Consider the following 72,089-nt stretch of genomic DNA (forward strand, 5'->3'; position numbering starts at 1 on the left):
AACAAACCCGTGAACGACCATACGACCAACTGATTAAACTATAGGTTAACAGGTTTTAGTCGATTGTGTTTAGTTTCCAGTGGATCTCTTTCTGAAATATATTCTGATTATATTGTTCAGAAAGACAATTAAAGCTTTCATACTAAAGCATTCAGTTCAGAGAACACAATACTTCAAAAATGTGATGTTTTGTTTGATTATTTCACTGAGAATTGTAAAAGAAATGTAATGGAGCTTGTTCTCTGTAACTTTAAGATAAATTTCTTCGGGGACACCGATAACCGGTTCACATCGGACACCACTTTCTCTCTAGTTTGAAACTTCAGTGCTCACTCACAACTCAAGACCTTCCGACCTCACGGCATACTAGGATATTTTCAGCAGACTGAGTTGGGGAACTGCTATGTTTGAAGAGGTTACAAGTTCACCTAATCTGCGAACAGAATGAAGACTCAATGACACAATGAACATATTCATTGTTTTGCTTTATGGGACCACAGATGAAGACTGAAATTTTACACTAAATCTCTCTCATATACTTTTTTGATATTTCCAAAAATCCACTTTTGTCATGCTTCTTGGCTGATAATTCTGAATATTTTTACTCACTGAATTAAATATTGGCTTGTAAAATATTTGTAAATATAATTGGAGCGAGAAGAAAGTGAATAGTATTAATTAATACATTTTATCTACTGAATGGTTTGGATAAATTTTTGTGATTATTTGAAAAAAAAGGGAGTGTGTCTTTTTAGTTTTATTTTAAACTATATATATGTTTATGCTTCACGTACGAATGATTCCCACTCACAGCCTCTCTCTACGATCACGACGATATCGGTCACGTGATTTTGTACTAGATTTACGTTCTCCCATGAAAACAGTACGAATTTAATGTCCACTAGCTTGAGCTAATATCCATTGTTCCATGTTAGTATTCAGTTGTACCACCTTAGCAAGGGATATTAGTAAAATTAATCTGATCTAAAACAAAAAGATCATGATTGAGAATTGAATATTAAATGGATTATATTAGATTTGGTGTGATGTAGTTATTTTTGTTCGTCAAATAAATCGACTTATTGAAACCTAAGAACAAGTTTATGGTTACGATACCCCTGTCCTTTTAAATATATACCTTTGTTGAAAGTGATTATATCCTTGATATCAGATCTAGATAGTCATTATTTTTTAATTTAATTGTTAGAATTTAAGATATCTTCTTGATCCTGAACAGAACTTATTGTCCAGTTATTTCACCAAATTATTTTGTGTCCCACTCTTAACTTCTTAATGCTGCTTTAAATGAATGGTCAACATTGGTGTTGATTTTAACCCCGAGTAAATGGCGTTATTTTTCAGATATCCTAAGTTTAAAATCTCACTCACCCTTTACCTAAGGTGCTACTTCATTAAACCAGTATTCAAGTGTGAGGTTTGCATAGATTGTTGACTTTTTCGTTTACATCAATGACTTCGACAACTATAGAAAATCGGGGACCACTGGACAGGTTCTGGGTATCACCTCTGGTGCAGAGGAGTATGCTCACGTATGAGGAAGTACCTCTAGGAAGTCGAGGGTTTATAGTGTTTCTTGGTCTTCAATGTTTTTCAAATTATACAATCATATGTATCTATTTCATTCGAATTGCTTTGAATATCGTCCCAATAATCACAAATGCCAACTCACAGAAAAACTAGAATATGATAAATTGGACTACTTTCATTCTTTCTGTACTGTCTGAATTCTTGTATTTGAATGCTTGAAACTTGGTTTTATTCTGGATTTTACAGTTTACCTGCTGGTAAAGTTCATGCTTTATTGTGGGTAAGGGTATGTTTTTTATTTAAATATAAGCTGTTGATTATTCTTCTGTATAACATATTGATTTGGACAAAACGTGTTATAAAATAATATATGTCGAAATGGTTTCAGTAATTCTGCTATGAATTTACGATTTTTGAAGATCGTATGGCAGATTTTATGATTCAATGTACACACATCAATTACATGAACTAGAAAAAGCGATGATTTTGGTGTTTTCAAACCGAAATACAAATTCTAGTGGTATGGTGAACTGAAGGAATAAAGCTACAATCAATCTTTTTAATATGATATGAAGTGAAGGCTTGTTTGCTTGTTGGCAAATTTGATCGAAATTTGGTACCGGATATTCTAATCGTTTCTTACAAAGCTACTTATATGCGCATATAAGTAGTACCATGTGATTCTCATAAATATGAGAAGTATCGTACTTGATTAAATGGGGAAAAGAACTTACTTGATCTTGCATTTGTGATACAGCCTTGACAATACATGATAACGCTTTTTGACTTCCACTCATAAGTTGACGAACATGAGATATTTCTTCTTTAATACGAGCATTACCATAGGCCCCCAAATGCTCTGGTATGGCCGAGAGTAGGGTGGGCTCACCCTCCCTCTCGAAATGCTCTCACACGGTCACGCGTATACAGCCTCTGCCAGATAAGTCCTATTCACTGCCTTCTAGCGGCGGGGGTGTTTACGAAAATGAGAGGACGAAAAGCGAATGTCCGGCGCTTTTACCGGATCTGAAACCAATGGTGCACATGGGCTCCAGTATCCTGTGGGAACAAATGGCGTATGAACCAAATATTGGTCATCGGCTACCATGGGACTGCACCCCCTTACGATGCTCCACTGCCTTGTGGGTTAGAACTTTAGGTCAAAGGGACGGGGTGTGGCCCCCTAAGAAAACCACCTGAGCGGTATCACAACCCACACACAATTATAATGAACTGTCTATATTTATGGAAAGTACTCTTCTTGCTGCGATTAACAATCAAATGATTCACATTATTGTTATTATTACTATTATTCACTACGTCATTTATTCACTCTCTTTTATTCCCACTCTGTGTATCCCTGTTTTTTGACTTATACAGCAGCTCACCAATGGTAGAAATTCGACTCTATCTAACGTTCTCGAGTCACTGCCTGACTGAAAATTCTATACTACAACCGAATTCGAGTACTGAAGCGGTTTTTCTGAAACCACGTGCACCATTCAAACTTGCTGCCTTCAACATTCGCACACTTATGCAGGTCAGACAACAGATAGGGTTGGCTTTATCTTTCGAAGTTCTTAATATCGATGTCTGCTGTCTATCCGAGACCCGTATCCAAGACTTTGGTGAAGTACTACAAATTCGCTCTCCATCTGTCGCTTCAAAAGGCTTGTTTCGCGTGCGTTTGTCCGGGTACCCTGTGGCATCTTCGTCTGGTCTTACTGGCGTTGGTGTCACACTAAGCACTAGAGCTGAGGCAGCACTAATCGATTGGATTCCCCATTAACAGTCAGTTGTGTGTTGTTAGATTTGAAAATTCCATCAAAGTGAGAAGGAATCGGCGTGAGAAACGATGTCTTTTCGTCATCTCCGCCTATGCTCCGACAAATTGCAGCCTGGATGCAATCAAGCATGAATTCTACCACCAGTTAAATGTTCTTCTCCAGGAAGTGCGTTCGACAGATATTGTAGTACTAGCCGGAGACTTGAATGCTCGGATCGAGCGTCTAGGCACAGAAGAGAGTCGTTTAGGTGGCCGATGGGGACTTGTCGGCGGCAGGACATAACGGGGACCGTCTACTTTAACTTAGCTCAGACTACAAACTGTTTTTGGCTAGCACTAACTTTCGACACAGTTATCGCCGATGTGCCACCTGGCTTCCTCCGTCTGCATCTCAAGCCTGGACTCAGATTGATCACATCGCAATCAGCTACCGCTGGCGTGGTTGTGTACAAGACTGTCGCTCCTTTTGTAGTACATATCTGGACTCTGATCTGTTGTAACGAGTGGATTTCAAGTTAGATACGCAGCGTTTTATTGATCGATTCGGTGACACGGAAAACGCGTAATGGACGGCTGAGAGTTCTGATTGTTCCTGCTTCGCTGTCTAACCCAGCCAGTTGAGTCCAGAACACAAGTCACAGCCTCTGAGATATGAATCGTTATATTTCAAACATACTCTGTTTATATACCAACCAAACAGACCACATCGTACCATAAAAATAGAAAACAACATCTGTACAATATTTAACGAGTGAAATAAATAATGGTCAATAAGGAATGTCCATTTAAAGTCCAAGGACATCATTAGACTTACATGATAATGATTGGTATATTCCTCTGCATCCCTAACACCTTTTTTGAAGATCCGGAGTTGATATCCAGATTTCAAAATCCTTTTTTCGTGTCTATCCTCCCCCGCGAAATAATGTTGGGTCTTCATAAACCCAAATTACAATTAATTTGATTGTATTTAAGACATATTGAACAGGAAATCCAGTAAAATCGACCAGATAATGACGATAAACACCATTCAATTCGAAACCATCAGAGTTTAAATCTTCTGAGATATTGTTATCAAATTTATGGGGAGCATCACTAGTAGATAATGGATCATTATGATAATCCGCGTCCAACAAAACCGTACCAGGCTCTTGATTATTATTCGATGCGTGAGACACATTTCCTGGCAAAACAATAGGATCTTCTTGTGAGCTGGACTCCTCACTGTCTGTACATGTTTCGGGCACAGTGGGATTTGAACTCACGACAGGGCATGTTTCTGAATTGGACATTTCTAGATCGCTGAACGGATCGTGAGCGACTGCCTCGTTTACATTACTGCTCGTCAGGGATTCATAGAGGCTTTTGTTGATACATTCATACGTCCTGCAGTCATTTTCGAGTTCAGTATGCAGGTGAGAAATTAATTCATCAATTTCTGTCACATCTCAGAAACATGGGAGATTTAGCAGTCGCTTGCGTAAATTGTCCAAAACATTCAACTGGCTCTTTCTGAAACGCTGCTGTTGGCGATCAAGTAGTAGCTACAATTGTTCGGGAAGGATAGCCCTGGTCTGCGCCAATCTCACCTTACTTTTCAGTGGACAACGAAGTGACCGCCACCAACGGATTGATGTCAGCAAGTTGGATGCAACTTCTGTTGCTAGCAAGTATCGAATCAAGCTAGTTTCTAGGCTAGCTACCATTCCACCGAAAAGTATAGATGAGCTTTGGTTGCAATTGTATGACGCCATGAAAATGGCGGGTATGGTCAGTTGTAGGTTCGCGAAACGTCCCGATTATAAGCACCGGGTTTCTTCTGGTTCCTTACAGCTCATTGAAGCCCATCGGTCTACTCCGGGTGACCGTGAGTTTGACCACAAACGAAGGACGTTACGTAGGGATCGAGAAGCCTTGTGGTCGAAGCATGTTAATGAGCTGGAAGCAGAAGCTGCATCTGGTAATTACCGGAAGCTCTTCCAACTCATCAGAGCCACTGGTAGCAAGAAGTCTGGTGTGAGCGAAACAACACTTCGGTGAGGGCATTTTTCCTCCATACTTGTGAAACCTGGCCTCTCCGAGTCGAGGACGTTAGATGATTCTCTGTGTTTGATCGTCGTTGTCTCCGAATGATTGCTGACACCCATTGACAACACCATGTTAGTAATGCAGAGGTTCAACATCGTGTGTTCGGGCACAGAGATGATAATGCAATTGGTGTCACCATCTTGAAACACCGACTTCGGTGGCTTGGACATGTTCTACGAATGTCGTCCCAGGGAATTCCACGTCGTGCATTATTTGCCGACGCTGGGACTGGTTGGAAGAAGCGGAGAGGTGGTCAGTGTATGGCATGGTGTCGTGGGATGAGAGAAATCTGCAAAGGGTTGACTTCTGTTGGTCCTTCACGACTCCTGGTTGGGGTCCTAGAGATGGTGCGACACAGTGGCTAGAGACATCATCAGATATGTCTCAGAATAGAAGCCAATGGCGATCCTACTATAACCTTCTTTTACTTTCTTCATAAAAAAGTGGTTGCTTCTTCCTCCACTGAAAGATTTCTTCTGATTGTACTTTTTCTTTTCCCCTATTATTATTATTACTACACTACCTTACAATAATCTGTACGTTACTGTTTTTTTCACACTCCTTACTTTTTTTCCTTCTCTTCAAATTCTCATTCTTTTGTGTGGCGCATATGTATTTGGTGCCCTCTTGTACTAATATCTATATTTTCAAATAAAAAATTAAAAAATAAATAATAATTACCAGTGGCATAATTTAATTGGTCTGATTGAGCTTGTGCGATGTTGGAAATATACAATAAATATTATTCGTGTTTGTGTGCGCACATTTTTCATTTATTATAATGTAACAAATTGACTACTAAATAAGTAGAAAATTTCACATTTTGTGTAACAAACAGTTGAAAATGTCTAGGTGAATCAATCACAGTCAAGGTTTGTAGATCAAAATTACAACAAATTGATCCTTGATGTATAGCCTCATGTCGAAACAAGATGATTACTCTAGACTTGGTGATGATTATTTTTGACAACAGTATGTAGTTGCAGTTAAAAATCGGTGAAATTTTTATCACAAAAATAAGGAACCTTGAAAGAAGAATGGATTAGCGTCTTTTTTATTCAAGTGTAGTAGGCTTTTGGAACATACGTTTTCTGAAAGAACATCTCGATAATCCCTCCATACCTATTCCTATAATCAAGCAATACGTAGATTAGGGACTCTGACGTGTACAAATAAATGACCCAGAAGTCTTTCGGAAGAATGGGGTATTATCGTGGTATTATTGTATATTGACAAACTTCATGGATTATGTTACTGGAGTTAACACTATTAATGTTAAAGTGTAGATTTTATTTGATAAAACAATACTCATCTTTATAAACAATTTACAAGATATTTTTAATATTTTCAAATACGAAAAAACATATTACAAATATGTTTAATTTATAGATTATTAGTCGGGCATAAAATTAACTGAAATCTTGATGATACATACTTGAAGATTTTGTAAACGCATATCCAGTATTCTTTGCATACGTTGTATCGCATCTAACTGAGGTAGTTGTAGATTGAGTCCACCTAATAAACAATCTGCACCACCTATTTTCACATTACCTACAGATGATGAACATCTTCGTCCTGCAGTATATGTTTGTTTTTTCAAACGTTTACTACTTGGTTGATTTGTATTAATTGTGGGGGCTCCACTTTGTACACTTAGTTGATAAGGATTTTGTATATTTTTATAAGTTGTTCTACCTCCAATAGCTGCTATTGATGGTGGGAATTCTTCAGCATCTAAATATAAAGGAGAGAAAATAATAGTATTAAGTATGCTAACACGAACCAAATACTACATAGTATTAATTTAACTTATAATGGTTTGAACTATACCGTTGTTGATATTTTCTAGATTGAAATATGATCAGTTTTAGTTGTCCTGTATCCATCTTGTGTGGATTACTTCGATGCATAAAATAAACAGAATATGGCTAGCAGTAAAATCCACGACATGCTTTTTGTCCTATTTGAGACTCGCCATTTGGATGTAACTACGTTCTAGAGCTGATGTTCGACCCAAAACTCGAACACAGTACCTTTCACTTCAAATCCTGACGTGATATCCAATTCGTTACTGGACCCAGATAGTCACCCACTTGTGGGAGGGATATGAATTTTGATTTAAATCGTAGTGAATATCGGAGTGGAATTTAACTCTGAAATGCGAGTACGTGCGGCTGACGAGTCTCAACCAAGACAAAAAGCGCGACGTGGATTCATCTGTTAACCATATTTCATTTATTCTAAATGCACACAGTATTTAGTAAAACATTCATAATCATACGAGCCGGACAAATTTTTGTTGGTAGTTAAAACCATGGTTGACTTTGGTAACTGACGATAGTATTTCGAATGACGATGAACATTTCGCAATGAAATTATTCCTATCAAAGAATGATGTAGAATCAGTGAACATTCCACCTGATCGATTAATTCCTTTCATTTACCCATGGATTTTTACTACTAACCTATCAACTAGTACCGTGCAAAACAATATTATTTAACCATTGAAGTAAGTCTTCAATGCTATCTCGAAGCAGAAATATTTTCTTTAAAGGACAGATAGCTAATTTATGTACAGCTCCAGTAATTACAAAAAGTAATGGTCTGTTTATTACCTAAAAGTTGTACCTCTGACAGTGATATAGTTTTGAAAGATAACTATGCTGGAAACCAAAAGTGTTGCGCCATCTAATTCTGTTCATGCTGTTAAAACAGGTCAAAGACAAAATAGTATCAAAAATCACTTGAAAATGCCTAAACCTTCAACCGTATGTTGGTATTTTGGTGCGTGGCACTTCACAAAATTTTGCCGGTTTAGAAATAATAGATGCACTATATACAATAAAGTTGACCGCAAAGAAACATTCTGTCGAACTAGAGAAAGCTTGAGATCAAAACAAACCAGACGTCCTCACCAGTGCCAAAATAAGTATATAAACAGTATATATTCTACACTGGCTCTAAGCGTAGCGGATAAAAGAAGGTATGTTGATCTAATGGTTAATGATGTTCATTTTCGATTGCAATTGGACACAGCGTCAGATATCACACTGATCCCAAAACGAACGTAAGATTTAATTGGGTGTCCGAAAGTACACATCACGGAATGCAGCCGGAGATAAATTAAAGCTTGTTGGAATGATAAAATGCTCTGTTGGATTCCGAGGTAATTACTTTACAGGGAATTGTTATTTAACGAACAGTCATGAGTGAGACCTGGTTGGTATAGATCGGATAAATAAACTAAACCTATGGGATGTACCATTAAGTGAAATATGCACGATGAAAAGCGAAATTAATCCTAGAGATTCACCCACAGTTCATGTAACTAAGAAAGTCGTAACGATAGAAGACCTTTTGCAGAAACATTGAAACTTGTTCCAGAATGAATTTGGATGCTGCACATTGGAGAAGGCAAAACTATACATACGACAGGATGTAAAACCTGTTTTTCGTCCAAAGCGTCAAGTTCCATATGCGGCTATTGACAAAGTCAACAAAGAATTAGACCGACTAGAGAAGCTTGGTGTTATAAAACCTATTAATTATTCGGCCTGGGCAGCACCAATTGTAGTAGTTCAGAATGCGGACGGGGCTACTCGCCTTTGTGCAGATTTTTCAACAGGATTAATTGACGCTTTGCAAAATCATTCATACCCATTACCTTTGCCAGAAGATTTATTTATTAAATTAAACGGTAGACGTTATTTTTCTAAACTTGATTTATCCGAAGCTTACAAGTGGAAGTCGACGAAGATTCAAAGGATTTATTAACCATTAATACCCACCGTGGACTCTATCGATTTACCAGATTACCGTTTGGTGTTAAGCCAGCTCCAGCAGATAATGGATACTGTAGTGTCTAACGTCAAAGGTGTATCAGTTTATTTGGATGATATTATAGTTGTTGGCTCTTCTGCGCAGGAATTAATGGGTCGGTTAGACGTGGTGCTCACTGAAATATCACAATCTGGTTTTCAGTTACAAAAAGAAAATTGTGGATTTCTGCTCGAGTCTGTTAAATACCTTGGATATATATTTGAAAAAAATGGTCGTAGATCAGATCCAGACAATATAAATGCTATCAAAAATATGCTCAGAACGACTGAGGTTACAACCCTTCGTTCATTTTTGGGGATGGTTGGTTATTATCGTACCCCATGTATATAAATTGCGACACCCATTAAATCACCTCTTGATGGCTAAAACAACATGGCACTGGACAAAGGAATGTCAAGATTGAGAAGGAAGGATCAGCTTTAGTTTTTGCAGTAAAGAAATTTCATAAAATGAATTATGGTCGTCCATTTACCCTTTCAACGTACCACAATCCGCTTTTATCTATATTTGGATCGAAGTCAGATATTCCTGCATATACAGCGAATCGATTACAACGCTGGGCTATTACGTTGCTTGCTTATGGTTTCCAAATTCTATATTAATCACCTGAAAAGTTTGGACAAGCTAATGCTTTACCTCGATCAACTGCGAATCAGACGCAGGGAAGCAAAGATTCCATTATTGCAACGATATTGTTGGAAAATGATATTCACCAAATACTACGAGTTGCCATAAAAGCAACACCGTTATCCTCTTAAGACATTAAACGCTATACTCAAGAAGACGACGAGCTGAAGCAGATTATAAGATACCTCGGACATGGTTGACCCACTCATAAAGACAACAAAAACATTGAACAGAATTCTCACCGTCTAAATTCTCTATCACTCGTGGACGGGAGTTGATGTTTGGAAATCGAGTAATTGTACCTACAAACTGGGCCGCAAATCAGTATTAAAAAGATCCCAGTACTACGACGAAATGGTTGTTAATTTATAGTAGTCGACTGAGATCAGTCCGTTATAAAGATTGTTGTGACGTATGGTGTCCAAAATCTGATGCTACGAGCTAACCCCTCCTCAACTGACTACTCGAGCGAAAACACGAGAATGAGAGAGAAAATGTATTGGACTACCACATGAAATGTACAAATACTCACTCATATATATATGTATATATATATATACCACTCTAATTTATAGGAAACTGACCCTAATGAAATGCACTTGACCTTTAGGTAACTTCTGATTGCCATCGCTTGAACCTTTTACTACTTCTTATTGGCTCACCATATCACAAACAACAAGGGGTTATATCAAAACTGAAATGAGCGCTTATAGTAAAGTTAATAGCTTGATGTTAAGTGGTTGCTGTTGCTGATTACCAAGCTCTGTCTTTAAGTCTTGCGTTAGTTAAAACTCCCTAATAAAAGGAATCTAGGTTAAATGTATCGGTGCTGCTTTTAGGATCATACCATCCTCTTCGTATTCTGAGATATCACCGTCCTTTTACTTGGAGTGGGTTTTACTGTACATACGATACAAAGGCTTAAGAACTAACTTATTTTTTTCGTAGTGAGGGGTGCTTGTATATCTAGTCTTTAATACCAATCAAATCTTATTGATTATCCAGCTGACGAATTCTAACAGTATCCTTTGCTGAAATGGATGTAATCAATTGACATTAGCAATATGACAGCGGCTGGTACAATTCAATCATCAGTTCATTTACAAGTACTTGTTTAAGAGTTGTATGTAATTTTCAAAATCGAAACACTTCACATTGTATACAGTAAGAAATATGATAACGGATGGAAGTTAGTAATTTAAAAGTTAGGTTATTACAAAACCATTACAATTTTGTCTATCCAAAGCTTTGTTATAAAGATGTTAGTATTGATTAATTAATTTTTTTCTTTATATTCACTTTTTATAATCTTGTTCTGAAATGTGATGGATTACTCTAGTTCGTCTTCTAATTACATTAATAGCAAACATCAACTGATAAAAAATAGTTTAACTTCATGTTATTGAAAAATAATTATGATATGCCATTATCAAAGATATAAGTTAGTTTATTTTTATTAAAAGACTGGTTCTTCAACGTTACAAGAATTACTGAAGTTAAGAAAGCCCTAAATTAAAACCAAATTCAAAATAATTAATTTCAATTTATAGGGTATTTACATATCTCGAAGTTCTCATGAGAACATAGTGAATCTTACTAAGGTTTTCATCTCATTTTAGTCGATTAAACAATTACTTAAATAAATCTCTCTTTTTGTAAGTGTTGGTCATCATTGGAACATATTTTGTGTGATAATTTGGTCTTATTAGTTAGTTTCAATATTGTTTGAATTAATTTCCAATCGGGTTTATGAGTTCAGGTACGGCTGCTGTAGGAAAGGCAAAGAGAAGTGTTTCTACAGATTTTTGAATATATTTCTAAGGATCCTAAATTCGGTAACGGTTTCATAAGTGCAATTTTCATCCACTTGATAGATTGTACATGGAATGACTGATATCTCTAAAGTGTTGAAAGCAATTAGTAAAACAACGTACGATCGATGGCAGAGCTCCAGCTCCATCATAAACAACGTGCGTTAATTTTACTACATTTAACTGAAGCTCACCAATGTCAAACCATCACTGAAAACCTGGAAGCTCTGAACGGTCGTTTTGTCCTAGAACCGGACGACTCGGTAGTGTGCATCCACAATCACACAAGCGGAAATGAAACCGATGAGCTTCGTTCTCGTGCGCGAACACCTAACCTCTAGACCACTGAGTCACCATCCAACAGTGGTAATGTCTAACTTTGAACAATCTACAGTATGTGACCAAATACAAGATCAAACTTAGCACTCTTACGTGAACAGCGCGATACCTTTAGACTACTGAGTTGTGAACAAATGGCATTGGGTTTACAATATTGCGTGATCGCTATTTGAATTAGACATTAACGTCGCTGGATGTTGGGTCAGTGGCTCTGCGTTCCATTTCCATATGTAGTCACGGACTTGCACTTCTGAGCAGTCCGATACTAGAACGAAACGGTCGTCTATTACATGCAGGTTTTCAACTGTGGTTTGACTAAGTTCAGTTGATGAGTTCAATTCAATATCACTGATGATGCCAGTGAAATCAAACGCTAATTTTCTCCATGATCTCTTGTGACCAGCTTCGAGAAGAAATAACAAATCCTCATGATTGGTGAAGTTCATGCATGCTGGAATTGAGACAAGCATATGCTAGTCATCTAAAATCATAAGTGAAGTGATGTAGAAGATGTAGAACATTATTAGCCAAAAAATTTAAATATACATATGTTAACTCCTATCGGTTTCATGAGTACGTATTACTGAGAAATCCCTTGGATGCTTAGCTGAAGCCAGACTTCGATTTCTCCTTTTAAAACAAATTTGCATCTCCGTGATTATTTTTATTTATTGACTAACACTGATCACATGACTGATTTCATTTAGTTGTGTTTTTCTTACCTAAAAGAAAAGACTTACTACAAAAATGTTCAACATCATTCGACCAATATGTATTCTTGTTGTAAAAACCGAACTGTAGTTTTTACTTCTTGAAATTTTATAGATTATAAAATGAACAGTAATTTGTGTAAGGAATGAAATAAAAATACTCGATTCTCGTCATCTTATCACATTGTATTTATTTACTTATTTGTCAGTTTCTGCCTTTCATTCTGTTCAAATTAATTTTCTATTATTATTTCAGCTGTAGAAATCTGTATAGTGGAGTTTAGTATTAATTTATACTTACAAGTGAAAAAACCCTTGTTGATTGTTAATATAAAAATAAAAATTATGGAAAATATATTTATTATCGTAGAAAAACAATAAAATATGCTCACCGCTGAATTATAATAGATAAATGCCTGTAAAGTGAAAACTAAATTGGGTAATATAGCCGTAGATTCCTACTGTGGAGAAGTTTCCTTGTTGGGACAAAATAGTTGTCCAGTACTTACAGGTTCTTAGACATTACATAACTCAATCAGTTATTAATTTCAGTACAAACAGAAAAACTTCCACAAATAAAATAGTAAAAAATAAAACAATAATTTCAGAACATTATGACCAATAAGACTTGTATACCATTGATAGAAATTATCTGGTTCATTTCTATCTGATTACTTTCATATTTCTTACTTTCTTATAACACCTCATAATTATGAACACTTAGTCATACAGATCTAGTGAAAGAACAGAACTAATCCTTTAATTGGTGAAAATTAGCTCTCCGACAGTTGTTGCCATGGTTGTTGACGTGGTGGTCGAGCTTGCCTATCGTGATGAAGCAACCGAGCTATACTGGCTGGAACAACCGTTCCTAAAGGTCTTACCATGTCAGACAGGTCGGTTGAAGAGCGGTAAGACTAAAAGCAGCGAGGGCCAAGTCGTCTTGCTGGCTGTACAGGGATGTGACGGCAGTGAGGTGTTTCCTTCAGACAACCAGCATGGGAGCGATGGTGCCTCCCAACAAGGAGGAGTGGGATTAGAAAAGATTGACCCTTAAACTGCACACCTCCCCTCAACCCACGGATATCTGTCTCCGAAAGTAACGTCACAACAAGTACGGAGCTAACATAAAAATTACCAATAAAGAGGTCGTGTGTGACCGACCTCAATCGGTTAACCCTTGGGCACGGTGGTCACGCTCTCAGGTCACTAAGACCACCTCTAATCCAATTTCCTTTTCAGGTACCTCCGGAAGGACCTTTCTACGGTGTGGGCAACCGGGAAGTGATAACCGCCCTCATACCTCTAACAGCACTCAAGACCACTGGGTTCACAATCAACCTCCCTCTTCAATTCCTATTATTCCTCCTACCTTGACCTTCAACACTAAACTTCCTCCTCAAGTGTCACCATGGCCACCAATTCTAGTGCGCTAAACACTGTCCCAGGTCTACTGAAACCTCGCTCCAAACCACACATTGTAGCCTTCAATGTACACACACTACGTCAAATCGGTCAGCAGGTCTCCTTGGCTAAAACCCTAGAATCTCGTACCATTGATGTATGCCGTGGCTCCGAAACACACAAACATAATCCTAGTATAGTCATTCACTTAACTTTACCTCCGTGTATCTGGAGACCCGATACCTAGTTCTCATGGTGTGGGCATAGCACTAGGTACGAGGGCACAACATGCACTATTAGAGTGGATCCCCGTTAACAGTCGTCTATGTGCTGTTCGGCTAAACGGCTCCGTAAGGACTCGGAAGGACAGGGACACACGTCGTTGCCCTTTCGTCGTTTCTTCCTACGCTCCCAATGACCGCAGCCTGGATGAAATGAAAGCTGACTTTTACATATAGCTTTCTGAAATTCTTCATAAAGCTAAATGTTCAGACATAGTACTCGTAGTAGTTGGCTTTAATGCCCAAGTAGGTAGCCTAAACCAAACAGAAAGATATTTGAGTGGGTATTTTAGTATCTTGGCTGAACGAACAGATAATGATGATCGTTTGCTTCAACTGCGTTCAGACAATCGTTTATTTTTAGCAAACACAAATTTTAAGCATAAGGAGAGATACAGTGTAACGTGGCAACCCCCTGCACGATGGACTCACATAGGCCATATTGCCTTCAATCATTGTTGGAGAGGCTTGATTGAAGACTGTCGTTCGTTCTGAAATACCTGTATGCACTACGATCATGCTCTAATACGAGTATGCATTTACTTTTGCCTCACTGGACGCAGAAAAGCCACACTAAGAAAATCCATAAGATTGAACTGAGGGACGAGATAACCAAAAGTAGATTCCAGAAACAACTGAGGTCGCACTTAGGCAGTTCTGAAAATGAGGTTGAACCATGTGTTGCTCTGAAAGATATACGGACAGCTGTGGAAACATCGGCGACACTCATTAGTGATTTGAACCAAATGATTACAAAAAACCAATGAATTTCAACTAAGTTTATTACGCTGATGGGATCTCGTACACAAATCCGTTTAGGCTCTGAAAGAAAGCAAATCAGATCTAAGTTAACCAAAAGTCTAAGGAACGATCGTGAGCAGTGGTGGACAACGAAAGCGAAAGTGATGGAGAAGGCAGGTGTTGTAGGTAACACAAGACAGCTTTTTAGACTAATAAAAAAATGGAATTAAGAAGTCAAGTGTAAGTGATACGATCTCAGAAGAGGACGACACTTATCTGCTCTCAGTTCAGACGTTTAGAACGATGGGCGAAATGTTACGTCCAAGTTTTGCTCGTTCCAGTTATTGAAGTACAGACTATCGATCTACTTGCAAATTACGAACCCAAATTAACAACAAAACCAAGTTCCAATTTAGATACCAAATTTATTCGTAATTTACAAATAGTCGACCAAATGTCGTTCTAACAACAATAATTATAACAATTACAAAACAAATCAACAATTTTGTGGGCTCCCGGAGCAAAACTCCCAAATACCAAACGAAAGACAAAGAGAGCACCAAAATACCAAACCAAAATGTCCGAAATAATGATATAAACAAACAAGTTCAAAAGTTAAGTAAAACGATTACATCCAAAAAACACAGTAAATTATTAATGTACAATAAAAGGTTTTAATCCGCCAAATGTCTTCAGTTCTCCCGTAACACTCCCGATCAAAAGAACCTTGGTTCTTTCCACAAACAAATAAACAGACAACAAGAATCCAAGTATATGCATCACAAACAATCAACAACAAACACTCAATATACCAACAATCTCGTGATCCCTAGGACTTACACCAGTACGCCTAGGGATCCGAGTAGCTACCTAATATCTACAACTTCTAGACGCAGTTTTCTAATATCTCTTACCAAGATCCCTACGCTTGTCCGCAACTCCATCGGTCTTAACCTATTACTATTAGGTATCATTTTCCTTACCAGACCTAATAACCATCTGTCTTTCTCTAAAAACCCAGTACATGTCGTCACCAAGTTACTCTCTCCTATGTTCATCTCTGGTTGAGTCCATTTGTGTCCAAGTTGCAACAATGAAACATATTCTTTAGACAAACGTTTCCAAAATAGTTGCGCCAACATTAACAGCAGCAATATCAACCATCTAACAAAATGCTTCATCCTCCATAAAAGCTCATATACGCTAACGTAAACATGAATATATAAACCCATATAGAAGACCAATGCATTAATTCCTTTATTTACTGCGAACTCTTTATTCTGATTCCAAATCGTAACATTGTTGGACCCTTCTACTTCTTTTAGAAAATGAATGACCATAACACATGGCTTCAGACACCATTGCATATTCACACACAAACAACTATTTGAGTCCGCAGAACATAAAGCCCATCTTCCAATCATCATTGGATTTAAAGTTCGTAACGGTGAATTCGTTATCTTCACCTTGCTAATGGTATCAGACGATAACATTTCAATCTCTTTCCGAAATACTATGCGTTGGACATATAGAATTAAATCTAAACAAGCGAAATTTAACTCATCAAATCTAAGCATACCCACCTGTTGAGACAGATCAGTTCTACCAGAACGCATTACCAGTAAATATCGCTTAAATCGGGTTAACCACGCAGCAGCCTTAAGTAATCTAGTCCAATCTGAATAATAATTAATAAGTTGATCAACAGTGGATTTTTCAGCAATACATGCGCCGACATTGCCTTCTTTATTTCCAATAGATGAGGTCAGGACCTTGTACATCAGCGGCTGGCCAACACTCCTTCGGCTTCTTGAGAAAACGTGGACCCTCCTCCCATACCTTGACATCATCAATGTCAAACTTGACCCCTCTGGATGCAAAGTCTGATATGTTTTCTTTAGAAGATACGAATCTTGATTGGTCCACCTTAGTAAGACTGTGAATAGTCGAAATTCGATTTGCTATGAATGTTTTAAACTGGCTTTTCTTATTTCTAATATAGTGTAAGACAATCATGGAATTCGTCCAAAAATTAACCTCTGCAAACTTACTATCTTATTCTGGCTGCAGCTGGGATCCCATGCGAGCTGCTAAAACTGCTGCCGTAAGTTCCAAGCGCGGTATAGTATGGACCTTCAAGGGGGCTACTCTTGCCTTAGCCGTAACAAGACGAGAACATATTTCAGGGTCAGAAATATAAGAGCGGACGTATGCCACTGCACCATACCCAGTTTCGGAGGCATCACTGAAAATATGAAGTTCCAGGAGCGAGCGATCTGATTGCGGAAACAATACACAACGTGGAAAACTAACGTTCTCAACCCTCTGAAATTCACTTAAAATCTCTAACCAACGTTTGCTTTCCTCATTTGGAATCTCTTCGTCCCATCCTAGTCCCAATTTACCTAAACGTTGAGGTAACTGCTTCATGGGAAGCATAAACGGTGCTACCAATCCCATAGGATCGTAAAGTGAGGCTACAACTCGACAATATACCTCGCCTAGTGAGGGGGCGTTTTAGTATGCAAACTTTAAATTCAAATGAATCAACCATAGTATTCGAAAATAATCCCAACGTGCGTTCCGTAGGAAGTCTCTCAAAGTCAATCTCTCTTACGGCTTCTGCTCTCTCTTCTGAATGAATTGATTCGAGAACTTGTAAACAGTTACTTATCCACTTGGTAAGTCTAAACCCACCTTTTTGGAGGAGAGAATCAAGGGCCTTTGCCAGCTCAATTACATCCTGTACATTATCAATGGAGGCTAAATAGTCGTCGACATAGAAACTCTTATCTATGACGTCCTGGATATCTTCATTTAATTCCTTACCGAATATATCTACCGTCTTCTTAAAGGCGAAATTAGCGCAAAAGGGGGAGGACACGGCTCCAAACGGATGAACTGTTAAACAATATTCCTTAGCCGTTCGTCTTATATCACCGTCTTCCCACCACAATAGACGAAATGCTCGCCTGTCTTGTCTCGGGATCTTTACTTGAAGAAACATCTCTTCGATATCAGCAGCTAATGCTACGTTACCTAACCTGAATCGCAGAAGTACACCAAGTAAACTATTTACAGTATTCGGTTCTCTCAAAAGCTGGTCATTAAGAGAACAACCTTGATAGACAGCCGCGCAATCAAAAACAATTCTCAATTTTTCAGGCTTTTTAGGGTTGATAACAGGATGATGAGGAATATACCAACAAACAGCATCATAGTCAAATCCCTCTTCACTAGCTTCAGTGATGTAGCCCTTACTTAAATGTTTATTCATCACAACTTGATATTTCTCCAAAAGACTGTTATCTTTCATAAACCTCTTCCTTAAGCATTCTAGTCTGCGTTCAGCTAGTTCCAAATTATTCGGAAGCCTTGGCTTATCATACTTCCATGGTAGACCAACTTGGAAATGACCACCCTCCAATCTAAACGAACTGCTAGCTATTTCTACAGCCTTTTTATCTTCCACAGAATATCCATTACGAAACGTATCTGTATCCTCAAACTCATGATTATATAATCTTTCTAAATCTCGCAAAATATCGTTAGTGGAACAATGACACCACCGAACTTGATGTAGAGACCTTGGTACTCCCTTAGGACCTATAATCATCCAACCAAGATGAGTACGCAGAGCAAACGGATGCTTCCTGTCCCCCAGTCGTTGTTCCAGGACTCAATGTGCATCCGGAGCATCACACCCAGTCAATATTCCTACAAAATTACTTTGCAACCTCGGAAGGGTTATGTCCTTTAGATGTTTCCACCGTTTCAGTTGGAGTTCGGTTAAAGGTGTTGCATGATCGATCGGAAGTTTCTTGGTCGTGTAAACTTTGTTGATCCTAATAGAACCCCGTTCATCTAATGAAAATACCTCTAAATTTACCTCCAAACAATCACAGTTGGTAGTTCCGTTCACAGTCGCCACCCTTATCGAAGTCTCTTTACCTTTGATACCCAACTGATTAATTAATTCTCCACATACAAGAGAAGTGTCCGAACCACTATCTAGAAGTGCATATGTTTCCAAACATCCTTTGGGACCGTATAGTCTGACTGGAACGATCCCCAAACAAACCTTTGAGGAGTTCCAATCCTTAACTAGGTTCACCACATGGTTATCATTACTATCAATATGCAATAATGAATTATGCTTAACCTTGCAATTCTCAACGTCGCACTTGATGCCTGAGTTGCATGTCATAGCTATGTGACCTTTCCTCAAACATAAGTAACATAGGCCACGTTTTCTTACCTCCTGCCTCCTTTCTTTTACATTCATTTTTGCTAACATTGGACAATTTGCCGCTTTTGATCACCTACGCAGATTTCACAACGTTATACCTTGACTGAGTTATTTGGGTCTCGTCTAATTGCATGAAAGCGTGATCTCCTATCAGCTTGGCCTTCAGAATTCCTTTTACCGAACCTTGAGTTACACTGTAATAATCTACCATAACGGGTTCGGGCAATTCTGGCCCTCTCTTCTACAAAGACCACAAATTCTTCAAAGCTCGGCTCCTTCCCATGCATCATGATCTTATCGGCTACTTCCACCCACTTGTTCTGCAATTCTAATGGTAGGCATGAAACTTTTACCTCCAAATTAGCCGTAGAATTAACGTCAGACATATATCCCATTTGCTTCAACGTTATACATACATTACGCAACTTAATCGCAAAGTCAGATAATACGTCAGCTGATCCTCCGACAGGTTTATGGTTTAATAACTCAATAATTAGTTCTCGTGCAACAAGATGTTCTTTACCAAATAAATCATACAAAATTCGTTTAGCCCTATCATAGCCGAGATGACTGGGCAAAGAAACGCAAGATTCGGTAGGATTCTAATTTATGGACGAGCCAATCAGAAGCATCTAAGGAGTTTCAAGGTCACGGCGCTAAGTTCAATGCCAGATGTTCACATTCGATCGTTTTACAGCAGATTTTAGAGAATAGGTGATCGCTGAGAGACTACAGCAGATGAGACTATTAAGAAGTTTCTGTGTCTGTGACTGCGGCAATTAAATGACCGCAGCACGATTTGCAGACTGCCGCGATGACATTGTATTTCGTTGTACTATATGTTGTAGAAAAAAATCTGCTCGAACTGGCACTTTTTTTGCCCGGTCACGGCTAAGGCTAAGACAAACCATGATAATCGTTGCAAATTGGATCATAAAGTCTCCAGTAACATTAGCTGCGGCTATACCGATGATTGGAAAGCGTATAGATGCCTCTCGAGACTTGGTTTCGTGCATCATGTTGTGGTGCACAAACGTCATTTTGTTGATCCAACGACGGGGGTCCATACAAACAACATTGAGGGCATGTGGTCTAGGCTGAAGTATTTTTTAAGTTCCTACCACGGCTCCAGAGGACGATTATTGTGGAGTCATATGGACGAAATCTTATACCGCATCCACTATGATTTCAAAACTTCTGAACCTATATCAAACCTCAACAAGTTCTTAAATAATGTAAAAGAAGAATATCCATTGTAATTCATCACTTTTTTGTAATATATTTTCACTTTATACTAACTCTCTTCTGATTGGCCAATGTTCTCAAGGTCACTTAAAAATTCGTTCAAAGGTCGTCCATAAAGTAGAGTTTCACCCAAGATTCAATTGCTGTTCTGGCCTTTCCCTTGCAATAATATAACAAATACGACAACAATTGGCCCTTATCTGACAATTTACTCTCTATAAGGCTATTAAACTGACTAATGAAACGGTAATAATGACCCGGTTGCCCATCAAAGTACATCATATCGATCTTAGGTAAAACCATGTTACTAACCATTGTATGTAACGTGTCGTTCAGCTCCCCAACCCAATCGACCTTTGAGATGTTACATAACTCCCCTGAGTGATTATTACACCCAGTATCACAATCCAAATAATTTTACACTTTAGCATTTATCCCACATTTATCTACGGGTAATCGCTCATCGTCCTCGATAGCCTTGCATACTAGTTCAGCGATATCAACCTCCTCTTGTAGATCTAACATCTTAAGTTGCCGTTCTAATTCAAGTCCCTTCTCTAAATTCCTTTTCCTCAGTAATGCTTTATCTAACTTTAGTCTAGAAGTACTTAGCTGGCTAGAGGACATACTATTAAGACTAACATCATCACATTTATCATCATTAACATCAGACATACCACAAGCAGCTTTGGAAGTTTTACCATCCATTTCGTCATTTTCCTTCAGCCTTTTGCTCCGTGTTTCCATCGTATTTGTTGTTCCAAATAATCAATTACCAAAACAAATCTGAATAATTCCAAACAAGCCCACCAATAAGACCAGGAATTTGAACCCAAAATATCCAGACAAATCCAAGGTATGAACACAGAACCAATAATTGAAGAACTTTATGTTACGTCCAAGTTTTGCTCGTTCCAGTTATTGAAGTACAGACTATCGATCTACTTGCAAATTACGAACCCAAATTAACAACAAAACCAAGTTCCAATTTAGATACCAAATTTATTCGTAATTTACAAATAGTCGATCAAATGTCGTTCTAACAACAATAATTATAACAATTACAAAACAAATCAACAATTTTGTGGGCTCCCGGAGCAAAACTCCCAAATACCAAACGAAAGACAAAGAGAGCACCAAAATACCAAACCAAAATGTCCGAAATAATGATATAAACAAACAAGTTCAAAAGTTAAATAAAACGATTACATCCAAAAAACGCAGTAAATTATTAATGTACAATAAAAGGTTTAATCCGCCAAATGTCTTCAGTTCTCCTGTAACACGAAACAGTGAAAGGAGCAGTTCACCTGACCTTCAGCTGCTCTACAACTACCTACCATCCCCAAATAGCGTGAATGGAACATTGAAGTAGGTCCTCCGACTTTAGTTGAAGTTCAAAAGGCCGTAGCTAATGTGAAACGAGGAAGAGTAGCTGGTCCGGATGGATTGGCTCCAGATGTCTTTAAGTATGGTGGTTCAATTTTGGCGATTAGATTGACTAATATTTCATCTAAAATCTGGAAGTTGGACGTAATCCCGTCTGACTGGCCGCAATCTTTTATTGTCCCAATATACAAGAAAGTGTCCAATGCATCCTATGATAACCATAGAGGGATTGGTTTGGCTAACATAGCATCTCGAATACTAGCCAGGATGATTGAGATGCATTTCTCCCCTTCTAAATGCAAGATGTTACTTCGGGACTGGCCTGTGTCAACACCTGAACTAAGGGTAGGGAGTAAAGTAGTCGAACACATTGACAACTTCACTTATTCTGGAAGTCTGGTCAGCCCTAATGGGTTGGTGTGTGACGAAATATCCGCTCAGATTCGAATAGCTCGTTTGGCTTTTGCCAACTTACGTCACCTATGGCGAAGGCGAGATATCCGTCTATCAATCAAGGGACGAGTATACTGCGTGGCAGTTTGTTCTGTTCTACTTTACGGCTGCGAAACACGACCATTAAGTGTAGAAAATATTCGTAAGCTACTAGGATTTGACCACAGATGCCTTAGAAATATTGCTCGCATCTGCTGGGATCACCGGGTAAGTAATAGTGACGGTAGACAAATACAGGGTATTAGGAAATGATGGTAAATCAGTTGATGAGGTTGTGAATCTTCATCGACTGAGATGGTTTGGACACGTGTTACGTGTGTCTGAACACTGATTACCACGACGAGTAAGGCTGAATCGATGACACTGGCGTAGGTGTATACAGAATTTATCTTTCCTTCTTTTTTATATATTACTATCAGTGAAGTAACTATTACTATGAATTTAGTGTTTGTTATTTTGTGTTAATGAAGTGTGGCAACCTGAACCTAAAATGTAGCTGACAGACAGACTGACATGGGTCTCACCGGATGAAACCATGGAGAAACAGGTAGATCATATTTGTATCAATAAACAATTCCGAAGGACAGTGGAAGACTTGAGGACCAGGAAAGGAACTGACACAGCTTCAGATCACCACCTGGTCGTGGCTAACATGAAACTGAAGCTAAAGGAACACTAGACAACTGGGGAAACAGCAGTATAGAGGTCCACCACAACCCTCCTTCAAGATACGAAAAACTCTACGAATTCAGGATAACCCCCAACAACAGGCTCCAAGCCTTACAAAATTTACCGAATGAAGCGGAATTTACTATGGAGGACAATTGGAAAGGGATCGAAGAAGCAACAGATTCAACATGTCAGGATGTTCTGGGCCACAAGAAGCATCATCATGGGAATGGATCGCCATGGAAACCCTGTACATAATTCAAGAAAAGAAGAACAAGGAGACAGCAATTAACAACAGAAGAACAAAGGCAGAGAAAGCCGAGGCACAAGCTTAATACACAGACGCAAACAAACAAGTGAAGAGGAGCACCAGAGTTGACAAACAGAAATATGCGGAAGAGGTAGCAACAACAACGGAACAGTCTGTATGTGACAAGTATATGACACGACGAATAATCTGGCAGGGAAGTAGAGTAAGTCAGACAGTCCAGTCAAAGACAAACAAGGCAAGACAATCACTGACGGTCAAAACGGAGGAACAGGTGGGTAGGACATTTTGAAGAACTCTTGGATGAGCTAGCCCCACTGTACCTACCGGACATCGAGGCAGCACACACAGACTGTCCTGTGGGTGTTAATACACCACCTCTTTTTTCCAATCAATCCCAGAGTCAGCAAATAATGCACAACTTGGAATTCTCTCGTACGACATTCGTGGGACATATCCAAATAATCTATATAGTTACACCGATTGAATTATCGTAGCTGTGTCCGAATATGCAATGCTGAACCTCTGCATCACTAACACCGTATTGTCTCTGGATGTCAGCAATCGTTCGGAGACAGTTATGATCAAACACAGGAAGCCGTCTACCATCTTTAACTCAAAAAGGTAAGGTTCCACAAGTAAAGAGCAAACCTGCTCTCACCGACGCGTTGTAGATCCGACCTTTTACAGCCGGACTAAAATCACGAAGGCGTCAAAGATGGTCCAAATTAGCATGAGCCACCCTAGCTTTTACTGGCACTTATGCAGATATTCATGCATACGAACTTCACGACTACTTCTATCTGTTCAATACTCAAGGTTAGTGTAGGATCAGGGTCCTGCCAATTTTGTAAAAGTACTTTGCACTTAGAAGGTGCAAAGCACATACCATACCTACGGACACTAATCGCCAGCAGAATAAGTGAGGATTGCATGGCTCGGGTATTATCGCACTGTAAGACAATATCATCCTCATACTCAAGGTCGAGAAGTCTTCCTTCAGGCAAAAGATTCACAACGCCATTACTTGCATACATCACAGCTGTTTCCAGAACGTCTTCGATAGAAATCTTGAAGAGGAATGGTGAAATTGAGCAACCATGTCTAACCCCATTACTTGAATGAAACGATGGAGAGAAGTGGTTGCATGCCCTCACTCTGCCTGAGGTGTTCGTATATAGGGCCTTTAGGATGTTCGTAAACTTCTCAGACACACCCTTCTTCAATCCCAGAGAACAGTCCTGTCCAAAGAATCGAAGGCAGCCCTAATGTCAAGTAACACTACGATTGTTGGCCTTTGATAAGTATGACGGTGTTCTAACATTTGGCGGAGGATGATGATATGATCAATACATCCTCAACCGGGACGAAAACCATCCTGCTCCTCGCAAGTCAATCTTTCTCGGGTTTCGAACAACCTACGACGTATGATGGAAGCCAATAGCTTGTACGCAATCAGAAGTAGACTTATCCACCGATAAGCATCAGAAGGTGTTTTGTACAGATCGTGGTCATTTCAATATTTGAGATCATGAGCCAGTTGAAGCTAGACCACCATGGAAAGCCTGGTAGCACTGGACGGCCGTTTCATCGTATTGTGGGACTCCTCGGAGGTAGTAACTCACTGATGACAATGGTGAAAATGTCGCTCAGTTTCGTGGATTAGTTGAAGTTAGACAATAATACCGTTAGATGAAGGCTCAGTGATATAGTGGTTACGTGCCCGCGCGAGATTAGCAGGTCCTGTGTTCGAATCCTTCGAGGTGAGGTCGTGGGTGCACACTGCTGAGGACGAAACGGCCATTCAGTGCTTCCAGGTTTTCTATGGTGGTCTAGATTCAATTGATGCATGATCTCGATTGTTGAAACTATCCACCGACAGTTGTTACACAGACGACGTGAATAGGTTTTAAGGACAGGGGTGATTATCGATGCAGTCAGTTCCTTAACCAGGTCGCCACCATCTTTAGAAAGGGCCAGAGGTAGGTAATCTGGGCCCGGCGATTTGTAGCGCTTCTAGAGTTGGAGTTCCTTGTGGACTTCCGTCTCATTTGGTGGATCAGTTGTCACAGGTCGTGGAGCGCAGGTCAGTCTGATTGGTGTTGTCTGGGCAGCAGATCAGAAGAAACCGCTCCTCGAAAAACTCTGCCCATCGTTCAAGACGTCGATAGATGTTAGTGATTCGCATCCCGTCATCCTCACAGACTGTTTCACTCACACCAGACTTCCTGCCGCCAGTGGCTTGGATGGGTTGAAAGAGCTTCCAATAGTTACCAGATGCAGCTGCTGCTTCCAGCTCATTAGCACGCTCCGACCACCAGGCTTCTCGGTTCCGACGCAAGCTTTGCCTAATTTCACTACATAACAGCCTTCGTTTTTAGTCAAACACACGGTCACACGGATTAGACTGACGTGCTTCGATGAGTTGTAAAGAGCCTGAAGAAATCCAGTGCTTATAAGCGGGACGTTTCGCGAACCCACAACTGACTGTACCCGCCAGTTTTATGGCGTCGTGCGCTTCCAGCCAATACTCATCTATACTTTTCGATGGGACGGTAGCTAGCATTGGACCTAGCTCAGCTTGATATTTGGTTGCAACAGAAGCTGCAACCAATTAACTGAGATTGATCCGTTTAGGACGAAGAATTTGTTGGCAATTGAAACGTAAGGTAAGATTAGTGCAAACAAGTGCGTGATCAGAGTCCAGACAGATACTCCAAAAGAAGCAACCACGCCAGTGGTAGCTGATCACGATGTGATCAATTTGCGTTTAGGCTTCAGATGCAGAGGGAAGACGCGAGGTGGAGCTAAAAACAGGTTGTGGTCTGTGCACAGTTGCAGTAGACGGTCGGCGTTATCTGACGTCAGACCTGTTATAGCCCTATAGGAATAATGAATGGTAACTTTTGGGATCCATTTATGGTCCAGTACCATAAGTGCATTTTTATCGTATAATTGTTATGTAACTAAAATGTTCATATTCATGTCTCTCTCATTATGAGTTTTATTTTGACCTATGAACTATTATTATGCGATTTACCATTCTTGAGTTATGCTCTGTCTGTTAATCACTACCTCCCTCATTCACAGCCACATTTGGCCAAATCTTGTACAAATATTGTTTCCTATTTTATGGTACGATGTGTTCTGTTTGATCGGTATATAAACCACGTATGTTTGAAATAAATGAATCATATTGCAGAAGTTGAGATTGGTGTTCTGGACTCAACTTGCTGGGCTAGACAGGAAGCGAGACCAATCAGGACTCTAGGGCGCTCACACGTGTTTCATGCATCACTGGTTCGATCGATGATTCGCTGCTCTCCGATTGACGGTATCGTTGCGTTATCCAATAAACTGGGCACATAGGTTCACAAGTTATAACGCGACCAACAAGTCACCATCGGCCACCAAAACGAATCTCTTCTATGCCCGGACGCTCGACCAGAGCATTCAAATCTCCGGCTAGTACAGTATTTGTTGAATGCACTTTCTGGAGGAGAACAGTCAACTGGTGGTAGAATTTATCCTTGACTGCATCCGGGTTGCAATCTGTCGGAGCATAGGTAGAGACGATGAAAAGACGTCGTTTCTCACAATAATTTTTTCTTAAGTTGACGAAACTTTACAATCTAATAACACATAACTGAATGCTAACGGGGACCCCATCGATCAGTGCTGCCTCAGCTCAAACGCCTAGTGCGATACCAACGCCAGCAAAACCTGACGAAGATGCCACAGGGTACCCGGATAAAAGCATGTAAAACAAGCCTTTCAAAGCGACGGATGATGAGGGAATTTTAGTACATCACTAGAGTCTTGAGTACTGGTATCAGATAGACAGCAGACATCGATAATAAGACCTTCTAAAGATATAGCCAATTCTGTTTGTTGTCAGATTTGCGTTAGTGTGCGAACGTTGAAGGAATCTAGTTTGAATGGTATACTGGTTCGGGATTCGTATTCGGTGGTAGCGTTAAACTTTCGACCAGTCAGTGACTCACTGTTGCTTAGATAGAACAGAGTTTCTACGATAGACGATTTACTGTATAAGTTGAAAAATGAGGATACACAAAGTGGGTATATAAGATAGTAGATAAGTGACGTAGCATATCAAAATATAATAAATAAAAATGAATGTGAGTTGTCTGAAATTTAATCGACGTGAGAATAGTATTTTCCGTAAATATCGTCGTTTCATTTTATCTGTGCGTGGGCTGCGATACAACCCGGGTGCCCAGATCGAAGCATGTGGTTTTCTTAGTGGGCCAAGCCTGAAGCCTTTGATCTAAGGCTTTAATCCACAAGACAGTGGAACAACGTCAGGATAGGCAGTCTCATGGTAGTCGGTGACCAGCAATGGGTTCATACGTCTTTTAATACCTCAGGATCCTGGAGCCTATGTGCACTATTTTTTCGGAATCGGGGTTTTCCAACTCCCTAGATGGACGCTCGGTGTCCACAAACCCGCTTAAAGCGCCGGATATTCACTCTCAATTTCGTAAACAACACCCGTAGTGCGAAACGTGAATGAGTAGGACTTCCATGGCAGCGGTTGTATGAATGTGGCCACGTGAGAGCATTTCACGTGAGAGAATTAACTCTTCTCACTCTCGGCCATACCAGGGCATTTGAGGGATAGCTAGGTCATTGATGTCAGACATAGTAGCAACTGTAAATATGCTCCACGTTCCATTCAGAAAGATTTGGGAGGAGGAACAAGTGTCGACGGACTGAGAAGAAGGACATCTCATTAAGACACCAAAGAAGAGAGATCTGAACAAATGTGAGAACTACAGATGAATCACACTACTATCGTCACGGGGAAAAGTGTTCAACAGAGTATTGCTGAACCGGATGAAAAATTCAGTAAGCGCCAACTTTCGAGCTCAACAGGCTTGATTCCGTAAGGATTGGTCATGCGCAGACTAAATCGCCTCACCACGGAAATGAACCAGGAAAATTGTCAACATTATCCGGAATTCATAAGACGCACTACTGTGCAAATTGGTGCATGGAGGACAACTGACAGTCGCATTCTATTGAGGATTTGAGTTAGACCGGGTTGCCTATTCTACACCTTCCTCCGGCTCAGTGGTCTTGAGGTTAAGCGTTCGTGTGCCAGACCGAGGGTCCTAGGTTCGAGCCCCGCATGTGAGATCGTGGATGAGCACTGTTGAGGAGTGCCGTACCAGTACGTCCAGTCCTTCCAGATCTTCAACTTCTAAAATTACTACAATCTCCACAAACCTACATTTCAATATACCAGTGGTACAGAAAATCAATAAGTCATCTTCAGTAAAATTTTGAAGTTTGAGCCAGTGGATGCATATATATATATATATATTACATTGCCTAAATTGGTTTAAATCATCTATCGACATGATTGTTCGTGTGGATTTTGAAGGAGAATGAACATAATGAACGTTTAAATTTATCAAGAGAATTTTGTTAGGTTAACCATGTGTTTGTCAATTACATACAATTATAGTCTACTGACATGAGATATAGAATCTTTAATTTTAAACTGTTTGAATAGTTAATAATGGGTTTCGAGTTTAGTCATCAATAGTATAATTCATTAACTGATTGTATCTATTATTGGTATTATCAGGACTCCCATCCGAATCTTATTTTGCAAAATTTATTTTTCTTCAAATTACTTCCTTGTTGGTAACTATACATTTGTCCCATACTGAATTTTCACTATCAGAAACATTCCTGGAACTCAACAGAAATCAGTCTTCATTGTGACCACCTCATTTTGCGTAATATTTTCAACTTTTTATTGTTCTTATAAACAGATAGTTCTAACTTAATTTCATCACTAATCACCCAGACAATAATAACTGTATGTATTCTATGATTTTCAACAACACCAGATGCCAATGAATGCCTCAGTCTTTGATGATCTTTGGAGTACTCACGTCCCCCCCACCAACACCACTGAAACATTTGATCAATTTGAACAAAAGCCATTTTCTTGTTTTGTCATGGTATCTCTTTCATTAATTAATATACTTTCTAACATTTAATTAGCTGAGTTGCACAGAGATAGAAGATAAGGGCTATAGAAAAATCTTTGTTGATAAAGCCAATTAATTTCACATTTGGTTAATCAGGATATTTAGGTTACAGGACTGTCCTAGATGTGGACATGTCAATCGTGACTTTACTTAGAGGATTAATTCTCTTACTATTATTAATCAATCCGGAATTGTCATTTACTTACCCGGTTATCATTTTTTCAATGTTATATCTACACAGAATTCATGAATTTCCTGGGAGTATTTGACAATTGTAGTCTAGCTCCGTTCGTTTATATATATATAGTGACCTTTGTTTTGTCATGAATTATGACTCATCAGCACTATGAACTCATTTGCCAGCCGATATGAGATTTGACATATGGCCCTAAAATGTCCCTATCATCACAACTCCATTCATTCATCCATTCAGTTGCAATAAAATACTTCACAGTTTTGAATTCAGACAATTTTTCGGTGCTCAGGACAGTCCTAGTTTAATAGAATCAGTAATGATCATGTATTACTTCTATCTAGGAAGATTAAAAATATTCAATGTACTATAGTGGTTTTTTCCAAATAATAATCTGTAACCTATGAAGTCGATCAAATCTGACGTAATGGAGCAATGTGCTGGTAACACTATAGACATTTGTTGTAGATTATTGATGAAAGTTGGAAAACATGAACAAAGAATTGCTAATTTAAAAGGCAAATGGAAGCTAAACAAGCAGAGGGTGTTCGATTCCGTGTTCAAAGAGTATCCCCTTATGCTATCAAAGAAAAATAAAAGTTGTCCCACAGTGTTTACAATGTTCCTTAAATTAATATCATAGGGATGATGGTTGTGGTGATGGGAATGACCTTGATAAATAATGCAGACAAAAGCTAATTTATATTATATTCACAAGAGATAAATATGTACATAATTTTTCTCAAGTTGTATTTATTGTCTAGACATAGAAACATTTATCATTTAAACTTTGATCTGAAAAATGTTATCACTTATTATTATTAATAAGTTTGGAATTTTCTGTCGAAGATTTTTTATTTTGGCCTAGTACGCTGATTAGTTATATGGTTGATACACTTTAACGCATACGCACACGCATATACACATATGACATAGGCAAGTATTGATAGTTTAATCTTTACACACTGACTAGTATCTATTTAATAAGACTCATTTAATACTTGACATTTTCAGCTTTTGATCAAAAATCTTAATCATGCATAATAAATAGCCGATCATAATGCGAGCATGTGTGTGCGTTGTATAAGTGTGTGAGAGCCAGAGACAAAAATGAAGAACATATATCTCTTACCCTGTAGTTTACAAAAAAGCAACAACACTAACACTAAATCAAAGATAATGAATAATGACAGAATACAATGCTAAATTCCGCAGAAAAAACATTCATCTAATGAATTGGTTAACTTTTCATGATAACCAAAAATATTAACATAACCGATGTTATTCGATTCTCTCTGAGTTTATTGCATGTGCAACACAATTTCAGCAATAGAATAACTACTTCAGTTAATGACAATTTCAATGATTATGTAAGTTGTCTACTGTGATCACTTGCTGTCCCAAATGAATGACGATAACTGAGAAAATATTTACTGCCTTCTGGATTCTGGTTAGTTTTAGGAGTAACACTTCATTCTATCGAACTAAATAATACACAGATGTAAGTTCTTGAAGAATCTCATAGTAGATAAGTGAGAAATTTCAACTGTTCAATCATGAAGTGAGTCTAGCTAAACAAAAACTCACTATGTACAACAATCTTTAGGTGGGATGATGTCGATAATTCTTCGAAAAATCATCGAAATTCGGGAAAATGCTCACTATACTTCAAGTAATCAGTGTTCTTCAGGAACTTCTAAGAAAGTTTTTAAAAATGACGGATTTATATCATATCTTAAATGAATGTTTACCGATTATGTTATTAATTTTAATGAACTTTCCGAAGCTTCAACACCTTCAACGTCTTATGTACGCTCATAAATAGCCCAACTTTCTGTGCATTAATTAACCAGCGAATAAATGATTTTTCATGATTTATGCTTTCTCATTTTTCTATTCCGAATTCGAGAACTGAAGAATTTTAAAAAATGATGACTCAGTTAAACAACCGAGAACAAAAATGATTCAAATGCCAAACTTCTTTCATTTGCTTGGTTGATAATTTTGCTGAAGATTATGTATTCAGAACAGAAATGAAATTAATAAAAATCATTTAATTAAAATACAAAGGACTGATTTTCCTATGAGCTGGTTGCATAATTTATTAAAAACAGTGAGGTTATTGAGAAATTAGTTGATAAAATCTAATTAAACATGACAATGAGACAACAAATTGATCATATTAATAAAGATTATTTATATCGATCGTAAATTGCATGACATCTTGACAATAGTCAATAAGATTTACACGAGATCACAATCTGAATAATTAATTCGTCAGATAAACAAACTCAACTCATTTTCAGACAAGAATCTTAAATAACTCAAACCCCTCTTGTTAATTGCTAAAATCAATACATACACATACACACAGAAAGTCAGCAACTAAACGCTTAATTTTGAAAGTAAACCAATTACAATTTATTGATTAGTACGAAAAAAAATGAAAATTTAGCGGTGAACTGTCCATAAAATAGTGCTGGTATTGTTCTGATAAACTGTTGAGACCAAATAATAAAAAGATGACATGTAGATAAGTTTTTAAAAACCTTATTCATAAAGACTTACTTACTTACTTATTTATTTACTCCTCGTGAAGGAGCATAGGCCGCTCACCAGCATTCTTCATCCGACCCTGTCCTGGGCAATCCTTTCCAGCTCCTTTCAGTTCCTATTGATCCTTTCCATATCTGCTTCTATTTCCCGACGTAATGTGTTCTTTGGCCTTCCTCTTTTCCGTTTCCCTTCAGGATTCCAAGTTAGGACTTGCCTCATGATGCAGTTTGTTGATTTGCGTAATGTATGTTCTATCCATTTCCATCGTCTTTTCTAATTTCCTCTTCAGCTGAAAGCTGGTGTGTTCTCTCCCACAGAAGGCTGTTGCTGATGGTATCCGGCCAATGGATGTTGAGTATCTTGAGTAGACAACTATTTATAAATACTTGTACCTTCTCGATGATGGTTGTAGTAGTCCTCCAAGTTTCAGCTCCGTACTGTAGAACTGCCTTGACGTTCGTATTGAAGATTCTCACTTTGATATTGGTTGAAAGTTGTCTTAAGTTCCATATTTTCTTCAACTGTAGGGATATGGCCCTTGCTTTGCCAATCGTTATCTTTACGTCTGCATCTGATCCTCCTTGTTCATCGATGATGTTTCCCAGGTATGTGAAGGATTCTACATCTTCCAGAGTTTCGCCATCAAGAGTGATTGGATTACTGTTCTCCGCTTTGAATTTGAGGACCTTGGTTTTCCCTTTGTGTATACTGAGGCCTATTGATGCAGAGGCTGCTACTACATTGGCTGTCTTCATCTGCATCTGTTCGTGTGTACGTGATAGGAGGGCTAGGTCATCTGCGAAGTCCAAATCGTCTAATTGATTCTGATCTGTCCATTGTATTCCGTGTTTTCCCTCAGATGTCGAGGTCTTCATAATCCAGTCGACCACTAGAAGAAAGAGGAAGGGAGAGAGTAAACAGCCTTGTCTGATCCCGGTCCTTACTTGGAATCTATCCGTCAGCTGTCCTCCATGCACTACTTTGCACTGTAGTCCGTTGTATGAGTTCCGGATGATTTTGACGAGCTTCTCAGAAACTCCGTAGTGTCGAATAAGTTTCCATAACATCCTCCTATCCACACTGTCAAACGCCTTTTCATAATCAGTGAAACTGATGTACTGTGACGAGTTCCACTCAACTGATTGTTCGACGATGATCCGTAGTGTCGCAATTCGGTCTGTGCACGACCGATCCTTACGGAATCCAGCCGGTTGATCTGGAAGTTGAGTGTCTACTGCGTCTTTCATCCGGTCCAGCAACATTGTTAAAAATTTTCCCTGGTACTGACAGTAGTGTAATGCCTCTGTAGTTTTCACATTTGCTCAGATCTCCTTTCTTTGGAATCTTGATGAGGTGTCCTTCTTTCCAGTCCATCGGCACTTGTTCCTCCTCCCAAATCTTCTTAAATAGAAGGTGAAGCATGTTTGTAGTTACTTCGATGCCCGACTTCAGTGCTTCAGCTAGTATATTGTCGGGTCCTCCTGCTTTCCCGTTCTTGATTTGTCTGATCGCCATTCTGATTTCTTGCATCGTTGGTGGATCGACATCTATAGGAAGATCTGTGTGTGCTGCTTCGATGTCCGGTGGATTCATTGGAGCCGACCTATTCAGGAGTTTCTCTAAGTACTCTGCCCATCTGTTCCGCTGTTGCTGAATTTCAGTGATTGGCCTGCCTTCTTTGCCATTGACCGGTCGCTCTGGTTTACTATATTTCCCTAGTTTCTTTGTTGTATCGTAGAGCTGTTTCATATTTCCTTCTCTTGCAGCAGTTGTGTGATGTTCCCTTCAGTTTCAGCTTTTTCCAATGTCCTTGCTAGTTCTTCCACGTATTTTTGCCTGTCGGCTCTAATGCTCTTCTGCGCATGCTTGTCTGCTTCTGTGTACTCAGCTTGTGCTTGGACTTTCTCTGCTCGTGTTTGGTTGTTGTTAATTGCTGTCTTCTTGTTCTTCCTTTCTTTGATCTTGTCCAGTGTTTCTAAAGAGATCCATTCCTTATGATGGTGCTTCTTTAGACCCAGAATCTCTTGACACGTTGAAGTTGATGCTTTTGATACCTCTCCAGTTGTCCTCCATAGTAGTTTCTTCTTTCTTCAGTAGATCCTGTAAGGGTTGGAACCTGTTGTTGAGAGCTATCTTGAATTCACTGAGTTTGTCAGTATCTCAAAGGAAGGCTGTATTGAACCTTTGTAGTGCTGTTTGTCCACTTGTCCAGTTCTTCTTTAGCTTCAGTTTTATATTGGCCACAACTAGATGGTGATCTGGAGCTATGTCAGCTCCTCTACTGATTTTCACATCTTCCATCGTTCTTCCGAATTTTTTATTGATGCAAATATGATCTATCTGGTTCTCTGTGGTATGGTCCGGTGAGATCCATGTAGCTTTGTGTATACGTTTGTGTGGAAATATTGTGCCTCCTATGACCAATTTGTTGAATGCACATAGATTTGCAAATCTTTCTCCATTTTCGTTTCTTTCTCCCAGTCCATGTCGTCCCATAATATCTTCATATCCAGTGTTGTCTATTCCGACTTTGGCATTTAGATATCCCATTAGAATGGTGAGGTCGTTTGTTGGGCACTTCTCTATGACTGATTGCAGCCGCTCGTAGAATTGATCTTCAATGTCATCATTGCTATCATTGGTGGGTGTATAACATTAGATAATATCCATTGTGATCCCCTCCTTCTCTGTTTTGAATGATGCTTTGATGATTCTGGGTCCGTGAGATTCTCATCCTACAGGTGCATTTCGTGCTACTTTGGATAGCATTAGAGCGACTCCCTGAGTGTGTGGAGCATTTTCCTCTTCGTGACCGGAGTATAGCAGCATCTCTCCCGTAACTAGCCTTTTCCGTCCAGCTTGGGTCCAATGGGTTTCGCTGATTCCCAGTACTGCCAAGTTGTATCTCCTCATTTCCGTTGTTATTTGACTGGTCTTTCCGGTTTCCCACATTGTTCGAACGTTCAATGTACCTATAAAAATTGTTGCTCTGTTTGTTAGAAGGGGCATCGGCCTCGTGGCTTCCAAAGGAACTCGGCTTTCACCATGAAGCGTCATAATTCTTCTAAATGAAGACCTTCTAACTCCCAGGGCAGAGTTAAAATGGTTTGAGTTATTTTTTCTGGTAATCGTTTTTGTAGCGAGTTAGTTTTCTACGGGATGGGGACGCTAACCCCATGCCCAACCCTCCTCCTTTACCCGAGTTTGGGACTGGCAGTAACTCTAGAAGAGCTACAGGCGAAGTTACTCATAAATACGTTGCTGAAAAATTTGAACAAATGTTGATCGTACTTTAAGCAAAGATGAATAGTGGCTAGCAGTGGAATCCAGGACGCGTGTTTCGTCCTATTCGGGACTCGTCAACTAGATGTACCTGCATCCAAGAGTTGATTTCCACTCCGGGACTCGAACCCAATATCATTTTCTCCAAACGCCATCGCGTTATTTACTTAGCTACTGAGTGCTAATAGCCACCTGCTTGTGCGATGGAGTGAAGTTTAAATTCAATTGGTGTTGTTTTACTTGTATCTTCCCATTGTTATTTCGGACTGCAATTGATCAATCTCATGTTGGCATATATGCATACTGTGCGTATGAATAATATGAATAAAATGAATTCATATTATTCCGCACCAATCTTTGTTCTTGCTCTATTTAAGATAATAAAGGGAACTATGTGTATGAAATTTCTCAAAATGCGTCTCCCTGCACAGTCATTCAAGTCACTGAATCGCCTGGTGACAATACGCTGCAGAATATCGAGAGAAATAACTCGACTTAAGTTTTTGATGAATGTCTCAAGTCATGCCGTTTCCCATCAGTTCTTAAAGTCTTTACGCTCATTTAAACTTCTGCCTTCTCTTAAAATCTTCGACACATCACAAAATCTCATATTGAATCAACAAAGTTACTGATTGAACGTTTGAGGGCAGAAACTAATGGCTTTGATGAATTAATCAACAATCTAAGTATCGTATGTCGCATAAAATTTATCAACTTTATATAAGATCTGCAAAGCAAAATATGCAAGAATTTCCACGTAACTTTGCCAAAGACTCTGTCAAAGGAACACTTATGTTTTAGCTTTCCGGAAAACCCCGAAAAGTTTCTCTATAATCTATCAACAATGAAGTTAAATCAGATAGAAACAGAAGCCTTGTCACTTCGATTTAAGTTTCATATCCTCAAAACACATGCCGACAGAATCGACACAGAAACTCAATTTGAAAATTTATTTGATCAAATTAAAGAGCTGCACTCAGTTAGTGAAGAAAAGAAAGGCTGGTTTAAATCTAAACTGGTCGATATTGCAAACCAATATCTTGTTTCACCCGCACCACAGTCTAAGCTTTTATCCAAAGACCACCAAACAGCATTACGAAATATTAAACGAAATGACGATATAATGATATTACGGTCAGACAAAGGCTCAAGTGTTGTTCTAATGAACAAAACAGATTATGTCTCTAAGATGAAGTCCATCTTGAATGAGATTCAAGTTAGAAAAAGTAACAAAGACTTAACTGATTCCATTGAGAAAAGAATCACCAAAGTACTCAAAGATCTTCTGAAAAAGATGATCGATAACTCTACTTACAATAATCTACGACCTCGTGGGTCTCGTTTGCCCCACATGTATGGATTACCGAAAATACATAAACAAGGTTATCCTCTTAGACCTATTTTGTCAATGATCAATTCACCATACCACAAAGTTGCACGATGGTTGGCAGATAAGTTAGAACCAGTGCGTCAACGATTAGCCACCTATACACTAAAGGATTCATTTGTATTTGCTGACAGCATGGATCACATAAATATTGCTGGTAAGTTTATGGTTTCTTTTGATGTAACATCTTTATTTACAAAAATACCACTTCTTGAAACCATAGACATAATTTGTCAACATTCTGACATCCTACCTCTACCAGTACCAGAATTCAATCGACTATTACTCATTTGTACAAAAGATGTTCAGTTCCAGTTCAACGATATCATATACAAACAAACCGACGGTGTAGCGATGGGAAGTCCGTTAGGTCCTGTCCTAGCAGATATTTTCATGGCTAACCTCGAAAGAACCAAACTCAAACGAGCGATTGATGAAATGACGTATCACTCGAGGTATGTTGATGATACCTTCATCGTATGTAATAATAAACAACATGCAATAAATCTGCTAGAGTTTTTCAACGAAGCACATCCGAATATCCATTTCACTATGGAACATGAAAAAGAAAACAAGTTCCATTTTATCGATATCGCGATGAAAAGAAGAAAGGATGGTACAGTTCAACGTTCAGTTTATAAGAAAGACACATGGAATTGTAGTTATCTTAATTTCAATAGCTTTTGTCCAATCAGTTACAAAAAGGCACTGGTCAAAACACTGTTTCACAGAACAGAAAGAATATGTACTTCCGATACAATAGAAGAGGAATTTATGAATGTTAAAAAGTGTTTAAAGAATAACGGATACCCACTGTAATTTATTGAGAAATACGGCAAATGTGAAGATAAAAAACCGAAAGAAATTACAGCAAATAAAAAGCCTATTTTTATTCAACTTCAATTCAAAGGTGACGATGTCACAGGATCAATCAATATGAGACTAAAAACTGCACTGACAAGAACTTATCCTGCAGCGAAATTGATTGTCCTGTCCAAAACAACATGTTCTTTGACACAATCAAAGGTCGACAGGTATCCCTTTCATGTTACCACCAACTGTGTATACAAATTTACATGTGTCTGCCAAAGCAGTTACATTGGTAGAACAGAAAGGAGAGCCTACGTCCGGTTCAAAGAACATATTCCGAAAAGTTTAAGGTTAAATGGATTGAACGCATTCAATAGTGCTATCGCAAGACATCTCCTTGATACAGGACATGAAGTTGATATACTGAAGTCCTTCAAGGTGATTAACAATCAAACTCGAACCTTTTGAAATTCGCTGAAGCGTTAGCAATCAAACGTTTAAAACCAGATCTATGTATACAAAAAGAGACAGTAATAAATCTTTCGTTACCCTGGTAACAATAACCACCACCCTTTCTATTCATTTGCTCCTATTTATTTATTTATTGCGTCATTATTGCAACTCTTTCTGAAGTTTAAATTACATCATACATAAATGATTAATTTCAAATCATATTTTCTTTATTACCATTAATCTATTTTCATGAGTTCTAATCACTATTTCAATGTTCCAGAACTTTCCCTCTCTAACTTTATTTATTTATTTGAATCAAACATTTTATGAGCTCATTAACTCTATCTGAATCTCTGCTACATCATCATACACATGTATTGATCCTTCATCACACTCTTATGTATAAATATGTCAATATCTGTAATAATTTGGAATTTCAAATAATTTAGGTTGTAAGCAGCTGATGAGAACCTAATGAAATAGAATGAATTCATATCATTCTGCACCAATCTTTGTTCTTGCTCTATTTAAGAATTACGATTGTGAATCTATCTAAAAGTTAGTCACCAATGACGACAAGAATATTTTATAGTTTACATTACGGATTAACAATAGTCAGTCAACTATTGAGAACTAGGAAGAATTGAGCATCTGTTTCGTCCCAGTATGGGATTCTACAATAGGATTAATCCATGATACTATTGAACTCAATTGTAATCAGAGGAGTTGATCTATCATAATTTCAAAATTTTCTTTTTCAAAGCCAGTCAAAACTAAGCACAAATTTATTAAATTATCAATGTAGTTTTTATAGGTGTTTTTCACTATGAGATCTGAAATTATTACTTCTAGCCAGGTGAAGAGTTTAAAATGTAAACGTAAAAGTTATTTTACTTCTGATTTTCCAGTGATTCTCCAATCAATTAATTTTTATTTCTTAACGGGAACATTTTTTCATTAGAATTATTAACAAGCTGATTATATATTGCTAAACCATAAACTATAAGTGCATACAAACATACAACAACTTGATAGATATTGTTTGAAATATTGAAAAAAATACAAAATCAAAATGTACACGTACATATAGTTTATATTAGATTTGATCAATGAGATATTTTTGTAGATTCCATTAGAATTTAATATTCAACAAATAGATATATCAAGAGTGAAATAGTCATCACCAGTGGAATTGTATAAACATCATCCAATATCATAAATTAATTGAAATTATATCATTGAATGCTTATCCAGTGGTTCACTACAAGATCTAACGGTCCTAGGTTCGAGTGTTAACAGAGTTATGGGTTTACATTGATAATGAGTTATATAAAGAGACGAAACAACTGTCCAGTGTTCTGATGGTACCTTGAAATCAATTTTTAATCAATAAAACCTATAAATTCAAATAATATTGAAAGAAGAACACACTATCAATCAGAAAAACTCAGATTCTATCACGTATAAAGTTCAGATACTTGATTAAATTAACACATATTTGGGTACAACAAGAGAATGAAATAAATAATAGTGATTTCTTTTTTGACAAAAAAGCATGATTAGTTTCTATTTTTCTGACCTGTATAAATGCTTGTTTGTATGTATGCATGTATGTGTGTTCGTTTATTTCTGTTTCTGTTTTATTTTCTTGCTCATTCATCGATTTACAACCATACTTTGTACTGAAATGATTGTAAATGAATTATGTTTTTTATTTGTTGATAAAAATATTTATAATAGAAAATCAATTGAAAATCAATAAAATATTTCATTCCAAAAGATCAATGAAGATTTTTGAAAAGAGAAAAAAATAATTTATTTATAATAATTAATATTTCCCGACTGTTTATCTTAAAGACTGAAAATTGATCAATCTCTACTGGAAGACATGCCTCTCGGGTGGATGGTCATTAAATTGCCTTTTCCTCTCAGGTTTTTCTGAATAATGGGTAACAGTGGAATTCAGGAAACAAATTTTGACCTGTTTTCAACTCACTAGGTTTGACTCAAATCTAGTACCTTTCTGTTCGAATTCCAAGGCTTTACTTACTGAGCCAATGAATTTGAAGTTATGAAGATTGAGCTATTAATATTAACTACCAACCACTATAAACGAAGTTATGATGTTAATCAACTATTTCATTCTAAAATGAAACTCTTAGAGAGTGAGCATCTATCAAAATGCTAGAGATTGGACTTTGAGTCTTTAGTAACCAGAGTCAGCGCTTAACTTTCATGATACTTAGTTACTATCCATTAGTTACTAATCGATGCTTTATCATACTATACTTTGATATTATATACAAATTAATCATTAATCATGGTGACATATTTATGCAGACATCCATAAACACAAAATAATCAAAACTATAATTTTTTTTCATGATTATTGTAAAATAGTTCTGTTTGAGTTCAATTAATCTTTTTAATTAGATTTAAAATACCTTCAAATTTTATATTTTAGGTCTTTGTTACAACAAAATAAGGTTACAATTGTTTTTATTAGATGTGATTAATTATCTATCAACATTTTAATTAGAGAAAGTAAAGAATTTAAAAAGAGATTGAGAACAAACTATCAATAAATCACCATATTAAACACGTGGTTACATGTTTAATTTTTTATTGCTAGTTTGTTTGTTTATTTTTAATCCGAAAAACTAACTGAATTAGTATTAGTAGAACAAAGAAATATATATAGATCAATTTTTATAAACAATTGTTTACAGAAGATACTCTTGATCTGTTGGTCAGATGCCATCAGCAACAATTTATCGTAGCAGACAATCAACCAGCTTCCAACTGAAGAGGATATTAGGAAAATACACTGAAGATGGATGAGGCATACATTGAGAAAATTATCAAATTGCATCACGAGACAAGCTCTCACTCTGAATCTTGAAGGGAAAAGGAAAGGAGGAAGACCAGGGAACACAGTGCCTTGGAGATTGGAAGCAGACATCAAAAGAAAGAAAATAACTTGTAAACAACTGGAAAGGGGAACGGAAAACAGAGTTTGTTAAAGAATCCTGGTGGTCTGTCTGTGCAACTTTATGAGGGATAACAGTAAATAAAGAGATAAGTAACTGATCAGTTCATTGAATACAAATTGAACTATTGATCATATAATTAAATGATCATTATTTCCCTTTACATTTTGATATTGCTTTGATCAGTGATGGGATCAGTGTTTGGTGCATAAATAAACATTTACTCACATCTTTGTATTCATCATTGTATCGATCTAAATCGGTCTTGTCCTATTGAACATGTAGCATCTAGAGGATTTTTCACTTTGTCAAGTCAAGTAATTTTTAACTAAAGAACCAATAAGAACCAGGATTTTATTAGACAACTATGTTATCGTCAACTGAAGTAAATAGGACATATTTGACTTACATTAAATGATCACCTTATTTACCAATGCATTACTCTGTGGTTAATATAAGTTCAAATTAGATAAAAGCTTCACAGGTCGTATTGATAAAGTATGAAACCAACCAATGAAATTATTAACTGTTCAATTGATCTACTGTCAGTAAGTCGAGTCTTCTATCTTTGCGTTTGTGGAAAATGATCGTCATGACTTGATAAACAATCAACATTTTAGCTTTGTTCAAATTTTATCTTTCCTATCTCATGAATTAATATTAATATGCTTTATTCGTCTTTTTTCACAACTATTATAAACACTGTCTAGTCTACCTCCTAGCACTTATATTTCTATTTTTCTGTTATAAATGATTTATTAGATTGACGGCCTGCTTGGACATCTGGGCTACTTGTTCCTGCCCTCTAGATATTTCAACAAATTATATGTTTTTGCTTGTTTTAACACATCATTATATCTATTGATCGCACAACCTATTCAGCTACAAAAATGCAATCGGAGACATTGTGGCGGCTGGAAATATGCAGCTAAAAGAATGTACATCATTCAGATGTCGTTTCCTGGACTGCCAACTTCTAACTGGCGACGACTCAATATTAGTCGTCAAGATCGATCAAGAAGTGAGAAACGGAAACTTGTTGGAATACTTGGTGCTGAGAATTCTATATTGAATCAAAAATATAATATTGAATAATGTTCATAATAATAAATAAATAAGTGGAAACTAGACAGTTTATAAGGAATTATCCAGACGCCAAGCTGATCTCTTTGTATTGAACGAATCGCTCATCAAGACAGTCGTGTGTGGACAAATTCCCATCTTATGCCACCTATTGCATCTATCAGCTTAAATATATGTGCCCAAGCACACATCGTAAGAACAGGAAGGATAGATAGTGTCCGCATCACTGAGCACGTTCTACAGAAACTTAGACTAAGAGGACAGTATGTTTTTAGCATTGTGATCTCACTCCATCTGCTTGACAGTAGCCATGGTGCTAGTATCTCAAACTCTTTCAAGATAATCAATAAACAAAACGTGAAATTTACTATAGATTGCCTAAGCAACTGTCATAAAAAGACTCAAACAAAAATGATGTATTCATAAAGATTCAGTTATCAATCTTGCTTTGCCACAGTGATCTCATTCATTGTTTGTTGCCCAATTCTTTTCGTGAAACTGATTCTTAATTCTCAATTCTTGTCTGGTCTGTACTCAATTAGTTAATTTTTTAAGAGTTGTGTAACTACAGCATTAATATATTATTTCTAAATAATTCTGTTTCTATGTTCTTTGTTGTTTATTCTAGAATATTCTTGTGTTCAACCAATAAATATTCACACTATTTGGCATATAATCATCTTTTATTGTTCTTCCATACTTATTTCTCTTTTTAATAGTCTTCATTAAAAAGAATTTTCTTTCAGTGTTATGATATAAAGTATTTAAGCCAATTTTTAATGATTAATACTATTATGTTTAGCTGTTAATCAGCTGATGAGAAATCGTGAAATATAGTAAATTCATATCATTCCGCTATAATAATAATAATTCTTGCTTTAGCCAAATTTACAAATAAAGAAATTTTCATGAAATTAAGTTGATAATTATCGAACAAGAAAATGACTTATAATCTGTCATTGTCTAGAACGTTTCAGGAAGTTTCTGTTGGTCTCTAACTGAACAAAGTTTTTCAGCCTATTCTATGCTTCTAAAGAATTCTTTGAAGACTATCAACATCATCATTTTCCATTCAAAAATTATTGTTCATTAATCGTAGACATTTTATTTAGTCTGATGAGGTAAATTTTCCAGCTTCCTACATATTTATAAAGATTCATGTTCTTATATGTATAATCAAATGAGTTTTAAAATCTCAAGAATATAGAGTAAATAGAAGTACTTCTCTGTTCCTTCTAGTGTTCTAATTAGTAGTTTGGTAGAACAGATAAGAATATTGGGTGGGCTATCGATCGTCCTGAAATATCCTATATAAAACATTCATTGTTTAGTGAGAATAAGTAACCTAGGGAAAAATCCCATCAATTGTCACTTTTTAAATTCTTCCTTCTATGAACCATTGTTTAAGAGCCAATGTTATTTATGACTAAATGACTGTAAATTCTTCTTAGCAGGATTAATAACCAATCAAGGTATCTCAATTTTACATTTAAATGTGTACTTTTATTCACTAATTGCATATTTCAACTAGAAACATTAATTTACGAAGAAAGTACTTTCGAAAGAATTAAACAGCATCACATGAATGGTATCAAACAAGAATGGAAATTCAAGGAATTGTGTTTGTTAAGTACACTTCTTTGATTAATTACATTAAGCATTCATCTTTGTAAATTTTTGGTACCCATAAAATGAAGTACAATAAGATGAAATTTAATATATTCAGGCAAATAATGTTAAAAAGGTCAATTTGGGCAATGAAAAGTTCTTTAATATTAATCCTTTTGAGAAAACTATACAATTATCAATTTAAACTGATGATAATTCTTCCTTTTCGCTTAGAAATTTACATTTTGTTTTGTTAATAAAACTGTATACCTGACAGCAAATACATATGCCTTTAAAAAACATGCGATCTTCAGATAGACTTCGTAGGTTGTTTAGAAGGTAGACACAGATATTTTATCACATCTTTGATAAAAATTAAAGTCTACAAAGCTTTCTGCGGGTGTATAGAAGAGTGAATATACATATATATATTCGGTAGTTGATAAATAGAACGCTGATATTGAATTCCATATTTCTGAACAGTCGTTTTAAATTACATTTGGATTCGCGATATGGTAGAGTTTGAATGCTATCAACTAATATATAATCGATTGTATAGTATGTGATAAAGTTTTAATAAGAAATCCAATAATATTGATGCTTCAATGTCGTTGGTTATCAAGCCGACAATTAGGACAAAGTACTTTCATAGTTCAATATCAATTCAACTTCTACTACTGTTACTTGATGTAAATTTAGTCGACATTTTTATTTTTAGTCAAACTAAAAAAATGTTCATACAATAGTAATCACAATGGGTATAGCATTTCACTCGCCTTCCCTATTAATTAACATAATGTCAACTCAATATTACATATGTCGACTGGATTGCGTGTCGCCGTCATTGATAACGTCATTAACGATAACAAAGATGGTCTAGTCAATGACTTATTTCACATTGTGTCAAGGTGCAGGAGTAAAATTGTTCAGTGTTTAATGTTGATTTGATCCCTAATATAGATTTGAATGATTATGATTGGGTTTAATGTTAATACTGTATTTGTTACTAGAGTTAGAGCATATAGAATTTCACTCGATTAAATGTCGTCGAATTCTTATCTGGTTTCATTACATTTCAACATATTATGCGCCTGTTTTTAACCAAAAACCCAATAATAACATCGAATAAAATAGTTTCTAATTTCATTTTTATTTAATTTTCGAACGCTTTTTAAAATAGTAAAGTCAGTTTGTTTCTTTGTTATAGGTTTCCTATCAATTTTTATTTATTTGATAGTGTTTCATTTGACATTGGTTGAAAATGAACTATCTCCGAAGCAATGTTTTATATAGTATATCAAATAAGCTTTCGTAATTTTGTGTTGTAGAAAATCGGCTCATCCTGTTTTATCAACCTCAAGTTTCAATCAGTTTTTCAGTATTGGAGTTTGGAGCTTGTTGAATTTTGTGGAAATATCAAACAGATTCCAGCTAGACAATCATTGAAAACCTAAAAGTACTTCATAATTGTTTCGTCCTTCTATGAGAATATTCAGCAGTACGCATCCACGACTTCTAACGCGAGAACGCTTAACTTCTAGACTACTGAGCCAGAACCCAACTGTGTAAAGACAATGAAACATGTTCCCACAATTTCGCGGCTTGACTGACGTTAGACTTTGACACCACTGGATACTGATTCAGTGATCTAAAGTTTCAGCGTTTGCGTACGAGGCTGAATGTCATGGGTTCGATCCTCAGTGGCGGGGCCGTGAATACTGATAGGTTTCGTAATTGAACGCTAGATTTGGTTACTAAGCTCTTATATTAATCGTCAGGCTAAATCTACACAGCTACTTGAACACAAGAGAAGAGGTGCGAAACAGGGAAGAAATACTTTACTCCAAGGTTCATTTATATCCAGAAAACCTAGGGTTTTTGTAGTATTTTAGATGGCCTTGGGTTTCCCGAGAACTCTGGAATGTTACTAAACGTAGTAGCAGTATAGGTAACCATCCAATTAGAAACTCGACACATGACTTTCCATTTTCTAGATGTTTCTGGCAAAAATTCTGGTGGATGCTGATTGGATAAGATGCTTCTCAGAGTTTTCCGAGCCCTTTTGGCTTTTTTCGAAGAGTTTCCTGAGTCTCCTAAACATCTCCCCTTGTCAAAATGTACTACTCCTTCTTCGAGTCTGCTTGCAGCTTGATAACTGGTTTCCTGCGTTGTTCGGACTTTCTTGGTCTGTGAGTGTCTGTTGGGGTTCCTGACATTGGAGTACCTGAAATTATCTCTAGCGGTAGACTCACTCAACTATCTACCGTGTTTAGAGTCCTTTTCTCTCTGTGTATTTGATTGACGTGTCTAATCCACGTTCAGAAAGTCCCACGCACTTTGTACAAAACATTTCCCATTCTCTTTCCAATGACTTGCGGTTCTCAACGATTTTTCCAATGTATGACTTGACGACCACTTTATCACCCATATTAAAACTTCGGATATTCTGATTTTGTCTGTGTCCATCGATTGGTTTAGGTGGCAACATGGCGTCAAATATAGTTCGGATGGTTCTTGCAAACATCACTTCAGCAGGGGACTTTCCATTTGGGACGATAGAGTTAGGAGTAGTTCTATAAGTTGTTAAGAATTTTGTAATTATTTAACTTGTCCCCTCACCTTCCCTTTCAGTAGTGTTCTTTTGAATGTATCCACGAAGCACTCTGCCTGTCCATTTGGTTGAGGGTGATAGGGTCGAGAGTGTATATGTAAAATCCCATTAATGTTGCAGAAGTGCTTGAATGGTTCTGCAGTGAATTGTGAGCCTTTATCGGTCACTAAAGTCTCCAGAACTCCAAAGTAGCTAAGCAGTTCAGATAACTTACTGGTTATTTCACTGGCTGTGCAATTTGCCATGGCATAGATTTGTGGCCATTTTGTGAGTGAGTCCACTATGACCAGGAACATTTTTCCTCGTATTGGGCCGGCAAAATCTACGTGCAGCTTCTTCCAGGGACTGTTAGGTTTTTCCATTGTTGCGGTTCACACGTTTTTGGACTTTTGGCTTTTCTTAGGCCCGACGAACAATTGTGGCATCTAGTTTGTAGGCCAGTGAGAATAGCTTTGAGCCAACGATTTCATTTTATTGGTGCCGGGATGGCCACTATGGTATTGTCTCAAAACCTCGAAGCGTAATGTTATTGGAGCAACAATCCTGTCACCAAGCACAATACATGAATCGGCCATCATGAGTGAGTCCGGTCGACAGAAATATTGTAGCATTCCTCCATGAAAACAACGGTTTGGTCGCTTGATGAGAAGGTGACCACTAACTTCTCTTAATGTCTTGTCATTTTCCGTGGGTTATTTGGTAATTTTGAAAGTAACTGATAAGCCATCGACTGCGTCTTCCCATACTCTATATACTTCTGTTTCCGTCTCGATTGCTGCCACCAAAGTGTCTTCTTCCTGTTTTACTTGTGAACTAATCAGTTTAGATAAAGCGTCAGCTTGTCCAAAATCAGTAGTGGGCTGGTACTTGGTTTTGAAGTCATAACCCAAGAGTGTAGTTCCCCAACGTTGCAGTCTGTTTTCCGTGTATACAGGTATACCTTTCTTCGACCCAAAAATGGCTAGTAATGGTTTATGGTCAGTTAATAGAGTGAACTGACGTCCAAATATCATCTTGTGAAATTTCTTTACAGCGAAGATAATCAACAATGCTTCCTTCTCGATCTGACTGTAGTTACGTTCTGCTGACGTTAACGATTTAGCCGCATTTGGTATCCATCTGACATGATGTGAGAAATAATTGCTTCAATGCTGTAGTTTAAGGCGTCTGAGCTGCTACAATAGGTACGGATGGATCGTAATGGGTGAACAACAGATCCGATAATAGTATTTTCTTGATTTGCCCAAAAGCAGCTTGACAATTTGTAAACCAATCCCATTTTACATTCTTCTCCAGAAGGTTATTTCAGGAGGCACGTAGGTGACGAAGGTTCGGAATAAAAGCTCCATAATGACTAACTAGTCCCAAAAGGAGCGTACTGTGGGTACGTCCGTCGGTCTGGGCATAGTTTTCACTGCTTGGGTATCCTCTGGATCTAATCTTCTTCTTTGTCCATTATAAATCCAAAGTAGCGTACCTTTCTCATACAAAAGTTACATTTCTCTGAATGGAGCCGAAGTCCATATTCGGCTATTCGCGACAGAACCTGTTTGAGCCTCTTTTCTGGGTCTATTGTATCTACTCCCATAATTATTAAATCAACCAGATAAGCTGCAGCACCTGAAACACTCTGTATCATAGTATTCATTACCTGCTGAAATATGGATGGGGCCGTCTTGACTCCGAAAGGTAGTCGATTATACAGGAATAGACCCTTGTGTGTGTTTATGGTGAGCAGATTTTTACGCTCATTATCAACGGGAATTTGTAAATAGGCTTCCAATAAATCCAATTTCGCCAAGAGCTTACCTTCATTCACTTTAGCAAAAGATCTTCAGGTAGGGGTAAGGGATATTGATGAGTTTTTAGGGCTTCATTTAGACCGGTTGGGTAATCGGCACGTAAACGGACGCTACCATTAGTCTTTTGTACTACCACTATCGGTACAGCCCATTCTGAGAAGTTCATCGGTCCAATGACACCCAATTCTTGGAGTTGTTCTAGCTCATGTTCAACCACTGGGAAGGCAGTATATGGTACAGGCCTCTTAGGTCGAAACACTGGCTTTGATCCCTGTCGAAGGGTAAGAGCAGCTTAAAATTTAGTACATTCTGCAAGACCTTCACTAAATACCATTTTATATCTTTTTAATAATGATTCCGTCAAGTTTTTCTCCTCAACTTTCAACGTACTGACGTTGTTGCAGATTGAGTTTATGAAACGGCCTGTTAACTTCAACCTTTCTACCCAATCAAGCCCCAATAATTCGACCGATGGACGTTCTGTCAAAAATATTACTCTCTTCTCCTTGAACTATTTCACTGTGACTTCACAGTGAGTGCCACAAGCAATGTTTAGCGTCCCCTTGGATGCGCCATCTGCTGATTGATGAGTTGAATATATTCGCGGCCTCCAAATTTTCTATCACGTTCTTCTGCTTATAAGTGTTGTATCGGAAGCTGTGTCTAAGTGTAAGCGGACATTATACCCATCAATCTTGAGAAAAACATACTTTCTAGGGTTATGGAAGACGGTTCTGTTAAGAGCTACTGTTACTTTAGCTGTCTGTGGCTTGAATCTTTTAGAATACACTTTCCGTTGACGGCGTGTCCGGGTTTTGTGATGACTTTCTTGGTGCCATTTTCTGGAACACGTAGTACGGCAATGATTTTTAAACGGACAAAATCTTTTGCAATGCCAATCGCCACAACCAGCATGTGGATGTTGGTTTGTCATTGTCATTACAATAATTCTACGTGCTAGAACCTTGTAAGACTTTTCACTCGACTGCGTTGGCGTAAAGGAATCGGTTACCGTTCTCTACTACTGAGGTATCATGCTTCAAATTCACTAACCTTTGGCATTCGTCAGTCACTTCCTGTAGGGTCATGCTGGGGCGACGTTCGAACCTGTTTAGGATTCTCGTTCGGATGTCAGCATCCTCGGGTGAGCGAAGGCTACAAACAAATGCCAGACATTTAAAATGGTCTCCTGTCATGGAAGACAACCTGAACCTCTCAAATTTTCGGCTCAAAATTCCTGCATGTTTCACTCAGTCATCTCTTGGTTCTTTCGTTATCTTCAAGCATCGGTAACGGATATTAAATAGAGATGACTGTTCTGCAAAGATTTGAGACAGGGTTTCAATTGTTTCGTCAAAACTAAAGTCTTGTGGGTTCTTCGTGAGAATGAAGTTACTATAACGTTCATATTCCATCGTTCCAAGTTTTCTTAGAAGTATTCTGACTTTCGAGGCGTCATCAAGTCTGTAAAGATCAATATAGAATAAATCTTCATACTTCTTAAACCAAGAATCAAAAGTTACACCTGTCACACCATCAAAATTAAATTCATAGATTGCATTATTGACTGAACCGGTATGGGATACTTGTAATTCACCAGAAGGAGGGTTTTGCTAGGACAGGCACAATTTCTGCATGAGGGCTTCAATGATTCTGATTTGAGACTGTTCAAACTTCTCTTGACGCTCCATATAAGCTTCTAAATGCTCCAAAGAACTATTCATTGTAGTTTTCCTCAGTGGTAAGTCTTCTAATTGAACGCTAATCTGCGTACACTGTTGAATAACCTTTTAAGTAAAGCTCTTTTGTAGTTTATTGGATAGAAGCTATTGAAATTCGAGTATAGTCTGCTTCACATGTTATTTTCGATTTATATATAGCTTTAGTCGACCAGCTTAATGACGTTTAATACCATGGTCTACACATTTCAAATTTTTTCACATTCATATTCCATTGTATATCTAATGTTAATGTAATTGTAAACGTAATAATCGATGCTCAACATCAAATTGATGCTTCAGAAAAGTACAAAATAAATCTAAGTTTATTTTCATGATAAGTCAACGATTCCATATTGGTGTGGCGATTCACAAATGAAAATAAGCAATACAGATTAATAATGAGTAATAATAATAAGTAAACTATATAATATTAGCTGTTCTGTATATAAGACTTCTAATATATTACTGGATTATCTTGGCATTAAAAATCATAAAATATGAACAAGACATTCATGTACTGTTCACCCGTCCTCAGATTTTTTCCAAATGGTGTACACGGTTATTATCGTTTAATGAGAAACATTAATATTCTTAAATGCAGACAACCTTTATAACAGAACACATATGATCAAATAAATGTATTGCACAAAATATTAATTCATTCATGTTAATTATGTTTTTGGTAAAATACACAAAGAATACAATAATAAAACTAGAAAGTTATATATTTGTATATGTAACACTGTAGTGGGGTAGGGAATCTTAGGTAATCAAAATTATATATATATATAACGACAATATGTACAAAGTATTGAAATTTCACTATCTAGCAGTGAGAGGAACCAACTTATTGTCATTTATATAATTTTTCGAGAGGGGTCAGGCATCACAATATTCTAAGTGTGATTATCAGATTGATGTAGTGGACAGAAAAAGAAAATAACTTCTAAATGAAAATATGATATCAATTGGGTAAGATGACTAAAAATGTTTGACTTGATAAGATTAAAACAGAGATTTCAAACCGATAACATTTTGTAAAAATTACATTTGAATAATCTCAGTAAATGTAATTCAAGTACTCCCAGAGTTTCATCAAGAAACTATTCCAACATCCTCTAGGAAATCAATGAAAATCAAAATTATACTTTTCTCTTCTTGTTATTTTTCTGGAAACCTATGCTTAGCTTTCACTAATGCCGACTTTATATTGTTGTCTCAGTTATTTCCCATACGTTTGTTCGAGATTCAATCGGTGATATTATTCATATGTAATTTAATAAACAATATCTATTTACTCGAAGGCGAATTTTTGTTAAACTGTTTATTGACGTATTTTAATAAAAAATATCTACACTATGTTTCCTAAAGAATCTCTCTCGTGAACGGTCTATTTCAACGTTATTTATTTAAAAAATCACAGTTCGTAAAAGTTTTCATTTTGCTTGTTCAGTCATGAAAATGTACTAGATTTAAATCTTCGTAACTGATAGTTATTCACGAATTACACTGGGTGTTCACAAAGTATTGAACCATGTACTTACTTATTGGTGCTCACAGATTGGTTCTCTTAATTAGTTTGAATAAAAGGTGGCCAGAGGCAATATCAGTAAACCCTGAAAAAAGGTTCTTGATAGCTATCAATTGTTAGGGGCAATTATCCAGCCCAACAGATGGTCTGATAGCATCCTCGCAAAATATACTGAATACCAGATCTGTAAAAACTGACAGCATAGTGCATAATGCTATTGTTATATAATAGGTTCAGTAATTGTAAATGTATTCATTTTACTCTATCAGTGAATTATGTGAATTAGTACTGAATATTCTTTCATAAAAGAAACTGATGATCCTTTAATTTCCTTAAGTATTTACAATGAACATTTTAGTATCTTGAATTCATTTAGAGTTAGAAAGTACACTATTTAGTATTAAAGTCAAACAGAAATATAGAACAATATCCAATATAACGCTTAAATATTACTCATATCTTAGACATTTTAGACATGGAAACAGTGAATAGAAAACTCTTAGTTATTTCAAATCACTCAGAAGTCATAGTGTATAATATTGTTATAAATTATTTGACAAATGTGAAAATGTGAATTTATAGGATGAAATTCAATGAAATTTCTTCTTTTGATGTGTACAATGAAAAGTTTGGTTGTCCACTGTTCCCTCTCAAACATGTATGTATGATCTAGTTCAATTATGATTGATATATAACCTTCTCAGATTGTTTGTCTGAATGGTATACAGATGAAATAAAATGAAATAATAATAAATCGAATGGATGAGTAACTGAAATTATAAGATATGTAATAGTTATGGTATTGCATGTATTGTGACAGTTTTCTTTAATTTGATATAGAACATGTCAGTAAATTGTTTACTTGATTATTTCCGATATATCATCGTCCTAAAAAATATAATTTATATATTATAGAAGTATGATATATGAATCAACAGATAGATAGTTGCATCATAAATTTCATTTGATTACAAACACTTTATAAATGTTTAAGATTTTCAAATATTTTACACTGATTTTATATTCTATCATTTATAAATACGTCTGACCTGTGAGGTTTTGTATTTTAAACAGTGAAAACGTTTATTAGAACAGAATATATGTAATGCTCTATTGTTTTAACTGTCATGGATTTTGTTCGTAGTCCCTGTTTTCGTCGTGGTAACGTTTGAGAAAGAACTTTCATATGTAAAGAGAAACTGAATGAAATGAGTTCGTCTAATTTTGTTTTGAAACAATAGAGCTATTTATTGCTTTCATCGTCTCTTCATGAGTATTACAATATTAAAATTAAATTATATCAGATAGTAAAGTTATTATTGTAAAAAGTTTTAAAAAGTAATTGCAACATTCTTAATATTTTGTAAAGAAGAAGTTAACTTCTCGAATGACCTGGAAAAAATCATGGTTTTTGATTATCAAAACATTTTAATGTAAACTGATAAACTATAATACGTATGAACGTAGACATTACAAGACTTTACGCCTAGATTTCATCCTGAATCATGTTTCTCAAAATTACTATCTTCCAGAGATTGAAAACCGGAATCAAAAGTGAAAATTAAAAAATATTGTTACTAATACAGTGATAGATTTATATAGGCATATTAATCATACAATAGCTCAGTTTTAGCATAAGTCCTTCAGTAGTGACGTCTCACAAAAACGTCCTTGTGAGATATTTATTTTCTCCGACCACAAGGAAAGTTTGCTGGCGATTACTTATAAAAAATAATCAAGTCCAAGAGTTTTCTCGCAATTACAACCAGTTATTTAGAACAGAATAAAAAGAACTATCATGTTAATTCACTCGATAGAAGGTTTGTGAAGTTCATTGGATTTTCATAGTTTACACCACCGCAGTTAGACAACTGATGAACACCAGAAAGCACTTAAAATCAGTTTTATCCCAGTACGCAGTGAAAATCTACGATTAAATTTTCACTAGGCATTCTAACATTTATTAGTGTGAAGTGATTATTAATTATAACTCCGCCTGTAGCTCTTATAGGGTTACTGCAGGTCCCAAGCCCGGGTAAAGGAGGAGGGTTGGGCATGGGGTTAGCGTCTCATCCCGTAGAGAACTCACTCGCTAAAAAACGCTTACAAGAAAAAATAATTCAAACCATTTTAACTCTTCCCTGGGAGTTAGAAGGTCTTCATTTAGAAGAATTATGACGCTTCATGGTGAAAGCCGAGTTCCTTCGGAAGTTACGAGGCCGATGCCCCTTCTAACAACCAGAGCAAAAATTTTCATGGGTACATGGAACGTTCGAACAATGTGGGAAACCGGGAAGACCAGTCAAATAGCAACGGAAATGAGGAGATACAACTTAGCAGTACTGGGAATCAGCGAAACCCACTGGACCCAAGCTGGACAGAAAAGGCTAGCTACGGGAGAGATGCTGCTATACTCCGGTCACGAAGAGGAAAATGCTCCACACACTCAGGGAGTCGCTCTTATGCTGTCCAAAGTAGCCCGAAATGCACTTGTAGGATGGGAATCTCACGGATCCAGAATCATCAAAGCATCATTGAAAACAAAGAAGGAGGGGATCTTAATGAATATTATCCAGTGTTATGCACCCACCAATGGTAGCAACGACGACATTAATGATCAATTCTACGAGCGGCTGCAGTCAATCATAGAGAAATGCTCAAGGAAGGACCTCACCATTCTGATGGGAGATCTAAATGCCAAAGTCGGAATAGACAACACTGGATATGAAGATATTATGGGACGACATGGACTGGGAGAAAGAAACGAAAATGGAGAAAGATTTGCAAATCTATGTGCATTCAACAAATTGGTCATAGGAGGCACAATATTTCCACACAAGCGTATACACAAGGCTACATGGATCTCACCGGACCACACTACAGAGAACCAAATAGATCATATTTGCATCAACAAAAATTCCGAAGGACAATGGAAGATGTGAGAACCAGGAGAGGTGCTGACGTAGCTTCAGATCACCACCTAGTTGTAGCCAATTTAAAACTGAAGCTAAAAAAGAACTGGACAAGTGGACAAACAGCAATACAAAGGTTCAATACAGCCTTTCTTCGAGATACTGACAAACTCAATGAATTCAAGATAGCTCTCAACAACAGATTCCAAGCCTTTCAAGATCTACTGAAGGAAGAAGAAACTACCATGGAGGACAACTGGAAAGGCATCAAAGAAACATTGACTTCAACGTGTCAAGAGGTTCTGGGCCTAAAGAAATACCATCATAAGGAATGGATCTCTACAGAAACACTGGACAAGATCAAAGAAAGGAAGAACAAGAAGACAGCAATTAACAACAGCCGAACACGAGCAGAGAAAGTCCAAGCACAAGCTGAATACATAGAAGCAAACAAACAAGTGAAGAGGAGCATTAGAGCCGACAAGAAGAAGTACGTGGAAGAACTAGCAACGACGGCAGAAAAAGCTGCTAGAGAAGGAAATATGAAACAGCTTCACAATACAACGAAGAAACTAGCAGGGAAATACAGTAAACCAGAGAGGCCGGTCAAAGACAAAGAAGGCAAGCCAATCACTGAAATTCAACAACAGCGAAACAGATGGGTAGAATACTTCGAGGAACTCCTGAATAGGCCGGCTCCAGTGAATCCACCGAACATCGAAGTAGCACACACAGATCTTCCTATAGATGTCAACCCACCAACGACGGAGGAAATTAGAATGGCCGTCAGACAAATCAAGAACGGGAAAGCAGCAGGACCCGACAACATACCAGCTGAAGCACTGAAATCAGACATCGAAGCAACCATAAGCATGCTTTATCTTCTATTCAAAAAGATTTGGGAGGAGGAACAAGTGCCGATGGACTGGAAAGAAGGACACCTCATCAAGACTCCAAAGAAAGGAGATCTGAGCAAATGTGAAAACTACAGAGGCATTACACTACTGTCAATACCAGGGAAAGTCTTCAACAGATTGTTGCTGAACCGGATGAAGGATGCAGTAGACGCCCAACTTCGAGATCAACAAGCTGGATTCCGAAAGGATCGGTCGTGCACAGACCAAATTGCAACACTACGGATCATCGTCGAACAATCAGTTGAGTGGAACTCATCACTATACATCAACTTCATTGATTATGAAAAGGCATTCGACAGTGTAGATAGGAGGACATTATGGAAACTTCTTCGACACTACGGAGTTCCTGAGAAGATTGTCAATATTATCCGGAACTCATACGACGGACTACAGTGAAAAGTAGTGCGTGGAGGACAGCTGACAGATGCATTCCAAGTAAGGACCGGAGTCAGACAAGGCTGTTTACTCTCTCCCTTCCTCTTTCTTCTGGTGGTTGACTGGATTATGAAGACCTCAACATCTGAAGGAAAACACGGAATACAATGGACAGCTCAGAACCAATTAGACGATTTGGACTTCGCAGATGACCTAGCCCTCCTATCACGTACACACGAACAGATGCAGATGAAGACAGCCAGTGTAGCAGCAGTCTCTGCATCAGTAGGCCTCAGCATACACAAAGGGAAAACTAAGGTCCTCAAATTCAAAGCGGAGAACAGCAATCCAATCACACTTGATGGCGAAACTCTGGAAGATGTAGAGTCCTTCACATACCTGGGAAGCATCATCGATGAACAAGGAGGATCCAATGCAGACGTAAAGGCGAGGATCGGCAAAGCAAGGGTCGCATTCCTACAATTAAAGAACATACGGAACTCAAAACAACTTTCAACCAATATCAAAGTGAGAATCTTCAATACGAACGTCAAGGCAGTTCTACTGTATGGAGCTGAAACTTGGAGAACTACAACAACCACAATCAAGGAAGTACAAGTATTTATAAATAGCTGTCTACGCAAGATACTCAACATCCATTGGCCGGATACCATCAGCAATAGCCTTCTGTGGGAGAGAACAAACCAACTTCCAGCTGAAGAAGAAATTAGGAAAAGACGATGGAAATGGATAGGACATACATTACGCAAATCGTCAAACTGCATCACGAGGCAAGCCCTAACTTGGAATCCTGAAGGGAAGCGAAAAAGAGGAAGGTCAAAGAACACATTGCGTCGGATAATAGAAGCAGATATGAAAGCGATGAATTACAACTGGACGAAGCTAGAAAGGATTGCCCAGGACAGGGTTGGATGGAGAATGCTTGTGAGCGGCCTATGCTTCTTCACGAGGAGTAACAGGCGTAAGTAAGTAAGTAAGATTATTAATTATAGTTTAATAGATAACCAGTAATGTATAATGTAGTTTAATTATTTCATTATTATTTCAAGGCATAAATCCAATCTGTTGAACTTATTCAATATGTGATGTTTATTTGTGATCGCAAGTTCTTTTAAAACTTTTTAAAATTTGTTATTAAATTCATTCTCTAACTAGTATGCAATTCTATTCTCTCTATGAAAATTAAGGAAACAAGATCTAACTGAATATGGAATTTAGTTGAGTATTTAGAAGTTGTTAATTGAGACTTTTAAAGTATATAAGTAAATATCTTCATTATACTGTATAAAATTGACCTCATACGTGTATAGAACTAAAAGTTTTTGGGGCACATCTAACAGTGATAGTATTCTATAATCCAGATTGAAATAATATGTATACGGTAGTTGATGTGATCAAACTTATATTTGTAATCTTGGCCATCTTTTCTATGCTTTGTAAGATCAATCATTAATTTGTTAATTCTTGTTAGTTCCAACTTGGTGAATGTTCAAATCATTGACATGCAACTGTGTTGTTATAAGAAGTTCAACTAATAGTTCTTTTTTATAACAATTATTTGATTGAATTTTGTGGGAATCGAAACAGTTTCGTCATAAATAAATAAAAGGTGTTAATATCATTTGCATTCAAATATAATTCATGAGTTTGTTAACTAATGGAATTCTACATGTTTCTATTAATTTTTGTTCATTATGAGTTACCCATGTATACTGTTTTAGGTGAGAGAGAGTGAGAAAGAGGGAGAGAGTATTGATCATCAGTGACTTCATAGTGTATCTGAATAAGTAACATAAAATGTTTCTGTAAACGTGATCTTAATAAAGTATTGAGTTAGCATGCAATGTTTCACACAATTTGACTTTAATAAGCTGATATTTTTTTTTAACAATCGTCATCTCATGTTATCAATGAGCTGCTAACTCACTAACAACTTCAAGTTTTTGTCCCAGTTTCTCACGTGATCTTAGAGATTTTGATGTAGAAGTTTACCTCTGATATACAAATGATTATGATTCCTGTACCTTATTCCAGAGTATTTTTCGCTAGTGAACGTCAAGACGCTGATTTCAGTTCTATGTAATTTTACAGTTGTCCAGTGAATAAAACTGCTAAACGTGAGATCAATATATTCAACTCAACATTCATATGAATTCACACAAGCTGTCTAAGTCGACTTTCTCATATAGCTTGTAAGAATATCCATAAATGGTTATTTTCAAAACTACAAGAAATTTAATAGTTGAATTCATGAGTCGATTAAAACTAGATCACCATGTAAAACCTGGATGAACTGGATGGCCAATTCGTCCAGGTATGGGACCCTTCAGCAGAGCGCATCGTGCATTGTTTGAAGTCAAACATTGACACCGTTGGATGTCGGCTCAGTGATCTAGAGGTTAAGTGTTAGCGCACGAGACCGAGGATTATGGATTCGAATCTCGTGAGCCGGATAGTGGATGCACACTGCTGAGCAGTTTCTTGGTGGGACGAGACGGCCATCCAGTGTTTCCAGGCTTTCCATGGTTGTCCAGCTTTAATCGACTCATCAATTCAACCAATAAATTACTACATTCTCTACAAAAACCCTTAATCTGATACAATAAATAATTTTACGTTTATTTCATTAGAAGCTTTACATACACATAAAATTACTACATTCAGTATTGACGTATACATGTATGTTAAGTTATTGGATGAGATTGATAGAAAACTCTAAAACTTGACATCGTGCTAGTTGTACCCGTAATACTGAGAAAACTAGCTCTCCCTTTGAGATTAGAACTCATGGCACCAGCTACACAGTCTAAGATGGTGCAACCGAATTATTCGGGGTACAAGTACTAAATATATATGTATATATTCTTATTTATCATGAAATCAGTTGACTTTCTTAGAAAAAATTGTGAAATAGTGCCGTGTTAATACTTACTCGGGTCTCCAATAATTAGATAAAACAAAGCCAAGACAATCAATATGAAAAACCAAATACGCAGAAGACATTTAAATCAACGATGTATTTCTATGCTACTAGATTCGCTTGTTATCACCATGTACAAAGATGTTTATTTTACAAGATTGAATGCAAATTTTTTCTTGGCCTGAAAACAGTTCTTATTTAAAAAAATAACATGGATATCATGGTGCGTAGTTTTCCATTGAAACACTTTTTTCCATTACTAGAACAGGGGTTGAGTTTTTACAGTGTAATCATAAGAAAAAATTAGAAATAAATATTAGTTAACACATATTTTTACAATCTATCATCATCAGTAAAGAATGTTGTAAGGGAATTTATACAGTGTACATTTTTTTGTCCTAATACTGTTAAGATAAATTTCTATAAAAATTTGTATTGTATAAAATCAATTGTATTGTAAAATAATATTAATCAGACACTGAATTCAGTTGAAAAACCATTTTCAAATGGAAAAGTGATCTAGTGAAAGCTCCGAGATCAGGAAAACGTATGTTCCGTACTTTATAAGATCGCATACTAATTGAGTATCCGGAAACTACGGTATTTTGTCCCGTTTCAAAATTAATATTATTTTATAATTTACAGCAAAATATAAGATTATATACACAACCATTGTAAACTAGATAACAATGAACAACTGCTTCATTATTAAGTAGGACTTCTCGATACTTTACCCTTACGACTCCACTGATGATCGAATCTAAGAATTTTTGAAACTGGAGGTGAAAGATTACTGTTCAAATCGTTAAGCCAACATCCTGTTTTACATTTTCTAAAATTTTACAAAGGATCCATTATGACTTGAATGATTCATTAGTTAACACATTCACGTGTTTCATGATCAGAGAACACGCTTTCGCTACTCCTGTATTAGTGAAAACTTTAGCTATTTGCATGTTAAAATATGAATTTATGTTCTTAGTCTAAATATTTTCAGTTCATTTGATTGTAATGAACTTAACAGTCAACTTTTAATATTATCAAAGTTTACTTTTTTTTCAGTATCTACTAACTTTTAATTACACATAGATTTTCGGCAGAAGCATTCTTGACCGTGTCGGATAATTGTATATTCACATCAATCATTTAATCTGCACTCAATTGTGTTCAAGTAAAACACAAGATTGTAAGAAAGTTTATCATAGATTGCTTTCATGTCACTAATCTGGAAATATTTATCGAAAATCGTAGAAAATATATGTGAAAACTAAGTTGTATAGAATTACGTTTATGTTGTTTTAAACAACCAGTAAGCGATGAAGATGTTTTCACTGAATGCCCACTTTTCTTTTATTTCAAAGATATCCAATAAGACCCGAGGCAGTTTTTGTTAATAATACGATCCATTTTGATATGAAGTGAAATTTTTAGTTACAATAGATAGAGAATTAGTAGAAAAAAATGAAAGCGGCATTGTGGCAATTCATCATCACCATTCCTTAGGAAGGTTTGAAATCTGAATACACTTTTATTACTTACTTACTTACTTACTTACGCCTGCTACTCCCAATAGAGCATAGGCCGCTGACCAGCATTCTCCAACCCACTCTGTCCTGGGCCTTCCTCTCTAGTTCCATCCAATTTTTGTTCATTTTTCTCATGTCTATCTCCATTTCTCGGCGTAATGTGTTCTTTGGTCTTCCTCTTTTCCTTTGACCTTGAGGATTCCATGTGGGGGCTTGTCTTGTGACGCAGTTGGGTGATTTCCTCACTGTGTGTCTTATCCACTTCCAGCGCTTCTTCCTGATTTCTTCCTCCGCTGAGATCTGGTTTGTTCTCTCCCACAGTACGTTGTTGCTAAGAGTGTCCGGCCAACGGATCTGAAGTATTTTGCGTAGACAATTTTTAATAAACACCTGTATTCTCTGGATGATGGCTTTCTTAGTTCTCCAGGTTTCTGCCCCATACAGTAGAACTGTCTTGACATTTGTATTGAAAATCCTGACCTCGGTGTTGGTTGACAGTTGCTTTGAGTTCCAGACGTTCCTCAGTTGTAAATATGCTGCTCTTGTTTTGCCGATCCGCGCCTTCACATCTGCATCAGATCCACCCTGTTCATCAATGATGCTGCCCAAATACGTAAAGGTTTTTACATCTTCCAAATCTTCTCCGTCAATTGTGATTGGATTGGTGCATTCTGTGTTGTATCGGAGAATCCTGCTTTTCCCTTTGTGTATATTGAGACCTATTGCTGCTGAGGCTGCTGCCACACTGTTCGTCTTCTGCATCTGTTGTTGCGTTTGGGATAGAAGGGCCAGATTGTATGCAAAGTCTAGGTCATCCAACTACATCTTAGATGTCCATTGTATCCCGCGCTTCCCTTCAGACGTTGACATCTTCATGATCCAGTCGATCACCAGGAGAAAGAGAAAGGGTGAGAATAAGCAACCTTGCCTAACACCGGTCTTCACTTCGAACGACTTTGTCAACTGTCCTCCATACACAATTTTGCAGTGTAATCCATCATATGAGTTCTGTATGATATTGACTATCTTCTGAGGCACGCCGTAGTGTCGAAGAAGTTTCCATAGTGTTGTTCTGTACACGCTATCAAATGCCTTTTCATAGTCAATGAAGTTGATGTAGAGTGATGAATTCCATTCAATTGATTGTTCCACAATGATCCGTAGAGTTGCGATTTGGTCTGTACACGATCTATCCTTACGGAATCCTGCCTGTTGGTCACGAAGTTGGGCGTCTACGCAGTCCTTCATCCTATTTAACAATACCCTGTTGAAGACTTTTCCCGGTATTGAGAGAAGAGTGATGCTCCTGTAGTTATCACACCTGCTGAGATCGCCTTTCTTCGGTATTTTGGTCAGAATTCCTTCTTTCCAGTCTTTTGGTACTTGTTCCTCATCCCAAATCTTATTGAAGAGAATGTGGAGTATCCTTGCAGTTGCCGCTACGTCTGCTTTTAGTGCCTCTGCTGAGATGTCCGGTCTTGCTGCCTTGCCACTCTTGATTTGTCTGATGGCCATGCTGATTTCTTCAATTGTTGGTGAACCAACATTGTTTGGGAGGTCCGTGGGTGCTGCTTCGATGTTGGGTGGGTTCAGTGGAGCTGGTCGATTCAAGAGTTCTTTGAAGTGTTCTACCCATCTGTTTCGTTGCTCTTCAATGTTGGTGATTACCTCGCCTTCCTTGCTTTTCACTGGTCGTTCTGGTTTTCGGCGATTTCCAGAGAGTTTTTTTGTCAAGTCATACAATTGTCTCATGTTTCCTACTCTTGCAGCCTTTTCCGCCGCCGTTGCTTAGTCTTCCACATATTTACGTTTGTCGGTTCTGATGCTCCTCTTCACTTGTTTGTTAACTTCTGTGTATTCAGCTTGTGCCTTGGCTTTTTCTGCTCTCGTTCGACTGGTATCGATTGCTGCCTTCTTGTTCCTTCTTTCTTGAATCTTATCCAGTGTATCAACAGTGATCCATTCCTTGTGATGGTGCTTCTTGTGACCCAGGACCTCACGACATGTTGAAGTGATTGCCTATTCGACCCCCTTCCAGTTGTTCTCCACAGTAGTTCCTTCTCCATTGAGTAGATCATGGAAGGCCTGGAACTTGTTGCTGAGGTCTATCTTGAATTTGTTGAGTTTGTTAGTATCCTGAAGAAAGGCCGTATTGAAATTTTGTGATATTGTCCGCCCCGTTGTCCAGTGCTTCTTGAGTTTCAATTTCATCTTGGCGACCAGCAAGTGACGATCTGATGCTATATCAGCTCCTCTCTTGGTTCTCACATCCTCTATAGTCCTCCTGAACCTTTTGTTGATGCAGATATGGCCGATTCGGTCTTGTGTAGTGTGATCCGGTGAAGTCCATGTGGTTTTGTGAATGCGTTTATGTGGGAATATGGTGCCACCTATGACCAGTTTATTGAAGGCACTGTTGGGGACGATAGATCCCCAAAACTCAAATTTTGTAATTTACTTATCGATTAAATGTGCAGATAGGTCAATTGATGAACTATCGATTAAATGTTCAAATAGCAGTCAATTGTTGATTAATGTTCAAAAATCTTCCATGACAATATCGATTGTAAATATTTGTATAAATACGCTTGACTTGTATGCTTGATCTGATCTGCCTGCCTGACTTGTTATCTGCTGTTGTCTGCAGAATACACTTTCTACACCTTACCCAGACTTCTTGATCGAGTTAGCAGAGTTGGGGACAACGGACCAGAATAGGCTATCGAGTCGCTGAATCATTGATCCTTCGTTCGTTCGAGTAAGACGCATCAGTAATCGCATTCAAGCAATAACGAAGCATAACAGGCACATAGGTTTGCAAATCCCTCACCATTTTCGTTCCTTTCTCCCAGTCCGTGTCTTCTCATGATTTCTTCATATCCGATGTTGTCCGTTCCAACCTTGGCATTTAAATCTCCCATCAGAATGGTCAGGTCGTTTGTTGGGCACTTCTCAATGATTGACTGCAGCCTTTCGTAGAATTGATCCTTAGCGTCTTCATTGTAGTCGTTAGTAGGCGCACAGAATTGAATGATGTTCATTGAAATGCCCTCTTTCTTTGTTTTGAAGGAGGCTTTGATGATCTTTGGTCCATGAGATTCCCATCCTATAAGTACATTTTGTGCTTGTTTTGATAGCGTCAATGCAGCTCCTTGTGTATGTGGGGCATTTTCTTCTTCATGGCCAGAGTATAACAGCAGCTACCCTGAAGCTAGTCGTTGTTGTCCAACTCGCGTCCGATGTGTTTCACTGATCCCAAGCTCCTCCAGGTTGTATCTCCAAATTTCTGCAGCAATTTGGAAGGCTCTCCCGGTCTCCGACATTGTATGAACATTCCATGTACCTAAATAAATGGTTGTTCTGGTTGTCAGAAGGAGCATCCGTCTCTTAACGTCCGAAGGAATTCGGCTTTCGTCATGAGGACTCATAATTCTTCTGAATGAAGACCTTCTAATTCAAGTATTTATTGATAATAATGCACTTTATTCCATTGACTATTTAGTTGATTTTTCAAGCAAATAAAACATATTTAATAGTAAACTTTTAATATACAAAATATTGTTGTTTTTTTTAATTTTTTAATATAAATATATTTCAAACACGATACTTTTGTTTTTAGTCTGTCAAGATTGGTTTCTGAATAACATAACGCTATTTCTAATTTCAAAAGATTTTTAAAGAAAAATAATTTCAGATACAAAATTGTTTGCATTTTTTTGTCGATGAAAATCATTAACTATGGTACAAAACCTCTGAGAACTAATCATTCCTATGGCAAAACTTAATATACACAACCGATCGATTACAGTACTGAATATCTACAACAAGGTATTACACACTCGTCATCATAAATTTATACCAAATGAACAAATTATTGGTCAGCTGAACTCAGCAATTTTATGGATAACGTATAGAGAAATTAAGTGATAAGCAATGAATTCGAGCACAAGTATGAACGTCAACATTGGGATTCACGTACATCCTGTAGATTAGTCCCTAATTGGATAAAGCATACATCCTAGTTCACGCTGCTAAACACAATTCAACTAATATTTATAAATGACTGAATAGTGAACAATATTTTCGAATTTTATCATCCAAGCTAGTTCAGTTTAAGTGACCCGACAAATACATCATATTTTGATTTTGATAGTTGAAAGTAGTATGGAGGGAATGTTAATTATGTTACATGATGGTAGATACCTGTTAACAGAGTTTATGTGCAATTCGGAGGAATTGTTGGAGAATGCTGGTCGGCGGCCTATGCTCCATTGGGAGTAATAGGCGTAAGTAAGCATGTAAGTAGGTAAGTACCATTCTTAAAAAGAGCCAACATTATCTGTTTGTTTTAGTTATTAAATTTGGGGAAGTCTGTGTTGGCATATACCTAGGTGGATTATCTCGATATACCTACTCTTTAAAAGTTATGCAAAATAGATGGATTATGACTGATATTGGAAATTAAAACACTTGTTTCTTTCTATTTGGAACTCGTCAGCAGGATGTATTTGTATTCCAACAACCATGTTGACACCGAGCGTCCAGTCATGATGATCACTTGTTCAAGGGATATGATACTCCGAACCCTTTTTAATCATGACATAAGAGCAGATTTATTTTTTTAAAACAATGTGCACATGGGTGACTACTGTTCCAGCCAGTTTGGTAGTGCTCACTTTCCTTTGAGTAAACTGTATTCGTCCTAAATTTTTAAAATAAATTTCATACACATAGTTCCCTTTATTATCCAAACAAGAGAATAATATGAATTCTTTATATTTCGTTAGGCTCTCATCGGCTGCCTATAGCCTATAATATTTGAAAATCAACGTTATTGCAGATATTGACATACTTTTAAATATGAGGGTGATTAGAGATGAATATGTGCGTCATGATGTAGCGAAGATTACGATAGAGTTGATAAGGTCATAAAAATTTTTGCTTCGTATTGATAAAGTTTGGCAGGAAAAGTTCCAAAACATTGAAATAGTGATTAGAACTCATGAAGTTAAAAATCACTAGAGGATTTCATAATGAAGCAACTGAAAACCGATTACTGGTATTAAAAAAGCTATGATTTGAAATCAGTCACTTATGAATTGAGGAAAAATGACAATGATACAATCAAACTCCAGAAGGAGCTAAAATAATGAATGATGCGATCAATAAGAAGGGGTGTAACATTACCAGGGCAAAGAAACAATTATTACTGCCTCTTTTTGGATACATAAATCTGGTTTTAGACGTTTGATCGCTATCGGGTCAGGAAATTTAAAAAGATTGGAGATTGGTTGTTTGGTTACCACTTTGAAAGACTTCACTGTATCAACTTGATGTCCTGCATCAAGGGGATGGCTTAAGATGGCATAGCTGAATGCTTTTGATCTATTTGACCATAAACTTTTCGGAATATGTTCTTTAAATCGTACGTAGGCTCTCCTTTCTGCTCTATCAATGAAACTGCTTTGACAGATACATGAAAATTTGTATACACAGTTGATGATAACATGAAGAGGGTACCTATCGACCCTCGATTGTGCAAAACAATATGTTATTTTGGTCAGAACAATAAGTTTAGCTGCGGGATAAGTTTTTGTCAATGCAGTTTTTATATCTCACATTGATCAACCAAGTGACATCATCACCTTTCAATTTAATTTAAATAAAAATAGGTTTTTTATTTACTGTAGTTTCTTTGGGTTTTTTATCTTAACGTTTCTCATATTTCTCGATAAATTCCAATTGGTATCCGCTATTGAAATAAATCCCATTCCATTTATCTTTCTTATAGACTGAACGTTAAACTGTGCCATCCTTCCTTTGTTTTATTGCAATATCGAGAAGAAGGAACTTATTTTCATTTTCATGTTCCATAGTGAACTGGATATTCGGATGAGCTTCGATGAAACTTTTTAGCAGATTTGTTGTATGTTGTTGACTACAGTTTTGAACAGCGAATTTTTGTATTTCTGTAATTTTGCTGATTTCGTGTTTTAAATTTCATTTGAATATGTAGCATGGAATAAAGTACGTTATGATTATCGGTTATCTTGCTGAACATCATAATACAAAATGCATTTAGTGACTACGCATTAACTGATTAGATTCCTAGTTCTATTTGATTTTTGTTCCCTAAATGTTACTCTTCATAACCTCGAGTTATTGGTTTCTATTAATTGATCAACAGAATGGATATTATGCTATTCCATGATTTTTCTAAAAATAAATGCGAGATTTATAATTTCACTTTTAGTAATTTGAGTAAAAAGCAGTTGGGAAACAGACCATAGTTTGTAGTTGATAAATTGTATTCTATCCCAAATTATAAAACATTTACCATTTTCCCCTTTCGTTCATGTCATTTAATCAATTGGCCTTTTATTCAAAAAAGTAATAATAAGCGAACACACTTATACAAATGAAATTTTTATGCATATCATTGGAAAGTATAATACAAATTTATTTCGTTACTTACTTTAAGCTTAATACAACGTATTGTTTCACACAATCCATACATAACTAATGGGTATCCTCTTTTATTTTCACCCATTTGTGTATAAACTTTTTTGTGGTTAAATTAACAGTATTCTCATATTCTAAAACTGTTTCACTCATTACTATTAAATTGAAAAATGAGAGGTTATTATCTTATAAACTGGCTCGTCTAACATAAAACAATAATCTTATCATAGAATAATGCTTCTAGGTATATGTCGCCTATAATATTAGTTGTCTGAATAGATACTGAACGGTTATGAAGTGATTTATAATTTTTAAAAAAGACTATTAACATAAAGCACTCAAATGAAATAGTGTTCTAGAGGTTATGATTTTACGTGAGAGTCAGAGGTTTCACAGGTAGATCCCCTAATCCAAAGTTATGGATGCGCGCTGCTGAGGAGTCCCATACTAGGACGAACAAGCCGTCAGTGCTTCCAGTTTTACAATGGTGGTCAGGCATTGATTCTTTCATGGTTTCGATAAAATTCAATGATGTACACAGCCCTAAACTGAGAACCATATACTTACTTTGGTGCCTTCAAGCTCAACTCTTCTCAAACTGCTACAAACAGCTAGAGAATCTATATAATAGGCAGATATTTAATCTCAATTTTGTAATAACCTGAAGCGCCTAAACATGGCACAAATCTTCGTTAAGTAATAGATAGCAGCCATCTGGAGATACCGAATATAGGTGCTATGTCTGTTGATAGTCGATAACGAAACCTGTTATTGTTCAGCCTTTAAGGAGTCGATGATCTCCGTTCAATGTAGACTAAACACATAGAATATTACAGTTCATGGTGAAAACGTGTTCCTAATTTAGCACTGTTATGTTTGTACTGAATGAAAACTGTTATGTCCCGATAAGAATAATGAATGGTAACTTTTGGGATCCATTTATGGTCCAGTACCATAAGTGCATTTTTATCGTATAATTGTTATGTAACTAAAATGTTCATATTCATGTCTCTCTCATTATGAGTTTTATTTTGACCTATGAACTATTATTATGCGATTTACCATTCTTGAGTTATGCTCTGTCTGTTAATCACTACCTCCCTCATTCACAGCCACATTTGGCCAAATCTTGTACAAATATTGTTTCCTATTTTATGGTACGATGTGTTCTGTTTGATCGGTATATAAACCACGTATGTTTGAAATAAATGAATCATATTGCAGAAGTTGAGATTGGTGTTCTGGACTCAACTGGCTGGGACCTATCAGGACTCTAGGCTGCTCGTATGGGTTTTACGCGTCACTGGTTCGATCAATAACTCACTGCTCTCTGATTGGCGGTATCGTTACGTTATGCAATAAACAGGGCACACAGATCACAAGTTATAACAAAATCCATGCAATTAAAAAGAGTTGTGTCTATCTAGTCCAGAGGACAGTTTACATTCTCGCAACCGTATCTTATATATTTGTTTCTTTAATACAATGGAAACCTTTGAACAAAGTGTTTCATAGCTCAGTGGCTTGGAGATTGAGTTTTTCGCGAATTATCGAATGTTCCGTCCTCAATCCTTGTTAGTGAAGCGTTGAGTGTACACTGTCGATGGTTCCGAAAATACGATGAAACAGATGTCAAGTGATTTCAGGTTTTTATCGGTTATTAAACTTACATTGGTCTGAGATCTGGACTTAGTGTTAGCAAATATGTATGAATTATTTATATATGTATAGTAACATCCGAAATCATAGTTTCATTTAAAACACATATGTATGAATGCAGATTATTTAGTTTAATATACTGTCATTATTTTCTACAGTTATGTATTCACATTATTAGTTAAAAAAGGGGCAAACCCAGGGCGGAAACGCCTTTCGACATCACAGATTACGCATTTACAATATTTTGTAAAATAAAATAAGTTTGTTATTGTTGGAACGACTTTTGTTCATCGGTAACTTGAATAAATTTATACGTGAAATGGAATTTTGAAATCAGTAATCAGAGTGAATGCAGATAACTTTGAGTGTGAGAGAAGTAATAGTTCGAATGAAATGTTAGCTTGAAGTGCATATAGCATACGAAGCATTGTATATCACTGTGTAGGACATCATAGAATTATGCTAACGATTTCGCTCCCAGGGCTTGAACGTGGAACCTTCACTCTCGCAAGTGAACGCGGTAGGACTATATTTTATGGACGACCTTTGAACGAATTTTTAAGGGACCTTGAAACTAATAGCCAATCAGAAGAGAGTTAGTATAAGGTGAAAACATATTATAAAAAACTTATGAATTACAGCGGATATTCTTCTTTTACATGATTTAAAAACTTGTTAAGGTTAGATAAAGGTTCAAATGTCCTGAAATCATAGTGCATGGGGTTAGGGTTTAGGGTTAGAGTTTAGAGTTAAGGTTTAGGGTTAAGGTTAGGGTTAGGGTTTAGGTTAGGGTTAGGGTTAAGGTTTAAGGTTAGGGTTAGGGTGATGGTTAGGGTTAGGGTGCATAGATCGAAGTTTATGGAGGCCTTAGTCTGATTCGTGATGGAGCGAGGAAAGTGCCAGTTCGAGCAGATTTTACAACGAAATCTAATGTCATCACGGTAGTCTGCACATCGTGCTGCAGTCATTTCATTTCCGCGGTCACAGATATAGGAACTTCCTAATAGTCTCGTCTGTTGTAGTCGCTCAAAAATCACCTCTTCTCCAAAGACTGCTGTAAAACGATCGAATGTGAGCATCTCGTATTGAACTTAGCGCCGTGACCTTGAAATTCCTCAAACTCTTCTGATTGGCTCGTTCATAAATTAGAGTCTAACCGTGAACGCTTTACATCTAGACTACAAATCCGGTATCCAATGATCGGTTGCTGACTTCTCTGCTCAGATATTAAGCACTACATACGAAGCTCATCCGAATATCCAGTTCACTATGGAACATGAAAATGAAAATAAGTTCCTTCTTCTCGATATTGCAATAAAACAAAGGAAGGATGGCACAGTTTAACGTTCAGTCTATAAGAAAGATAAATGGAATGGGATTTGTTTCAATAGCTTTTGTTCAATCAGTTACAAAAAGTCATTTGTTAAAACTCTGTTTCACAGAACAGAAAGAATATGTACTGCCGATGCACTAGAAGAGGAAATAATGAACAGTAAAAAATGTTTAGAGAATAGCGGATACCAACTGGAATTGCAGTAAAAGTAAAACTTGAAAATAATCTCAAACTTTACCCACCTTGACGTAAAGAATTGTATTAATATTAATATTATTATTATTATTATTATTATTATTATTGTAAATTCATTATAAGGAAGATGATTCTTAGGAGTATTTATATATTGATAGGTCAGTTTAAAATTAAAAACATCATTTCTTAATAAGGAACATACTTTCTGTCGAAAAACAAAATAATTCGATTTAAATTTAATTAACAATCATCTTCAATAAGACAATTTGATAATCATGAAAGTCAAAAGTTTAATAATAAATAGTTTCCTTGTGTCATTTATGTGAAATTAATCAGTTATTCTTAAAAATTGTATTGTATACTTGAATTATATTGTTTAAGAATTCGTTTTGACTGAGATTCCAGTCAAGTTCTTATATGGCGTACCTTTTTACTTTATCATACAGTCGATTATATAACGGTTAACAATACAACTCTATGCATTATAATAAAATTTATAAGTGAGCGTCAAGTGTTTTTTGTCTTCTATCTGGATTTCACAAATAAATACAAATGTACAACTTCATATACATAAAAATAGATTGTAACTCAGTATCAGTGGGTAATAATATTTTATAAATTTGAAATGGTAGCTACTCAGTATGACTACAGTAAATAATTAAATAAAATACATTCTGTATTCGATTTCAAGAAAAAATGCTATGTTGTAATTTCTTCCAAGATTCAATGATGAAATTTATTGATCAAATAAAAACTGTTATTGAAGTATTTTAACCAGAAAATTCATTGTTTTACTTTTATCAGGACATTGCACACTTCATCTTTTAATGTAATTTTAAAATGTAAGGTAACAGAGTTGTAATTATTCCCTTGTTATTATTGTACGGGTTATTAATATTATTATTATTATCAATAATATTTTATTTTGGTTGCCTATTAGGTTATATTTACAACGGACATAAAAAACAATATAATATGACATTTAGTGAGTTTTTGAGTACTTGTAAAAACATGTTTGTCTCATCAAAAGAAGCTCATACAAACCCTCTATCTACATTGGTTAAAAATAAAGGTCATCTGAGAAAGGGTCAAAGCATAAATTTACTTTACTTTATTTTCTTGAATGTTTCTCAAATTTCCCTCACTTTTGTCTTCGTACACAATTTTGATTTTCATTCTTTTATGAAATTGGATTTTTATCAAAATATTTTGTGAATTGTCTAGAAAAATATATAATCAGCCAATCATTAGATCATTTGTTCTAAATTTTTACAAATAAATATCTTTAATATCATAATTAATATAAACTACGTTCAATTTCTTAGTCACTTGACGGTATTTTCATAATCACTTGTAAATTATAATCATATTATGTAATAATTCTACTGTATTAGTATCATTTTCTTATTATAAGCTATATATATATATATATGCTTGTGTAAGCACATGGTGAAAAACTTAATAAAAGGAAATATTTCTTCACTCCATTGATTGGATGAGAGACAGGTATCCATCATAGTCAATGGAGGATTATCGCGCAATAAATAAAAGTTAATATGCTATGTTATGTTATCTGTGATAATTATATGTGATTAACGTGAACAAACTGACTAGTTTTCTAATCTAAGATGAAATATCAAGTATCACAGGATAAATCTATTGTGGAAACCAGGCCAATGATTATTATTGCCATTTCCGAACTTCATTATAATTCTTTTGTGGAAATGCTAAATAAATGGGACTCTTCCCAAATCCCTCCTTTCCCATTCAATGAATGTCTATGTAGAAATGAACTATAGCATTCACTAATTCCTTCATGGGTACGAGATATTTTTGCTTTCCCAACTTATGTTTTATCTTCTCTGTCCTTGACCACTTAAGGCTTCGATGTTGAACGGTTGCTAAGAATTGATTTTTAAATCCATTTAATTGTTTCATATGTGGTGGACCAAACAATATATGAACTCAAAAAAAATAATGAAGTGACTCAGTACGAACAGTAATGTTAAAATATATCAGTTAAACGTTATAAACACAATAAAAATTAGGAACGTTACTTAATTCAGCTGGCTTGTACGTGTTCAGGTTGAGTTTGGTATCAGAATCCACAATTATAGATGATTGATGATTCCAGTAAGGTTGTTGTGCTTCCAGTGATATAGTCAAACGTAGAATATAATATGAATGTGGCTGCAGTCTATAAATGTAGACAGTAGATGGTTTGGAGTTCAGTTATCACAGCCACGAGAAATGGAGAACAAGAGG

Source organism: Schistosoma haematobium (assembly GCF_000699445.3).
Source record: "Schistosoma haematobium chromosome Unknown HiC_scaffold_56, whole genome shotgun sequence".
NCBI classification, from domain to species: domain Eukaryota; kingdom Metazoa; phylum Platyhelminthes; class Trematoda; order Strigeidida; family Schistosomatidae; genus Schistosoma; species Schistosoma haematobium.